This window comes from Nuphar pumila, chromosome 4 (assembly GCF_984573655.1).
Source record: "Nuphar pumila chromosome 4, dmNupPumi1.hap1.1, whole genome shotgun sequence".
NCBI classification, from domain to species: domain Eukaryota; kingdom Viridiplantae; phylum Streptophyta; class Magnoliopsida; order Nymphaeales; family Nymphaeaceae; genus Nuphar; species Nuphar pumila.
The window spans coordinates 14,298,203-14,363,258 of record NC_143252.1 but is presented as its reverse complement, the minus strand read 5'-3'; the positions used below and the strand labels follow the sequence as shown (position 1 = coordinate 14,363,258).

The 65,056-nt window shown below is 39.5% G+C and overlaps 2 protein-coding genes, 1 long non-coding RNA gene and 1 pseudogene across 4 annotated transcripts in view; 2 read left to right on the top strand and 2 right to left on the bottom strand.

The window, feature by feature from the left end:
* Positions 1 to 8,975: 8,975 nt before the first annotated feature.
* LOC149839451 (phosphoserine aminotransferase 2, chloroplastic pseudogene) lies at positions 8,976 to 10,525 on the top strand (annotated as a pseudogene). The gene has a single exon (XR_016431483.1). The product of XR_016431483.1 is annotated as a phosphoserine aminotransferase 2, chloroplastic pseudogene (transcript).
* Positions 10,526 to 27,986: 17,461 nt separating this feature from the next.
* LOC149839450 (pyruvate decarboxylase 2) lies at positions 27,987 to 31,471 on the top strand. The gene is made up of 7 exons (XM_090002554.1): positions 27,987 to 28,649; positions 29,388 to 29,551; positions 29,634 to 30,195; positions 30,286 to 30,374; positions 30,460 to 30,577; positions 30,733 to 30,921; positions 31,023 to 31,471. The coding sequence occupies exons 1-7, from the start codon at positions 28,131 to 28,133 to the stop codon at positions 31,191 to 31,193; spliced, it is 1,812 nt and encodes a 603-aa protein (XP_089858680.1). The 5' UTR covers positions 27,987 to 28,130; the 3' UTR covers positions 31,194 to 31,471.
* Positions 31,472 to 32,179: 708 nt separating this feature from the next.
* LOC149839449 (uncharacterized) lies at positions 32,180 to 44,320 on the bottom strand. The gene is made up of 3 exons (XR_016431324.1): positions 44,118 to 44,320; positions 43,800 to 44,008; positions 32,180 to 32,416 (listed from the first exon to the last, which is right to left on the bottom strand). It is a non-coding gene; the product is annotated as an uncharacterized LOC149839449 (long non-coding RNA).
* A 14,180-nt stretch (positions 44,321 to 58,500) lies between these two features.
* Positions 58,501 to 65,056, bottom strand: part of APTX (APRATAXIN-like protein) — a 21,712-nt gene continuing 15,156 nt past the window's right edge. Inside the window, exons 4-6 of the mRNA XM_090004131.1 lie at positions 59,425 to 60,181; positions 59,164 to 59,334; positions 58,501 to 59,073 (exon numbers count right to left, since the gene is read on the bottom strand). Of these exons, the coding sequence (XP_089860257.1) occupies positions 58,738 to 59,073; positions 59,164 to 59,334; positions 59,425 to 60,181 (1,264 nt within the window). The 3' untranslated portion in view covers positions 58,501 to 58,737. The remainder of the gene's footprint in view (positions 59,074 to 59,163; positions 59,335 to 59,424; positions 60,182 to 65,056) is intronic.

Genomic DNA, 65,056 nt, shown 5'->3' with positions numbered 1-65,056 from the left:
CCAAAATTTCTCACTCCATTCTCTTCTCTCCAATGATTATTACAACCGTGACCACATAGCAAACTAAGTAGTGGAAATCAATTGACCACCAAAAAGAGAACAGAAAAAACAATAGGGAAACCCGAACTTGTTCTCTTTGGAATCAGCCAATATAGAACAGACTTCCCTCCAACAGTAAGTCCATAGGCATAGACCTAACCCTATCATCACCTTCAGAAATACCTAAAACAACAATACAAACAGTAATTAACAACACCCACAACCCAAAATTTGATTAAACACACAAAAACACCAAAAATAAAAACATGAATTACATTCATGGGAGGCACAGAAAATTCCTCCTCAATGATCTTCAGAACAACTCTATCTGAGAAAAAATAAACACACATCACAAACGAATGACTAAGATTCAAGCTCTTGGGTCGGGTCGGGGATGGCCCATGCTTAAAAGCGTCGGGTCCAGGTGATGCCCAGCCTGACCCAACCTTTCACAAGGTCAGGGTGGGCACTGCCCACCTTGAACCATTGGAAAAAAATTTGGGTCAGGGTGGGCACGTTAGTGGGGTATGATGCATTTATAATCCCTGCTAGATCCAATAGGACACAGGTTTGGTAATCGATGAGGAGAACTGATTAAAGTTGGACCCATAGGGTCCGATTAGTATATGGAGCTGGGTACGGTTTATGAAATTTTATACCAAACTTAGGTCCAATATGAGTTCTGATTAAGATCCACAAATTTTCAATGCAAAAAAGATAAACACAGTTATTAGCTCGAGTTCTCATTAAGATCCACAAATTTTCAATGTAAAAAACATAAAAAAATATCATTTACCATGCATGGATGTGGTCTGGTTTATGTAATATTTATAGGACCTGGCCATGGTTTTTCTTATAGTAGGTTTGGTCGGGCCTTGGTCCATACTAGGCCCCCATTGACGAGAGGGTGTTGCGTGTGCACCCCCGAAACATGCACTGTAGCTACAGTGCGTGTTTCTGGGTCTCTACTGAGCGCCGGGGAAGCCATACATCAGCCTGCAGGGTGTACGGCTCCCCCATACACCCTACTGAGCGCCACGCAGCGCTGAGTGGGGACCCAAGAACACGCACTGTAGCTACAGTGGGTGTTTCTGGGGGGAACATATAACCTGCCCGCCCAGTTAACATCCTTATTTCTATTCTATGGTAAATTGACTAAATATCATAAATGGGTAAGAGCTAAGTTCATATGTTGTACCTCAACTTAGTGAGTCAAGATGAGTCAGTAGCTCACCTGATCTAAGTTTCAAACTCAATGAGTCGATTGAGGTAGATGAGCTAAGCAGGAAATACGAATGGAACCAAGTGACCAAGCTCAGGTTAAGGCCAAGTCTTAGTCTTGGACACAAGTCTCATTTAAAAATAAGGGTAGAAAGGGTGTGCAGTAGTCTGCTAAAAGGCAAAAAATCATAACTGTAAAGGGAATTGCAGATGGAATTGAATTTGTTAGAGTGAACAGAGAAAAACAATAAAGAAATGGAAGAGAAATCCAATTTTATGTTTCCATCCTAGTCAGGATGTTTAAACGTAGCCCACCGTTTAAATATATCAAGCAGCAAAAGTACCACCACTACAATACTAGAATCCTTTTATTATCTTCTGGTCTCCTGGGGTGTCAACGGTTCCGGTTTACCCGGACCGGACCAAACCTTATAGGGTCCGGGTATGGTGACAAATAGTAAGAACCAATTAAGATTCGGATCCGGATCTAAAGGTCCAATTAATGCATGGACCTGGGTATAGTTTTTGAAACTTTATACCAGACCTGGACCCGACTCGAGTTCCGATTAAGACCCACAGTTTTTAATATAAAAATGATAAAAAAACATTGTTTTACAAGGTCTGGTTCATGTAATTCTTATGGGGTTTGGGTATGATTTCTCTTATATTAGACCCGATTAAGCCCGAGTTCACACCCGATACCATACCCGAAAATCTAATTCAAGTCTGATTTTACTTGGGTCCGAACCAAAACCGTCCCGTTGACACCCCTGCTTTTCTCACCAAGGGAAATAATAACTTCTAATCATACAATTCTTGGCGGCAGTGTTGTCAGTATCGGTGCTTATTGATACGATACTGACCTGAATTGGTTATTTTTAATAATATAAAAGTAACTTAAAATTAATTTTTAATATTATTTTTAATAATATTTTAATAGATTTAACACCTATCACATTCTTATTGACACGTAATATTTTTTAATTATTTTTTGACATTCTGAACGATTCACTTGAGAATTGGTATTGGCCGATTCATTGCTTGGCGGACATTTGTTACAAATTTGTGATTGTTCAATTTAAAAAAGTAAATTGAAGGAAGATGGTGACCAAGGTTTTTAAAGGCGCGAGACATAACGAAGCATTTTATAAAATTAAAAACCGAATTAAACCTGCGCATATAGTTTGCCTATTTTTGTCTCATTCTTTTATGTCGTTTTTGTCATAAGTCTTTTTGAACTTGAGACATTTCAAATAACGTATTCAATATTTAACTATTTTTGTCGTTTCACGTATTGCTAACTATGCTCTCGAGTATGGGCATGAAAAATACCTACCTGAACCCGACCCAAGTAATATGTGTGTTGGGTTTAGGTTATGCTTTTTGCTAGATATCCAACCCAACCAGCTTGACCCAAGAGTTTTATATGTATTTGTACTAGGTTTAGGCTTGCCCCAAGTTTGTTCATGTACAGTAGATATGTCGTGTCATAGGCTTATTTTTTTCAATAAGTCAATGCGGCACAACGGTCCTTTCTTATCGCCGCAAGACTTTTCATTGCTTTGTCACGGGCATAGAATGCTTTGCAAACCCGCGACCCACCAAACTGCTCAATCTGGCCAACCTAATGACCAAAGGTCGTGTACCAATCATTTTCATTGGCCATGCGCACCACCCCGGGCGCAGCTGCCTAGTGAAAGCCGATTAAGCGTATTTTCAAATACGCATTTCATATAATCCATGCCGCTTAATATATAGTTGTCTCATATCAGCTATTACTTTCGAAAGGGGCACAAACTTGCCTTAGCCTTGTGTGACATGGAGCGTATTGCAACTCCATGTGCACGCTATAACAAAACATAGCCACTAAAGGAACAAGACCTTGCGGCTCCGGTCCGAAGACCAATTGATGATTGAACACCATAACAAAGAACACCACCCAGACTCATTCATCGGCGCCTAGGCATTCACTCGCCTAGCCCCGAGTCCCCATACTCAGTTGAAACCATGTAAGGTGATCCCTGAAGGAATTAGCCCTAACCCACACGCACCCCATGCGTCCAACCGCTATGCGTGAGAAAATCTTGCAAGCCGAGAGGCCCTTAACCAAATCTCCAAAGGCAACATCCTCTGATCCGCTGACACTGCTTAACCAAACAATGCTCCACATCTGTGTCGCCATACAATGATGTACTAATGATGATATTGATGCCTATCGTGTGCCATGTTACCACTGCACTTCACCAATCAAGCCAACACACACCGTGCGTTCTTACACTCGATGCATTTTTTACTCAGTAGAGCTTCGCACTGTAACTGCCCCATTTCGAAAGATCGGTCTGGGACATTCTTCCCCACCCAAAACTATTGTCGTCATCGACAATGTTGGTGCAGGTAAGAACACAATCATCACTGATATGCCAGTTTTCTTTTATACTTATCTTTGGTTTACTTCTTTTCTTTAGCCTACTCAAATTATTCTGGTTTATATCCACCATCGTCGCAACCTTTAACACGTCAAGTTTCATTCCTTAACGAGTCTCTGATCACTTAGACAACGATCTTCTGCTTTATCAACATCGAGCGTTCTCTACTCGTGAGACTGCAGTGCAGTCTCAAACACAAACGGGTCATCCTTGCCTGCATGACAAACTTGTCATCTTCAAGCTCATGGCTAGGGTGCCTTCTAACCTCAACAAGGGCAATTCCAAGCCCTTCGTGGTCCTCGCAGAGAAAGACGACCACCAATGTGTGTCGCGGGAATATCAACTCCCTTAAACACCACTTACAGTTTTTCAATGGTCCAAACTAATCCTCAAGTGGGGGCACGTCATCTTGCATATCACCCCAAAGTGGTCCTTCAAAGTGTCTTCCTTGGCACTCGTCCTCATATGAGCGAGCACCTTTGACCCAAGCTGCAACTCTCCTCCTAGAGCCAGCACACTTTTTTCGCACACACAATCCATAGAAGATCTGCCAACTCAAGTGACCAAAACAGTGAGCATTCTGCTCAACATGGCACTCCGCTAACCCATAATCTCGAGAGATAATTTAAAAGTTTAGTTGAGTCTTCTGTACCCAAATGTGCAAATCCATCCAACCGAATCCAACGTGCATTCTTTGCATGCATAAGGTAAACATCACGCTCCACCTGCGAGCCTAACACACAACTAGTATGATTATTTAGCGTATCTATGTTCCCTTAACTAACTAAACAACAACTTACCATGGTCAAGATGTTCCATACCATCTTGCCAACATCTTGCTTCTGTGCTCGGTCAATAATACTTTATCTATGAAAATTTGCGTAACCAAAATAAACTATCACTGTCCTCTTCAGTGTCGCACACAATGAACAACAAGGTCACCGTGAATCTTTCTGCTCTGTTGTCCATTTATCACAGACTTATTTTTTTCAATAAGCCAATGCGGCATGACAGTCTTTCCTTACCACCACAAGCTTTTCCATCGCTCTGTCATGGGCATAAAATGCTTTGCAAACCTGCGACGCGCCAAGCTGCCCAATTTGGTCAGCCTAAGGGCCAAAGGCCGCGTACCAAAACCTTTCCATATGCTAAATCATTTTTATTGGCCGTGCACACCACCCCATGCGTAGCTGCCTAGCGAAAGCTGATCAAGCACAATTCCAAATGCGCATTCCATGTAGTCCATGTCGCTTATTGCATAGTTGTCTCATACCAGCTATCACTTTCGAAAGGGGCACAAACTTACCTTAGCCTTGTATGACATGGAGCGTATTGCAACTCCATGCACACGCTACAGCAAAACCTCGCCACTAAAGGAACAAGACCTTGTGGCCTCCAGTCCGAAGACCAGTTGATTGAACACCATAGTGAAGAGCACCACCCAGACTCATTCGTCGGCACCTGGGCATTCACTCGCCTAGCTCCGAGTCACCATACTCGGTTGGAACCACCTAAGGTGATCTTTGGGAGAATTAGCCCTAACCCACACGCACCCCCATGCGTCCAACCGCTACACGTGAAAAAATCTTGCAAGCCAAGATATCCTTAACCAAATCTCCAAAGGCAACATCCTCTGATCCGCTGGCACTGCTTAACCAAACAATGCTCTACGTCTGTGCCGCCATACAACGATGCACTAACAATGATACTGATGCCTATCGTGTGCCATGCTACCATCACACGTCACCGATCAAGCCAACACACAGCACACGTTCTTACACTCGATGCATTTTTCACTCAGTAGAGTTTCACACTGCAACTGCCCCATTTCGAAAGATTGGTCTGAAACACGTGGAATATGTCATAAAAAGTAGCTTTGGTTAAGTCATTAGAATGTGTGGCATGCAATAGAGAGGTCTATTGTTTGAATATCTCGTCATTGATATTTTGTATTTAACGTATGCTCATTTCACCTAGACCCAAGCTCAAGCCCGAGTTTGAGCTGAGTCAACTGGTAAACAAGCTAATCCTGAACAAGCTGTGCTTGGTTCACCTTGTTTATCAGACCTAACCATGTCTCATTAGTAGAAAAATAAAAAACAATTCTACTACCCAATAAATGCTTGTATAGCTTATATAACATACATCATTTGCATCGACCATTAATTATCCCTTGTCACTAGTGTTTTGGTGCTCTTCTATCATTTCAATGTCATCCTCATTCAACATGGTATAATCATCATCATTATCGAATTTTCTATTGTCTACATGATCATTGCTACCACTAATTTGTTGTTTGAATGCATAAACTAAATAAAAAACCATTGTATTTATCATTTCATTTGCTTTTATGTATGCATCATTCCTGCATGTCCAAATTTCACGATTAATCATAAAAATGACACCATCAATATCACACCTATGTTTCAAGCATAAATTATAAAGTTCAATAACTTGTACCGAGTTATGTCAATTGTCCTAAAATGTTGAATGTTATCTGCAATATTGTAGTGAACATCAATAGCACTAGTTTGTTGACACAATTTCATATCTTTTGCAAATATCCTCTAGTCATGTACAATATTAATTATTGATGCACGTTGTTTATTGTCTTCACATATGCCATCTATATTCTTAATTGGTTCAAGCAACTGCATGCCCATCGTGTGCATGTTAAGAACATCAATATTGCCAATTGTTTGGGACTTTTGGATGTTAGGCTTAGGATTGAGCTTAATAAATAGTGTTTGAGATAGCTACACATTCTCCACATGATTCTCTTTATCGCTTTTTAGTTGGATATTTTGTTAATCAACTACTTCTTGTATATTACTTCTAATTGCTTCTTCTTTAACTTTGAAAGCAATTAAGTAAATATCACTACTACATAACATCTTATCTATATCATCATCATCCAAAACTTCTATCCTTGTTTGTTAGCTTTTTACATTTGGAGAATAACTATATCAAAAGCTTAATAACGCTTTTGCATAGTTGGTTTTATGAGATATCAAAGCTATAAATTTCTTCAAGCTATTATTTTTTGACACCATTATAGATTTTTAATTAAGCTAATCAATGAGATAGTAATGTACTTTAACCCTTTTTGAGGTCATCATTAACTGCCTATACCAACCATACAACATATTATTTATCAAAAGAAAATATCATGTAAGAAAAGATCATCCATATAGCCTTCATACATTTAATCAACCACTTTGAAAACCTATCACTTCATTATCCATATTGAATGCTTGTGCACAATAAACCCCAACCTTACTTCACTAATTAAATGTTTGTGCACAGTAAATCCTAACCCATTACCTCAAGACAAAATCATAAAATATTAAATAAAATATAAACAAATAAACATAAATCATCTACAACTAAATATAAATACTACGACACCAATAAATAAATATATATATATATAGTAATGGGTCTGTGCTAAACTCATTTGGTGCTAAACCACATGCTAAATAAGGTTTTCAGCTTTTCAGATGCTTTTTATGCGGTTTCAGCCGTATAAATGTGTTGGGCATGGTTAATTCACTAAGAATTTGCACCTGGATCATGTGTTTTCAATAAAAAAATGATCTTTGGAGCCTAAAAAATTTACAAAGATTTTGGAGTGTTGATTTTTCAAACTTTATAAAAACTCACCTATGTGTTGAAATCAAATGCTTCAAGAGCTGATCCTTATAAAATCAAGTACGTAGATCACATATGTACGGTCAAAATTTAAAAATAAAATAAAAAAAGTCCAAAAACCTATTTAGCACGCAGTTTAGCACCAAATGAGTTTAGCACCGACCCATTACTCTCTCTCTGTATATATATATATATATATATATATATATATATATATATATATATATATAATAACAACCCTAAACATGTCAACCCTAAACATATAATGTGATGTCAAATATTAAATAAAACACATAAAAATACACATAAATCATCCACAACAATAATCAAACACAAACACAAACACTACAAGGTTATTAAATATATACATTTACACAAAAACAAACTTTAAGAATGCAAGAAAACAATACATTATATATATATATATATATGGAACTCACTTTTTGACTTAAGTTACTAGAGTGGAAAGATGAGACAGTTGACCAAAAAGATGCTACAATTTTACTGGAATGCTGCAAGATGAATTTCACAGTATCTCCATAAAGGGGAGAGAAAAAAGAGTTAGGGTTCTAGAGGGAAAAGAATTGGGTTCTAATAAGAATTTTTTTTTGTTTGCAATAACTTATATATGAATCAACAAGCATGTGAAGGTAAGAATATTCACAAAATGACATTGTGAATATCATCTTGGCTTGATCCGAAGGTAAAAACATTCGAGTCATACATTTCAAACTTGGCTTTATGTGATTTTAACTAAAGGATGTTCACAGGGTATATAAGCGAAGGTCATGAAGATCACAGATGTATGAAACAAAGTTGCTGAGGTTCACGAAATGTTCATGCAAATCTTCTATTTATTGAGAAGTTGCGAGCTTCGTACCGCATACCTATATATTGCTTGGACCTCAACCGGTTCTTTTGTGCAAAGGGTAAAAATATCCTAAAAGTAGACATTTGAAATTTTAGATATAAGAGGAATTTGGGCAAATTGCTAGGCATTTTTAAGAATGTGTCATTTTTAAAAGAACAATACGATCATTTTATGAAACCTTAATCCTAGCTACGCCACACCACACACACACACCACACACACCACACACACACACAAAATCCTAGCTACGCCCCTGACCGTAGGTATGGCAGGCTGAGCCAACGTGACCAGGTCGTCGTGCATGCCAGGTGTGGTTTCTTCGAGTTATAAATCATAAAAAAGAGAGTAAAAAATCACATTTTTCAACAGGCTTAAGCCAAAGCTTGAGCATCTTCAACAACCAACGAGGTTTAAACATTTTGACTGAGACAAGTAGATCTATGATAAGCCTCCAAAGCTTTAAAACATAACCTCTTAAAACCAAGATGGTGATAGAAAACAGCATGCCATCGACACCAAGTTGGCTGAGTCATGTTGGTGACCAATGACAGATCTGCGGCCAGCAGGGTGGTTGTAAGGTTGCTGAGATGAAGATCAAATCCTGTAAGCAGTGTGTCCATAGCTTTCAGGTGGGTTACGTAAGGGTAGGTGGTCAGGGTTTCCTTGATTTAATATAAAAAGACAAAACTGCCCATGCATGCTCCTCCAAACTATTAAAAAAACCAACCCTCTGCCCTTTTTAACCTAAAACCTTTCCCCCACTAGAGAGAGAAAGTGAGACATTTTCCTTTGCCTCCACTCTGCAGTGTTCCAGCACTTCCCTTCTTCCCCAATGGCAACCTCTTCAATTCCCCACTCCTTCCTCCTCCAAAACCTCAACAACAGTCCCTTCTTAAAGACCACCACCACCACAAAGCTCCCCGCCGACGACCACCTCTCAGCTCCACGGAGGAAGCCTCTTTCAATCTCATGCAAGGCCGCAGCGACCCTCCCACTCAACCCTTCCGGCGTCTCCGGCACGGCCCAGGAACGAATCTTCAACTTCGCAGCCGGACCGGCCACCCTTCCCCTCAACGTCATCAAGAAGGCTCAGGCCGAGCTCGACAACTGGGGAGGCTCCGGTATGAGCGTCATGGAGATGAGCCACCGGGGGAAGGAGTTCCTCTCTGTGATCCAGAAGGCAGAGGCCGATCTCCGGGAGCTCCTCGCGATTCCGGCCGACTACGACGTCCTCTTCCTCCAGGGCGGTGCCACCACCCAGTTCGCCGCGATCCCGCTGAACCTCTGTAAGCCCGACGATCCCGTCGATTACTTGGTTACTGGTTCGTGGGGGGATAAGGCCTTCAAGGAGGCCCAGAAATTCTGCAAGCCTAGCGTCGTCTGGACCGGGAAATCGGAGAAGTACACGAGAATTCCCGATTTCGGTGGGATCAAGCAGGACCCAAGTGCGAGATACTTGCATATCTGCACTAACGAGACCATCCATGGTGTCGAGTTCAAGGATTACCCGGATCCCGCCGGGAAAGATTGCGTCTTGATCGCCGATATGTCGTCAAATTTCTGCTCGAAGCCGGTCGATGTGTCCAAGTTCGGGTTGATCTACGCCGGGGCGCAGAAGAACGTCGGCCCCTCCGGCGTGACCATTGTTATAGTTCGGAAGGATCTCATCGGCAACGCCCAGCCGGTGACTCCCGTGATGCTTGATTACAAGATCCACTCGGAGAACAAATCCCTGTATAACACCCCTCCCTGTTTCGCGATCTACATTTGCGGGTTGGTTTTCGAAGATCTGCTGAACCAGGGAGGCTTGAAGGCGATCGAGAGGAAGAACTCGAAGAAGGGCGGGATCCTCTATGATGCGATCGACGGGAGCGGCGGGTTCTACCGGTGCCCGGTCGAGAAATCCGTGCGATCTCTGATGAACGTCCCCTTCACGCTAGAGAAATCGGAGCTCGAGGCCGAATTCATCAAGGAGGCAGCTGCGCAAGGCATGGTGCAGCTCAAGGGACACAGATCTGTCGGTGGTGTTCGCGCTTCGATCTATAACGCAATGCCGTTGGAAGGCGTTGAGAAATTGGTCGCGTTCATGAAGGATTTTCAGGCCAAGCATGCGTGAATGTGATGAAGGGACCGATCATATAGTTTTGTTTCTGCAAATACTTCGGCTTTGCTCAGAGGAGGAGTCCATAGGTATCGTCCCCAAATCGATTAAATATCTATGTTTTATTATATCTTGATGTGGTAACTCTGTTTTCTCTTTCCAGTAATATGTAACGGGAACGAGTGTGATGGAATAAACTTTTCTTTGTTGTTTGGTTTAACCGAATATACCAATGAATGGGAGATGGAATTGCAGATTTTTAATTAAAAGGAAGAGAATTTTTCTTCGTATGCATTTCAGTTGTTCTGTTCACTTTTTCTCTTTGTTTCCCCTGTTTTTTCAGTTGTATTTCTCTAGCTGTATAAGGTGAGAGAGGTAGATCAGTTTGGTTGGTGAGAAACTTCATTTTGTTTTATTGGAAATAGATATTGGATTGGATTGTTGAATTGGAATTGGAATTTTAATTCAGATTTAATAAGTATATTTTGAATATTATAATTAGATTTGGGTTTGATTCGAGTTTAAATTAAGATTTAATTGAATGTCGATTCAAGTTTGAATTATATAATAATTTGAAACTTTGTTGAAATTGAATTTGAAATTTAAATTGAATGAAATAGGTGCGATTCTTAATATATTTTTAATGAATAAAATAATATTAATGATGAATTTTATGAGAAATGAGCGTAAACATGAAAATTAGCTATAAGATGGATTATAAGAAATATCTTACAAAAAATTAAAGTTGATTAAAGGTGATTTTAATGAAATTTGCATTCAGAATTGAATTTATGAAAAAGATGAAATTTAATAAAATAATTAGTAAATTTTATTAAAATAAAGTCGAATATGATTTCAGACGAATTTAAAATAATTTGACATAAATAAAATATAATTTCAATAAATTTGATAAAAAAATAAAGACGATTAAGTTGTCTGATCGACCCTAATAAAAATTGCATTTGAAACTAATTTTACAAAACAATAGCATTTTTTAAAGAAAATTTAGATAATTATGAAAAAATAGCATTTGAAAGAATTTCATATGAATTTGAAATAATTTGGATTGTACTGTCATTCCATGTAAAATTGAAATGTAGTCTCAAAAATTTTGAAATCTAAAATAATAAATAAAGTCAAGATTGGGGTTGGATCCACCCTGAGATCTAGCAATTGTTGGCTTAGGAGAAGTTGAATTGGTTTTCAAATCCACCTGAACGAGAAGTTTGACCATTGATCAACCAATAATTTAGTCTTGAAAAAGCCTTTACCCCGGGTTGGTTTTGATAAATTGAAGGTCTCCTTCGGCTTGATGTACTTATTGAACCCAACCAGTTGGGCGTGAACCCATCACAGGCTTGACATAGTTCAAGCCAAGTCTTCTAGGTCCCAGCCATAGTGTTGACCCAACAACTAGGTCCACCTCAATGTCCTCCTTACTCATTTAACTATAACCAATGGCATGAACTAGACTTGCAAACCTAACTTGTAATATATAAAGAGAAAAGAGTAAGGAGAGAGAAAAAAGAACACAAGATGTACGTGGTTCGGATATGAGAATCCTACATCCACGACAAGAGAGAACTTTCTGGCTATTTTGATAGGGGACAAACATAAGCTTAAATACAAGAAGATAGAAAACATCAAAGCTAAAAGTGAGGGCTTTATCTGATTTTTGTAACCTGGAACCGACCCCTTCATTTGAGTGACTGATTCCTTCATTTGAGGCCTCTTGATATTGATAACCGATTTTTTGCTCATTTGAAGTCTTGATAATAACCAAACCCTTCATTTGAGGGACCAACTCCTTTATTTGAGGTTTATCAATATCAATAACCAATTCTCTGTTCATTTGATGTCTCTTGATAATAACCAACCCCTTCATTTGAGGGACTGACTCCTTTATTCGAGGTTTATCAATATCGATAATCAACTCTTTCATTTTAGCGATAATTCCTTGAGGTTTGATGATAATCGACTCCTTCATTTTATCTATATCTTTGATCCATCACTTTTTATTCACTAAAGTAGCCACAAATGTAGCGTTTTCTATCCAACGATTTGTTAGATTTAGTATTATCGAAAATGCTTTTAGTCTCCCTCAAACTAAGCTGACTGCATGTGCCGAGTTTGTCCCTCAAAACTTTAAATGGAGATTTTCTCAATGCCTTGGTAAAAATGTCTCCAAACTGTCTATCTGATTTCACAAACTTTGTAATGAGATTTTCATCGGCAATCATCTTTCTTACATAGTGAAAATCTATCTTAATGTACTTTGATCTGTTATGAAAGACATGATTAATAGACATGTGAAGAGCGCTAATGTTGTCACAATAAAGAGTAGACGGCTTCATAACATGAATGCTAATGTCGTGCAATAATGAGAGCAACTAAGTGAGTTCAGCAACAGTAGACGTCATAGCACAATATTCTACGTCAAAACTTGACCTCACGACAATATTATGTTTCTTTGCGCTCCATGATCTGCAATTACTTTTGAGAAATGTACGAAATCTGGTAGTAGATCGCCTTGTGATAGGACAACCAGCCCAATCGGCATCACAAAAAGCATATAACTTCAGTGTGCTCTCAGACAAAATTTTCATCCCAAAGTCTATGGTTCCTTTAACATGCCGAAAGATTCGCTTGACTTTTTGAAAGTGTCTAATTTTTGGTGCGTGCATGAATTGACTGACATAATTAACTCTAAATGAGAGTTCCGGTCTTGTGATGGTGAGGTATTACAAAGAACCGACAACGCTTCTATATAGCGTAGGATCTTCAAAATCTTAATCACTTTCCCTATTCACTTGTCCCTTGGAAATCATGGGCGTGTTTCATCGGCTTGCAGTCAAGTATTTTTGCCTATTCTAAAATCTCTTTTGCATATTTGGTTTGATAAAGAAACGTACCATTTTTAGTATAGACAACTTTGATGCCGAGAAAGTAATGAAGCTTGCCAAGGTCTTTGACATAAAATTCTTTTTGTAATTCACCAAAAAAATCATCAATAAGAGTGTTGTTGTTGCCCATCAAAATCATACCATCAACATAAACCAACAAAATCATGATATCCTGCTTGAAATGAAAAGTGAACAGGAAAGGGTTCGACACACAACTTGAAAAACTATAAGAGAACAACAAATTTCTCAATCGTTCAAACTAGGCACGAGAAGCTTGGCGCAACCCATACAAAGCCTTCTTAAGTTCACAAACATACTTAGGATATTTTTCATCTTCAAAACCGGGAGGTTGTTTTATGTAAACGACTTCATTCAGGGCTCCATGGAGGAAAGCATTCTTGACGTCTAACTGTTGATAACCCAGTGCTTGACAGTAGCCACCGTGAGAGCAACTCTAATATTGTCTAGGTGAATGATAGAAGAAAAAGTCTCCTGAAAATCAATTCATTTGATTTGATTAAAACCATGGGCAACTAATCGTGCTTTGGGTCTATCAAAACTTCCATCAGCTTTCAGTTTGGTTTTAAAAATCCATTTTGAACCCATTGTGTTCATGGACGATTTTTATGAAACCAAATCTAAAGTGTCATTAGCAGCCAAAGTTGCAATTTCTTTATCCATGGCAAGTTTTCATCTCGGATGAACCAAAGCCTCATTGATGGACTTCGGCTCACATGTAATAGAATCATACAAAACATGAAGATTTAGATATTTGGGATTTGGTTTGATGATACCTGTCATACTTATGGTTACCATATGATGTGGGGTTCGAGGTTGTTCTAGAGTAGGCTATGTAAGAGTCGTACTATCATCTAGATCCTCCTCACGAGTATGGGTCGACTGATACATTTCAATCGGTATTGGCAGTTCATCAGTAGTAGGGATGGTAGTTCCGTGATCGGAACTCTCATTGCTACTAAAGAGGGGTTGATCGATGCTCGTCTCCTCACTATCGACGTTAGGAGTGGGACTATCAAAACCCTGCATAATCTCAAAAGATTAATCATAACAAGTAACATTTCAGTTGACTGTGACCGGTAAAGCTTCAGTACTCTCAAGAGATTTAGAATTATTGTCGGTCTCTCAGTTTTCAAAAAAACCTTCATAATTTCATTCTTCACTAACATAAAAATCAACAAAAATATTCTCATCTTTATATAATGAGGTCGGGTCCTAATAAGGCATGTTATACTCATCAAAGACAACATGTATATACGCCCAGTAGCAGGGTGGAGACACTTGTATCCCTTATGTTGCATGCTATATCCGAGAAAAACACGAGATTTGTGATCAAATTTACTTTTCTCATAGTCTCTCAAATAGGAAAAGTATCGTGACCCAAAAACCCGAAGACTCGAATAATCTGGTTGCGCTCCAAACAGACAAAAATAAGGTGAATCCATGTTTAAACTAAAAGAAGGAAGATGATTAATAAAAAAGACGGCCATAGAGAAGGCTTCTACCTAATATCGTTTTGGCACAAAACTATGAAAAGTCATGGTAAGTCCCAACTCAGTGATTTTGCGATGTTTTCTTTTCGCAAAACCATTTTGCTGAGGAGTCATGGGATATGATATTTGGCATCTTACGCTAATATCATCAAGATACTTGACAAATTTGTAACTTATAAACTCACCACCACCATTCAATTGAAAGACTTTAATTTTTTTAGCAAATTGGCGTTCAACATATTTATGAAAATAAACAAAACTCTCAAAAAGGTTAGACTTTCACTTCAAGGGATATATCCACATTAACCTTATGTAATCATCGATAAAAATCACATAATAGCGATAATTATCGTGAGACAAGATGGGAGCGGGTCCCCGTATATCAGAATGCACCTTTTCAAAGGGTTCAAGAGTTTATTATCAGAGTCCAAAAATGGTAGGCGACAAGCCTTACCAAGCTGACAAATAGCACATATGGTGCTTTTATTACTGAAAATAATATCAATAAGCTTATTTTTATTCAAATATCTTACGATACTCATTTGAGGATGTCTAAGCCGCTCATGCTATTTTTCTTCTGAAACCTTTCTGAATCGTGTGGAGAAAAATGTCTCTGGACTTCCTCCAAGGGTATAGAGATCACCTTTTCTACTCTCTTTGGCCACTATTCTTTTCATTTTCTTGTTTTTTATAACACATTCAAATGAAGAAAATTAAAAAATATTCGGCAAGTCCCTTATTAGCTGACTGACGGATATACAGTCTTTTTTTAGAGAAAGAATATGTAAGACATCTTGTAAAGGAATAAAAACAGAATTTACCTTAATTCTGGCACTTCCGGTGTGAGTAATGAGCATTTTTTCACCATTCCTCACCATCACAAGATCATTGTTAGTATAAGGTTTCATGTTATGTAATTTACCTAAGTTTTCAGACATGTCTGTCGTGGCTCCAGTGTCGGCAAACCATTCAGCATCTTGACTTTTGGTCATCGTCATAACAACCAGAGCTTGAGGCACATCCTCAGCTTGAAAAATATGATTGAATCGATTGAAGCACCTCAAAGCAGAGTGATTTTTCTTGTTATAAATTTGACAAATAATACCTGCTTCATTTACTTTTTTTATCATTTTGCATTTGAGATTCACCATTTTTCTTAGTCATTGGAATTTTTGTTTTGAAAAAAATGTCCCTTGGAGTTAAACTTGTAATTATTATTTTCATGTCATTTCCCCTTATTCGATGCATGTTGCCCATAGAAATCCATTTGTAGTTGGTTAGACTCATGCATCTTATTTCTCTCTTTGCGACTTTGCAAGAGAGGAATAATTTTTTTATATGAAGGAACAGTTAGCTTCAACATGGTTGTTACAAATGACTCATATACAGGACCAAGTCCCTGTAATAGCCAAAAGACCTTTTTATCGTCCGCAATAGGTTTGCCAATGGCAGCGAGATAATCTTAAATAGACTTGAATTTTTAAATATAAGAATCGATCATGTCTATACCTTTCTTGATAATAGCCATAATATGAGATGAAACTCCCTTTCTTGAGATTCTTGAGCAAAGGTGTCGACCAGGGTTACCCATATTTTCTTCGATGTTTTCAATCCGACAAGTCCGAGAATACTTTTAGACAAGGTTCCTGTAATCCGGCATTTCAAAAGACGATCTGATTTTCTTCACGCTGATTACTGAGGATTCATAACTTCCTTCAATTCAAAATTAACATCAATGCTAATATGAATCATGATAGGTGGCATAGATGTTTCATCAGTAAGAAACCCTGCATGTCTTGGCTTTCGATTAATGTCATGATTTGGGTTCTCCACAAAAGAAAATTTGAGCGTGACAACTTCAAGGAAACAAAAATTGACACATTCAGTGTCGCAGGATATGGGTATGTCAACGATTGAGAAGCAAATGAAGCCATGAAATACGAGATGCGTGAAATCACTTTGATGGCTTTGATACCATAAAGAGAAAAGAGAAATGAGAGAAAGAAAAAAGAATACAAGATGTACGTGGTTCGGATATGAGAATCTTACATCCACGGCAAGAGAGAACTTTCTGCTTATTTTAATAAGGGGCAAACATAAGCTTAAATACAAGAAGGTAGAAAAACATCAAAGCTAAAAGTGAGGGCTTTATCCAATTTTTGTAACTAGTAACTGACCCTTTTATTTGAGTTACTAATTCCTTTGTTTGAGGCCTCTTGATATCGATAACCGATTCTTTTCTCATTTGAGGTCTCTTGATAATAACTGAACCCTTCATTTGAGGGACCGACTTCTTTATTTGAGGTTTATCGATATCAATAACCAATTCTTTGCTCATTTGATGTCTCTTGATAATAACCGACCCTTTCATTTGAGGGACCAACTCTTTCCTTTGAGGTTTATCAATATCGATAACCAACTCTTTCATTTTATCGATAATCCCTTGAGGTTTGATGATAACCGATTCCTTCATTTTATCTCCATCTTTAATCCATCATTTTTTTATCCACTAAAGTAGTCACAAATGTATTGTCATCCCTTCTATCCAACGATTTGTTGGATTTAGTATTATCTAAAATACTTGTAATATACACATGCAAAGAAAGTGTTTTTTTAAGATAATTTTAACACCACTTTGTCTTAGGGTAAAATGTCAAAACCCAACATCAGTGGAACCCACTGGTAAAAGAGGGCTCTTGTCTCATTTAATATAGGAAAATCTTTGTTCGAAGAATGTCGGCTGCCTCTGGCTAACTGGTAGAGAGAGAGAAGCTGAGAGAAGAAACTAATGAGGTTTTTCAAAATACCTCTTTTCAATTTTTTATCTCAAATTTCTACTCCATTCTCCTCTCAATCTCTGAAAAACTGTTACTGTAAAGCAGAAATTATCGATCAAAGAATCAGAAAAGGACGAACGTTGATTGACTGTTCTTGAGCTGTTCGCAAAAACGATAAACTTCTTTGACACGATTTGGTGTCAACCAATGTGGTGATAGAAATAGGTTCAAGTCGGGTGAGCATCCGCTAACCTTGGATAGGGTTTGCTATGGACTGTGACTGTGTACCCGTGGTTACACAACAAACTGTTTGTTTTTTTACTATTTTTTTTTTTACCTTAGAAGAGCAGTTTGTTTCGTGCACCTTCTCATGAAAGAGATGATCGTTGATAGGAAAGAGGGCTTCTTTCTCAATAGAAGTGAAACGAAGTAAACAAAGCGCCCCTATAGGGAGGAAAACATGTTTCCTAAGCACCATGCTTTCCTCTTTTTGGGGAAACTCACTTTGCATTTATAGGAAGCATGCTTCCCATTCGTGGAAAAATACTTCGAACTCGCTTTTCAAATCACTTTCTTTTTGTTTCTCACTCGCCTCTCCCTTGTGTTTTCTTGTTTTTCATGCTAATATTTATTTTTTCAGTTCTCCCACGCTTTCCCCTCGTTTCCTTCACATTTTCTTTTTCGCTTTTGATGAAGGGGCGGAGCGACCATATCTAGATTCACACAGTCTATTGGTTCGTTTGAGATCCATGTTAGTTAAGTTTGAATATTTTATTTTGAATCATTTGTAATGGATCTTGGACCCAAGATTCAGGTTTTATTAGATTAGGATAAGAATTATTTTCTAAAGGGTTAATAGTTTAGAAAGTTTATTAGGATTAGAATTATTTCCCTATAAATATAAGAAAAAACTAAAATTAGAGGCAGTTAAATTCAGAATTGGATTCTCGAAATTATTATTTTCTAGTTATTTAGTTGATTTCCTACATAACTTTGAGAAACGTGTTTAGTTGAAGACAAGACACCCTACTTAAGCATGTGTTTATGGCCTCAAAGCACTAGAGAAGGAAAAAAAAAGTAGAAAGCAACTTGTTTTTTCTTTTTGTAGACAATCTGGGGTTAGGCAAAAGTAGAAAGCAAACTGAGAAAAAAAGGTTGACGACAAACATGACATGGTTGGGTTTTACACAGATGTGTTTAGCATGGTTTAGTTATTAAGAATCACAATTTGGGATAAGTAATGTTGACGTAGAAACATGATTTTCATCAATCGTGAAATTTTTGTGCATTGTTGGTTGTTATTTGGTTCAAAATTATACCTTCTTCAGTTCTTCTACAGGTTACCTTCTTCTGCGGGAGGCCACTGTCACTTTGAAGTGAGTGTTTCACAGTGTGCCTCTAAGCTTTCAATATGCATCCATTCTTCTACAGGTTGCCTTCTCGGAATCATTTTCCAACATTGTCGGCCATTGATTTTTGCAATTCCTAAAATATCTGCATATATAATGCCATCGAACAATCTAATTAAAACATATTTTAACTGAACAAACCACATAAATCATGTCCGTATTACACAGAAAAATAAAAAAGGAAACCAACATTTGGTTTCCATGGACAGTAAGGTTGAAGGTAGGCAAATATTCAATTCATGCTCATATTGTTTGCTTAAACTTTGGTTTTGCTCACGTGTCGAACTAAAATTCCACATTGGAGTTTGAATTGTTCGCCAAGAAAAACAAATTGAAACGGGTGTGCAATAGTGACACCACGTATGCACCGATGTTAACGCAATGATGACCCTGCAAAAAGCACCACAATTTGCTCTTCCGATCTCTCAGCAAACTTTAAATCGTGATGGCGGATACCAACCATAAACTTTTTTCTCTAACAACTTAATTGTTGATGAGACCTACTTGGATCATGGTGCATGTCATTACCATCCTTGAATAAGATAGCCGACTCTGGATCTTGGTACCAAATCCAGATATAGCCATAGGGTCTCACAAGAGAAACCCCAAGAGCCATTGTATGGTGGGCTCATTATGAATTATAATTAGGTCTATTAAGTAAGATAATAGTTGAATGCATAATCTACGTGATGATTATGAAAGGGGGTTATTGGGTTTAATGGAGCACTATCTATAAGTTAGTGGTGGAATAAATTCAATTCTTCATGATTGCCTATATAAGATACCATGGCCATGGGAACATAATACTGAGCAATCTTTGAGCTCTAATAGAGAATTGTGATGATTCTCACACTTGATGATGGGCTATAATAGCTCAATCAGGTAGAGTGTTTGAATTGACAAAGATATTGATCACAGGGACCTAAAAGAATCCTACATTGGTATCAAAACCAAGTGATGGCGAGATGGTCGTCAGGTGCCACCTATTTCCACCATGTCATCCCCATAACCAGTTCCATTTTAATGTCGTTCAAGGCATGCATGGTGGAGAGGCAAGCACATTACACGAGCACTCTGGAGGACATTATTTTCGCAATGCTGATAGCGGACCAGACATAGGAAGCGTTTGAGTTGTGCACCCTCGGGTAAGCTCTTGGCTATAAGGGGCTCGAGACAGAGCCAACGACATCATCGATGTCATTCACGCGTGTTTGAACATGCATGGAGGCGGTAGAGGGCTCATATTTGATTAGAGGACAGATCCAGTCAGTAAAGGCTCAGATCTATTGATCAGAGGGCAGATCTGACTAGCATATCAGATCTGCTGGTCTGAGGCTAAATCAGGCTGGTGTGCATTCGGGTGTGCCAAGGAATCAAATATGCTTGCTATGAAAATCTCTTTCTTTGAAAAAGATGAGGGCCAACAAAGGAACATCTCAGATTCGCCAAACAGGTCTGAGCGACAGGCGATGGCACGATTGCAAGATGACATCAAGATCCTACTGTTTCTTATGGCATTCCGCATCCTGAATACATCTTTTGGTTTAAAATTTTGTATAAGGATTTCTTCAGGAAATCTCATTTTGAATAAACTTAAAGTTATCTTTTAATGTATATAGTTTTAAATATTGTTTCGAAAATGCAAATCTATTGTGAAATGAAAGCTTTATGATAATATGCCCAAGGTTTGTCGACTTGTAATTTCGAAAATCATTTTTGTTGTTTTGCTAAAATAAAAACTCTGAAAAATAAAGAATTTTCTAGTTCTTTCAAATTCTTCTAAAAGTTTACAAGTTTGAAATTTTGGGGTGTTACAATTCAAATTCACAATAAAAAAAACCAAATCAAAACCTTAAATCCTAACAAATATCATTTGTAGATATGCTAATTGAAAATAAAAACAAACCCCTAAAATTCTAACCAAAATAAAACATGCATTCATGGAATCCTGTGTAATGTTGATTAAAAAACACAAAAATACCTAATTAAATATTTATGTCATGTCTAATGCTATTTGAAAAAAAAAACACAAAAAATTTAAAACCATAATTAAACATTTATTCCATTAAAAAAACAAATAAAAACCTTAACTCCTAAAAAACACAAAAAAAAACCTAAACCCTAATTAAACATCCATACTATTAAAAAAACAACTAAATGGAAAACATAAACACCAACAAGCATCACACATTATGTTAGTTAAAAAAAATAAAAGCCCTAAAATCCAAACCTTATCAAGTGATTGATTGTTTGAAATAAAAAACCAAATTCATTCATGATTCATGCTATATGGTAGATGCTTATATGTATATCACTCTTATATGCCATAGGTAAATTTTCTATATGGTAAATGCTTATATGTATAATATGCTTTTTATTTTTAGGTTTTTAAACATCTTTTGCATTTTCTCAAAAAAAATCTCATGCAAATTTAAAATGATTATCATTTCTAAGTTCTAAATTTCATCCCCTTAGAAAAAAACCAAACTCACACAAAGCAATCATTGTGATCTTGGCATTGACATCCCCATCGCAAGCATTTCAATGTTTTGATTAGCTTATGTCAAGCTCCCATATTTTTCTACATGAAGCCCTAAAATAAGATTTGTTCATACAAAAACTACACTGACAAATTAATGATCAAGCCTTTTTGCCATGTTTGAAAGTAGTAAACTTTTTCTTAGACTCATTTGTTTATTTTGATGCAATCATGGATCCGAAATCAGATCCAAGTCAAACAAACAAGAAAAAGTAAAAGAACAAGGGATGAAAGGATTGGGATCCAAGATTCAAATGGATCTATAGTTGGTATTTAGAATTTGGATTTTATTTTTTTGAGTTTTCATTCATATTCGAATTTTATCCAAGATTCACCATACAATTAGGGTTTTCTTTCATGCTATAAATACTTGTTATAAGATTTTTGAGATTGGTTGATTGGATTGAGAATTGTTATTTTCTTTAATTTTTATGCATTAGTTTTGTCAAGCTCGACAAGTTTTCCTGCAACCACAAGTACCTCAACTAGCATTGCAATGTCATGCCAAATAAGCTTTGTGTTTGCCCATCCTTGCAAACCATTACCGAAATAGAACAATCGATCATGATCATCCATTCTCTAGACTTTTCGCATCATCGAAGAGAATGACTTGACATAGTCTTGCATTGATCCTGTCTATTTAAGTGTCAACAACTTTTTATGAGACATTTTCTCTTGATTTTTAGGCAAAAAGTAGTCTCGTAATTCCTTTTAAAGGTCCTCCCATGAGACTATCTCTACCAACCCACATCGAACATCACCCAAGCGACGTCTCTACTAAAGAGTTGCTTCATTCGCAAAGTACATTGTTGCAGTCCACAGCCTATCTACGTTGTCCTCTATTCTCACAGCTTCCAAAAACTGGTTCATCTTGTAGATAAAGTTCTCGATATCCTTTGAGTCCCGCATGCCTTTATACTTTGCGGGCTCATGTAGCCTATAATGTGGTCTATCCACGTTTGTCGTCAGCTGGGGCAGTCCTCAACTACCGCTCCAACTGTTCATTCTTCTATCGGAGAACATTTAATTCAATAGTCATGATGTTGAACCGACCCAACAAATCATCAAATATGGTGGAAAAGTCATCTACCATGTAGTTAAGTTTTGTGGCAAGACTTTCTACCGAGTCTTCCACTCCCTCTATTGTTGTTTTGATCTCTACATTGAGATTCGTAAAAGCAATACAAGCCCCATTAATCAACTTCTCTATGTTGGTCACTATCTTAGTCAGCTCGGCAACATCATGTGAGATGGCTGACACCCGATCATCGACCATGAAATCTTCTTCAGCGGGAATCATACTACTTAAAGTAGTCATAACATTCTTTTTTGGTGCCATTGTCACTCCCAATGTCGACAAGGCTCTGGTACCAACTTGTCACGGGCTTAGAAGCGAAGGCACTCGTGATGTAGCTTCAAGTAATCGCAAACAACAAAGGTAGACCTTTTAAGCGCACAAGCAACACATAACTCGCGCGTACGAGAGAAAGCAAGAGTACGCACATGCACAATCACAAAGAGAGCAAAGAGGCAAGGATCACTATAAAAAAAAAATGTGGATTAGAGATGGACGCTATTCGTCGTTAATCCATCACTAAACAGCTTAGCAATGGATTAACGACGGATAGCTTTCGTCGCATATTTCTCGTCGCTAATTAGCGATAGAAATGATTTATCGCTACTTCCGTCGCTAATTTGCGATGAACATGATCCGTCACGAGTCTGTCGTTATTTTAAATTACCGACGAATAATATCCATCGTGAGTCCATCGCTAATTCGTCGCTAAATTTAAAAAATAAAATAAAAAAATTTGCTCCCTGTCGGGCGGTATTCCGGCAGCAATAGGCCAGACTTGTACCGCACCACACATGCGTTGCACCCAAGCGGCCCGGCTTGCCACTGCGGGGTCTTTTGCACAGAACCGGCGTGCTCTCTAGTGCCCTCCTGACCTAGTTCCCTGCTTTTTCGGCTCGGCCCCCCAATGTGGGGTCTTTTGCACAACGCAGGAGAGTGCACCTCTGAACCGGTGCACTCTCATGCGCGCTCTCTGGTGCCCTCTCAACCTGGTTCCCCGCTTGTCCGGTCCGGCCCGCCACTGAGGGGTGTTCTGCACAACACAGTGGCTGCACTTCCGAACCGACGCACTCTCCGGTGCCCTCCTAACCTAGTTCCCTCGCTTGTTCGTCGACCTGAAACCAGAACCCCCAACAAAATTGTTAGGTCAGGAACGGAAAGCCACGCTCGGAAAAGAAAATCACTTACCGGACCGGCGAGGTCGGACCGGCCTGGCCCTCTAACATCGGTGGGTGACTTTGACTCCTCTTCTTCCTCGCGTTCCTCTGCCACGAGGTCGTCCTCGTTCGAGAAGTCAAGGAGGCCTTCCACGAAGTAGTCAGTTTAAATTTTGCACAGGGAGAGAGAAAATTTCACGCCTTAGATGGGTCGGTTTAAATTGAAAAGTATCGATGGATTAACGATGAAATTTTTTTGTCGACAAACACTACAAGAAAAATGCTAATTAGTGACGAAATTAGAGACGAAAAAATTTTCTCGCTAATTCCGTCACTAATTAGCGATAGATTCGTGACGAAAATATTTTTTCGCTAATTTTGTCACTAATTAGCATTTTTCTTATAATGTTTGGCGACGAAAAAAATTTGTCGCTAATCCATCGCTCATTAGCGGCGGAATTAGCGAGAGAAAACTTTTCGTCATTAATTTCGCAAACATTTTGAATGTTAGCGACATATAGTTTTCTCTCGCTAATCCATCGCAAATTTGTGATGAAAAAATTTCATCGCAAATGTTTGTTGCTAATTAGCATTTTTCTTGTAGTGGATGCAAAAAGCTTCTTTATAGATACTTGAAAGCAAAGTACATTAAGAGGGGGAGAGAGGGTCCAAATACACAGAGTTCTTAAGCAGTAAGGCCTTGTGGGGCACTCGAGAGTGCCAAAGAGGTATATACATTATAACAAAAAAGTGAAAAACATGGTGGTCCGGAAGGTAGCCTGCTTTTAATCATTTTTTGTTAAAAACAAGATCAGTTACCTTTTGGGTTTTTGAATCCTGTGCCTTGGGGCTTACACCTTACCCTGATCTAGTCTTCCCTCGCCTTGTGTCTCTTGAAAGCTAAAACCATGCAGCCATGGAATTTGGAGTGTTTGGTGTTTGTGATTGGATCCGTAAGGTCCCCGTAGACTCTTTTCATATATTTCACCTATTTGCTAACGGTATGCTTTTATTGTATCCACAAATATAGTATATTAGATTTCTATTACAACTTTGGGCATTAACAAGATTCGAATTTTCCTACGAAGTCCTTTGATTGTGAAGAGAATTTTCATTGGATCAAGATTCCCTTTAGACATATTTATATGGTACCTTTTGAGGATTGATATCATAACTTTGTGGAAAGTGTTTAGTTGAAGACAAGACACCATACTTGATCATGTGTTTATGGCCTCTGAGCACTCAAGGAATCAAGAGACAAACAAGAAAGTAGAAGGCAACTTGTTTTTTTTCTGTTTTTTTTTTCTTTTTGTAGACAAGCTGGGTTAAGCGGAAATAGAAAGCCAACTGTGCGAAAAAAAGGTTGACGACAAACATGACATGGTTGGGTTTTACTTGCTCAATCTAACCTCACAGATGAGTAGTTTAGCATGGTTTAGTTATTAAGAATCACAATTTAGGACAAGTAATGTTGACGTAGAAACATGATTTTCATCAATCATAAAATTTTGGTGCATTGTTTGTTGTTATTTGGTTCAAAATTATAGTTTTTTTTATATATATTTACATGGAGAAACAGCCTTGAGACCTAGTCATACTGATTTTGCCTGCCAAACTTACCATCATTTGTCATTGGCATCATAAAACTCTTTGTGCTTACCCCTTGCCGCCAGTGAGTAAAATTATAGCTTTTTGAATTTTATTTTGTTCTTATTTACCTAAGCTTTTGATAAATAGCTTTTGAAGGAAAGCTCTACTGTATTAGCAAAGGTTGTCTTATATTGATCATTTTTTAAAAGCTCATAGGGTCTTTATTGTATAGGGCACGTTTTGAAGTGGGAAAGACGTAGAAAAAGTGATACAAAATATATAAAAAAATTCTTACTGTTTTTTTCGGTCTTTTCAAACAAGAGAAAAATTCTCTTTGAGAAAGTTTTTCTAAAAAGTACACTTGATAAAAACATTTTATCCACCTCATGGAAGAATGTATCCAGAAAATAGTGAGGTCCACTCCCCACCACTCATATCACCACCATTATTCACCATCTCACCATCACCACCACCACTACCACCATCGATTTCACCACCATTATTCACCATCTCACCATCACCACCACCACTACCACCATCGATTTCACCACCATTATTCACCATCACCACCACCACTACCACCATCGATTTCACCACCATCCACCTCTCAAAAAACTACCCTCTCACCCTGATTTTTCACTATCCATCACCACCATCCATCACACCATGACCCACCTCTCAAAAAACTACCCTCCCAACCATGATTTTTCACTATCCATCACACCATGACCCACCTCCTGAAAAATGACCCCGAAGAAGCTTCACCACCACCCATCACACCTGAAAAATGACGCCGAAGAAGCTTCACCACCACTACCAACCACAATGTTTTTTCACTACCACTCATATCCCATAAAACCAGTCCCCACCTTCCATCACACAACTACCACTACCATACACCATCACCCACCTCCCAGAAAATGGTGCCAAAGAAGCTCCACCACCAACAACAACCACGATCTTTTTTTACCACCATCATCACCCACCTCCTGAAAAATCAAGCTGAACAAGCTATCACCCCCTACTCCTCTCTTTCATTTTTTAAGATTTTTTATTTTATTTTTCTCATGCTACCCAAACAAGTAAAAAAAAAACTATTTTTAGAAAAAATATCATATCAAAATTTTCTTTTCTTATAAGAGTTTTTCTTGCTTCCAAATGTGCCCTTAGAGTTGATCTTAAGGGCAACACCCTCTGGAAGATGTCAATTGAACTTTGAATTTGCATTTGCATGTGACTTACTGTTTTGAATTTGTTTTTTTTATTCCTTTTCCTTCTTTCTCTTGGAGTTGCTGAGTGATTGTGTTGGGGTGGCCTTCTAGACTAGTATAAAAAAGAAGTCTTCGTAATGGGAGTTAGGTGCAGGCTTGTATCCCAAAAGTGAAGTTGTGTTGTACTCTGCTACACTCGGTTTTATACTGATGGAAATACCATTATCGTTTTTAAAAGAGCCCTTTACAGTGTGCCTCCAAGCTTTCAATTTGCATCCATTCTTCATTTTTCCAACATTGTCAGCCGTTGATTTTTGCAATTCCTAAAAATATCTGACTATATAATGCCATCGAACAATCTAAAACGTATTTTTAACTGAACAAACCACATAAATCATATCAGTATAACTTGATTTGCATTAAACAGAACAAAAAAGACTAAAACAAATATTTGGCTTCTATGGAGAGCACTGTTGAAGGTAGGCAAATATCCAATTCACGCTCATATCGTTTGCTTAGACTTTGGTTTCGCTTCCGTATCGAACTAAAATTCCACGTTTGAGTTTGAATTGTTAGCCAAGTAAAACAAATTGAAACAGGAGTACAATAGTGACACCAGGTACGCACCGATGATAATGCAATGGTGCCCTTGCAAAAGGGGCCACAATTTGCTCCTCAGACCTCTCATCAAACTTTAAATCGTGATGAAGGATACTGACCATAAACTTTTTTTTCTACCAACTTTCCTGTTGATGAGACCTACTTGGTTCATGTTGCATGCCATTGTCATCCTTGAATAAGATGGCCAACATCTCATGTATTCTCATTCTTCCATGTCAAATGTCACAAGCTTAGAAGCTAAGGCCCCCAGGATGGCGCCTCGGTCAATCATGGTGGTCGGGAACACCAAGAGTGAGCCTGTTTTGGGATCCTGCTCATGTCCTAAATACATGAACCTGAGCATAGTTGAACCCCTAGCAGTGACGTCGCTGCCCACCTCACCTGCTAGGCTGGTCCATTCAAAATATGCCCTTCTAGATTTCAAGATTCAAAATAAGACAGCCAAAGCCCGTTTTGTATTGCCTAGTTTCCAACACCCCAAGAATGGTTTAGGGTTTAGGGTTTAGGGTTTAGGGTTTAGTACAATGAGAAAACTTGGGACGCATGTTGGTTTTGATTTCAATCCCTAGGGGGGACCAACCTCTCAAACACCACGTGACACAAAGCAATAAAGAAAAACGTTTCGGAGAGACCAAACCAAATAAATAAATGAACCAAAAGTTGAAGGAAAGAAAGCAAAGTATCACCCAACAAATCACTCTGTCATTAACTCTTCTATGCTCTCTGATGCAATCATCCCCCACTGCCTTCGTAACCAATACAAACCAATGAACCCCCAAGTTTTTAGAGCCACCGTCATAGCCAGCCCCTGATTTCCAAAACCAGACACGCCTTCCCCTTTCCTCTCTCTTCCCACCCCCCTTTAAATAGAAACCTTCTCTTCTCCCTCTCGTACCCACAAAACCTAGATAAAGAGCTTCGTATTTCACTCCCTCACAGCCTCATCTCTCTCTCTCTAAAACCAGGCATCGGTTTACATTTTTTCCTCTGTGGGGTTTCCTCGCGTCTTCTCTAGCACGAAGGAGGAAATGGACACCAAGATCGGGCAGGTGGACGCGGCGAGGCCCATGAGCAGCGACGTGGGGGCGCCCCCGTGTCCCAACTCCGTGTCTGTGGTGCAGAACTCCGTCTGCCCCGTCTCCTCGGAGTCGACGCTCGGCCGGCACATCGCCCGGCGCCTGGTTCAGGTGGGGATCTCCGACGTCTTCTCTGTTCCCGGAGACTTCAACCTCACCCTTCTCGATCACCTCATCGCCGAGCCCGGGCTCAACCTCATCGGCTGCTGCAACGAGCTCAACGCTGGGTACGCTGCCGACGGCTACGCGAGGGCGAAGGGCGTCGGCGCCTGCGTGGTCACCTTCACCGTCGGCGGCCTCAGCGTTCTCAACGCCATCGCCGGCGCCTACAGCGAGAACTTACCGGTAATCTGCATCGTCGGCGGGCCGAACTCGAACGACTACGGCACCAACCGCATCCTCCACCACACCATCGGCCTGCCGGACTTCACCCAGGAGCTCCGCTGCTTCCAGACGGTCACGTGCTATCAGGTATCCTTTTTTTCTCCACTTCCCTTCGTCTTGATTCGGTCAGAAACTAAAGTTTTTTCATGGTTCAGAATGTTCTTTTGTGAAAATTCTGTGAAAATTGTACTTTTTGCATGATGGCTGTGGATTAGTTTATATCCGTGGATCTTTTGAAATCTAGCTCGTCCAAATTGAGAAGAAGAACAAGGATGCTGTTTGGTGAGATGGTTGTATATGTATCATTTCTGATCACTCTCCACCACGTTGATTCTGTGGCAAATGGGTCTTGGGTTGATCCAGTCATGCACAATCTAATTTAATACATGCTGGTATGAACGAATTCATAGCCATTGGATCTGCTGTAATCCAACTACAGATTTGCAGAATAAGGGAGAGAGAAGATGGTAATAAACGAATTCATAGCCATTGGATCTTTTGTAATCCAACTACAGAATTGCAGAATAAGGGAGGGAGACGATGGTGTGTGTTATAATGGTCATTTATATATGTATTTTTTTGCTCATTATGTGGTGTATCCAGTTTTTGGGCATATTTGTTGATGGGTGTGAAAAAACTCATCGCCATGCGATATGCCTAAATTTAAATCGTGAAAAGAATTTGATGCGTGTTTGTTATGGTTGTCAGATTGCCTCTTTCTTCTGTTTTTTTTTTCCTGGAGTTTTATTGGTTTTGATTGTATAAGGGTTCTTTTGGCTTACTTCTTTTGATTTATACGATTTTTCTGCTTTGGTAATTTTGTAGGCGGTCGTGAATAATTTGGAGGATGCTCATGAATTGATTGACACTGCGATCTCTACTGCGTTGAAAGAGAGTAAACCGGTTTATATTAGCGTAGGCTGCAATCTGTCACACATTCCACACCCGACATTTAGTCGAGAGCCTGTCCCTTTCTTCCTGGCCCCAAAGTATGATTCGGTGTTCTCTCGAGAGATTGATGTCATCTGTGATTTTGCTTGTTTCTGTTCTCTAATGGTTTTTGTTTCTCAGATTGAGCAACCAGGTGGGATTGGAAGCCGCGGTCGAAGCCACCGTGGAGTTCTTGAACAAAGCCGTGAAGCCGGTGATGGTGGGCGGCCCAAAATTGAGAGTTGCCAAGGCAGGGAAAGCCTTCGTGGAGTTGGCGGATGCTTGTGGGTATGCTGTTTCCGTGATGCCTTCAGCTAAAGGATTGGTTCCAGAGCATATTCCTCACTTCATTGGAACTTACTGGGGTGCTGTTAGTACTGGGTTCTGTGCTGAGATTGTGGAGTCTGCAGATGCTTACCTCTTTGCAGGGCCGATCTTCAATGACTATAGCTCGGTTGGGTACTCGTTGTTGCTAAAGAAGGAGAAGGCAATCATCGTTCAGCCAGACAGGGTAGTGGTTGCCAATGGACCAGCGTTTGGATGCATCCTCATGAAAGATTTCTTGAGGGCTCTGGCAAAGAGGTTGAAGCGGAACACAACCGCTTACGAGAATTATCATCGGATCTTCGTTCCTGATGGGTTGCCTCTCAAGTCTGCACCTGGCGAGCCTTTGAGGGTTAATGTTCTCTTCAAACACATACAGGTGAAGACAGAGAAGTTGTTTTGTTGAATCAGGGATCTTCTTCTCTTCTGTTTTATGAGGCTTATTCAAATTGAAATCTGGGTGTTGCAGGAAATGTTGTCTGGCGAGACTGCAGTGATTTCCGAAACAGGGGACTCCTGGTTCAACTGCCAGAAGCTCAAACTGCCACAAGGATGCGGGTCAGTGCTTGCTCGCTTTCCCTCTTCCAGTTTTATTATCTTCTTTCTCTTTTCTAATCGACATTGTCTCCATGGCTCCAAACAGGTATGAATTCCAGATGCAGTATGGATCAATCGGTTGGTCTGTGGGTGCAACACTGGGATATGCACAAGCTGCTAAAGATAAACGTGTGATTGCTTGTATTGGTGATGGAAGTTTCCAGGTAAACATAATAAAATATGTTCATTGGTTTAGGTACAGTATGGTGCCAATTTCTGAAAATTTGCATGGAGTTATGGAAAATGATAAATCAGGTTGATTGAATCTCCATACCGAACATGCCGAACATTTGAGACTCATGATCTATGTAAAATGCAGGTGACAGCACAGGATGTGTCAACCATGCTGCGTTGCCAGCAGAAGAGCATCATTTTCCTCATCAATAATGGAGGGTACACCATCGAAGTTGAGATCCACGATGGACCCTACAATGTCATCAAGAATTGGAACTACACAGGGCTTGTGGACGCCATTCACAATGATGAAGGCAAATGCTGGACCACCAAGGTGCTTTTCTTTTTCTTCTTTTTTCCTTTCCTTCCATTGGGGGTTCCTCTTAGTTTTGCACTGTGTTTTCTAATGTTTTCTCATTGTGGGGATCTGTGTAGGTGCACACTGAGGAGGAACTGGTGGAGGCAATAGCAACGGCTACTGGGGTGAAGAAAGACTGCTTCTGCTTCATTGAGGTGATCGTTCACAAGGATGACACCAGCAAGGAGCTTTTGGAGTGGGGATCTCGAGTCTCTGCTGCAAACAGCAGGCCACCCAACCCTCAGTAAATAAATATGGCCGTCCCTCCATTCTTGTCCCCATTTTTGTCTTTGACTCAGTTCTAGAGTGTAGCTGCATGGTATGCTTTGATCTTCAATTAGTCTTGAGCATTATATTTTGAGAGAACTCGCATGTGTACTTGATTTTACAATTGTGTTGGGAAGAGGGGACATGCTCATGTGCCTTTTATTGTTTTATATTTGTGCTGGGAAGAGGGGGGACATGCTAAAAATTTCAAATGTTCTTAATAGTTTGTTGTTTAATGGTGGTTTCCCTTTTTTTACCACTTATTATAATAAGCTTATTGTGTTGCTCGCCTGTTTTTGGTTTTTATGATATATGAATTTGAAACCCACGGGTGCACCTCTTGCTGTGAGGCCGGAGCTCAGCTCAGCTTATTGTGTTGCTCGCCTGTTTGCTTTGGTGGTCTATTGAGATCTAGGATTTTTGGACCAATGGGCTTGCGGATGAGCGAGGTGGTTTCTTCTGGTTATCCAAATAAAGAAAAAGAAAACTTGCGTGATCCTCTTAATGGGCTTGAGATCTTCGTCTATGTACACTGTGGTAGTGAGTGTGGTTTTGAAAGTGCCATTTTGCATTAGATTTGAACAATCTTCATTCTATCTTTTTTTCTGAAAAAGAAAAAGAATCTTAAATTGTTGGAACTTGAAATCATAAGCTCCACAGATTCCCTGTGCGGCCTGGAGTAGTTTCGTATCCTTGAGTTTGTAAAGGGCATTTGAGAATAAGCATTACCTAAGGGGTGGAGAATCAGGATAGGAAAAGTGCCAGACCCAACTTTTGTGTTAGTGCTATAGTTGAAAGAAGTTTACCCTGTGGTGTAAGTTTTGTGAAATAAATTTTTAAAAGATATTTTTTGATAAAAAAGATTTATGCAAGCTAGACACAAAATCATAAAAATTGACTCGCAATAGTGGTGAATCTGAATCAAACTCAAGGAATAAGAGAAAACTTTGTATTATACGGAAATCTCTTTGCTTTAAAAATAAAATTACTTAATTAATTAATCAACTAAGAGTAAGGCCTTTTGTCGTGGGTTTAAACAAATAATAAATAGTAACATGTTTTTTACAAGCTTCTAATCCCTTTATCTTTTCCTGCTTCTTGCTTGCTATTGAGGGCTCTATGAAGAGTTCAAAGGGCCTTTTGGGGATTTCGGAAGACTCTTCTGAAGTACTTTTGAGGGTCTACCGTACGTCCAATCATTTTTCTGCAAAACATAATTACAAAATACAGAAGAATTAAACAGAAATTCAATTTTAATTAAAAAAAATCACAAAAACAAGAATTTCATTATTAATAACAAACTAACTATACGTAACAAATATGAACTAATATGTAACAAACTAAAGCACTAAACGATAAAATAGCAAAACTAACTATTCATCAAGAAATTAACTAATGTAGCAAACTATTACTAACTAAGAAAATAAGAAACTAGACTAACAGAAAATTAAAAAACTAAAACTAAAATACTACTAAAACTAAAATACTAACATGCTAAACAACTAGGGCTGCAGTATGAAATGGCTAACAAGTCTGAAGATAAAAATAAAATTAATCTTCTTAAAACAATCAATAACCAATCAACCTAATTCAAGAAAGACTAATAATAGATCAAAACGAGCAATAGCTGTTAGGTATTTAATAAACAATGTAAAATTAACTATAACTACAGATCAACCAAATTATCTTATCTACTTAATGAATGCAACTATGAATTAGATCAAAAGAATTGGCTACTATTCAAATCTATCTAAAAACGTCTAAGTCTAACTAATCTAACCCCACGAATTTGAACTAAACTATTAACTAAGCTAAGTTCTAACTAATCTAACACAATTCGAATTATATTAAATTGAAACACATGTCATTTAATTAAGGTAACGACAGGAATTAATATACAGCAATACAATAAATCAACCAAATACTCATGATACCCTAATTCGACAATAATTAGTGAAAAATGATAGTTAATGAGTACCAATCAAATATCTACTAAACATTGCAATTAAAAAAAAACTGAAATTAACTTCACATTACTACTGATAAAAAAAATAAACTAAACTACTCTGCTAAAAAAATCAAGTTAGCTACTATTGATTTCACCAATGAATCTATTTTATTCTAATCCTTGAACAAAACCAATTTAAACAACTAACAAACATCAAGAACACTAACCAAACGTTAAAGAAACTACTATAATATTGAAAACAACATGATTAATGAAGAGACTCAAACTACTCGCGCCGACTTGATTAAAACACAAAAAGTGATTAGGCATTAAAACCAAGAAAATCAGTTATTTTAGAAATATTACTAAATTAAGTCTAATTAATATCAGAAATTTAATCTAAACTAACCTAACCTAACCTAACCTAGGTGTAACATGAACTGAATTTAAAATCACTAAAATATCAAAAAACTATATGTTGAATCTTTCAATTTGAATAAAATAATATTATTTGACAAAAATCAAGAAAATCGGTTAAACTAAATTAAGCTATTTTATTTTTTTCTTTTTATATTTTCAAATGATAAACATAAAACTCAACTAAACTATATGCAATGAATATGTGATGAATAAATAAACTATATGCAATAATATGATGTATGTATGCTGCAGGAACTAAAACTAAGATAACTATGAAACTACGGAGAGACGAGAAAAGAAATGTACCTCACGATCTATTTTTGATGGACGGGTTTAAAAAAAGAACGTGGTCCTACCTTTGAGCTGCATGTGCCTTCGTCGAGATGAGGTAAGAAGAACCGACACAAAAAAAAAGGTTAGAAACAAGACAAAAACAGGGAAGAAAGGAAGAGAACAAGGGAGAACCGATTGGGAACGAGGATGAGGAAGAGAAGAGAAGAGGCCTGGAGAAAACACGTGATCCATGGCTGAAAACATGCTATTTATACTAAAAAAATTAGGTTACATGTTTTTTCCAGAAAACTTCAATTAATTTTCAAAAATTTCAAAATAGTACTTCTGAAAAAAACGTGTTTCACAAAAAGGACTCTTTTAAACCGAATGAAATATTAATTAAACACTTCTAAACTAATTAGACTAAGAATTAAAAAGTTTTAAACAAAACCAAACACTAAAAAATGCAGGAAAGAACTTGTAATATGTGCTTTTTTTAAAAATTCAAAGCAGTTTCTCAAAAACACTGATAAGAATGAATTTTTAATGCATTTTTTCACTGGATCATACATAAAATAGTATGAATAAAATGCAAAATTTATGCATGATCGCCCTTTTTTTGTGGTGTTGCAAATGAAACAGTTGAAATATTGCATTAGACTTCACATTGTTAAGCAGTGTCGTCGTTGTCACGATCTTTTAGCTAAGAACCGTGTGGTGCCTAGGATGCGGACTAGGCAAGCTTGTGGAGTAGAAGCGGCACGCAGACGTGACCCGGAGCAACGTAAGGTGGTGTGTCAAGAGATGGCACCGATGAGCGAAAGCAACGGGTGTGAGGCAACTCTTTAAAGCCACTACATGAAAGCGAATGCCCAATCAGTGCTCATAGTACTTGGAGGGCTCAACGAAGCTAGAGGCTCGTGGGCAAGCAACCTTGAGAGGGATGGTCACACGCGAAGCCACAAAGTCAAGCGATGTGACAGACAATCACCAATAAGCACATGCAACCTACAGGCAAACAAGGTGATGTGGCAAGACACCAAGCAAGCAACCGAAGGGGCGAAGACATAATGTCCAAGAAATGCAACTTTTATTCATAAGTTAGCCAAGCGGCACTTACAGGTGTAGCATGCGAGGTGGCACAATAGACTCATTGTGTGGCAATGTAAGGTGGGTCGGTCTTGGAAGAATGGGCCTTCGAGGGGAGCTCTACCTACCAATGAGTCCCCCTCTAAAGGTGTTATGGGTGCTGACTCCCTAAAGATAGGAGGAACCCCAAAAACACTTGGGAAACCATAAAAATTCTAAGAGGTTCTTCCTAGCCATGGGGAGGCAACATGAGCACTCATTGGCATGAAGCTCTTGGCACCGTCTCTCCTAAGCTATTTACAAAGTCATCATGGCTTGTGTGAGCAACGGAGTGCTTTAAGTAAGGTTGTACAGGGCTTAAACAAGCAAAAAAGAGTGCATGGTTGTGCCATGGCCATGCACGCAGGGCATGACATTCTCCCCCCGTCAAAAATGTCATCGTGCTCGATGACTATTGCAGCCAATTGAGATACTCTTTGATCTTTTCTTGAAATTGAAAGAGCTTTTTGGTGTCCTCCCATGTTGCTTCAGCTTTGAGATGGTCCTTCCACTTGACAAGAAATTCTTTGTAGCCACCGTGTGAGTTCTTACAATGGTTGAAAATATAGTCAAATGTCCAATTGTCATTGGTCCGGAGTGGTGCCAGAGGATGCGTTGACTAGCCTCTACTGGGGTCTTCACCATCAAGATGATAGGACTTGAGTTGACTGACATGAAAAATCGAATGCAGTTGAAAGTGTGTGGGCGGTTCCACCTTGTAAGCTAGGTTGCCAACCTTCTTCGAAATAGTGAACAAGCCTTCGTACTTGCAGACAAGGCCCCATGTTGAACTTGACCATCACTTGGTCGCTAATGTTGAAAGCCAGAGGTCGACGTTTAGGATCTCTCCACTTCTTCATGCACGCATTTGCCTTCTACAGGAATTCCTTCGCAAGTTCTGTTCTTTTCTGCAAGTCATGAACAAACTGATGGGCAAGGGGGGTCTTGTCTATATAGCAAATAGCTACAATGTGAGGTGTCAAGGGTTGCTGGCCTATAACGAGTTCAAAGGGGTTGTGGCCTGTAGATTTGCTTTTCTGCAAGTTGAAACTAAATTAGGCAACATCTAGCAGTTTCACCCAATCTCTTTGATTGCCACTGACAAAGTGCCTTAGTCTTTGAGCAACGCGCTCATCCTCTCATTCTGCTCGTCTGTCTGCAGATGGAGGGCAGTAGAAAAATGGTGTTCCGACTCTAAGAGTTTAAATACCTCAGTCTAAAACCTGTCAGTGAAGCGATGATCGCGATCATTGACTATATCCTTTGGTAGTCCACAATATTTGACCACATTCTTAACAAAGAGCTGAGCAATGTGGTTTGCAGTGCACATAGGCAGAGCAGGGATGAAGATAACATATTTTGAGAACCTGTCCACCACTACGAAAATAGAATTGAATCTGTCAATGACTAGAAGCACTAAGATGAAGTCCATGGAGATGTTCTGCCACAGACGGTTGGGGATTAAGAGGCTGAAGAAGACTCGCAGGTTTCTAATTGCTAAACTTGCCCTGCTGACAGATGAGGCAAGTCCTCACATATTCCTTAACATTGTTGTGCATGTGGGGCCAGTAGTAAGCTCTTTCGATGAGAGCAAGAGTGTGATGTTTGTCGTTGTGTCTAGCCCACTTGGTATCATGGCACTCTTTGATAAGCATCTTCCACGTCGAGTTTTAATTGGGAACGAAGATTCGCCCCTTCGTCAATATCAAGCCATCTTCAAAGGTATACTTTGTTGTCTTATCTGTCTTGATCAAGTCCCGCAGTTGAGGGACCATGGGGTCGTAGTGCATTCCTTCACGAATTCGATCAAGGAGGCCGCTGATTAGCTTAACAAGAGAGGGCTCTCCTTTACCCAGGGATGCCAGCTCAGCCCTCTTGCTTGGTGCATCAGCGACATGATTGGTACTCCCCAGCTTATAGAGTAGCGTCATGTCGAATTCGGCAAGGAGCTCTTGTCATCGCACATGTTTGAGACTCAGCTTCTTCTAAGTCTGAAAATAGCTTATAGCTACATTGTTAGTGTAGACCACGAAAGGAGATCCCAACAGGTAGTGACGACATATCCTGAGGCAATGGACTATGGCCGTCATTTCACGTTCATGCAAGGAGTAGCGTCGCTCTATGTCGTTTAACTTTCTACTCTCAAAGGCAATAGGGTGGCCTTTCTGCCCAATGGTGAAGTCTGAGGTGTCAGTGCGTACCTCAAATGGTTTGGAGTGGTCCGACAATTGCAAAACCAACTCAATTGTGACAATCGCCTTAAGCTTGTAAAAGGCGGTCTACCATTCTATTGTCCAGACATACTTTCGATTATTTCTAGTAAGGTCGGTGAGTGATGCGGCCACGAGCGAGTACCCTAAGATGATGCATCGATGGCTAAGCCAAAGAAAGACCGCAGTTCATGAATCTTGGCAGGAGGTTCTCAATCCTGGATGACTCGTATCTTTCGAAGGTCCATGTACAATTGATTCTTGTCAACAAAATGCCCCAAGAACACAATCTTTTCTTTGCCGAACATGCACTTCTCTTTTTTCACGTACAAGTTATTGTCTCGTAAAAGTTTAAAGACAAGGCGCAAATGTTCAGCATGCTCTTCCCGACTATTGTTGTAGATAACTATGTCTTCGAGGTAGATGACCACAAACTTATCTAAGTATGGATAGAAGAGCTTGTTCATCAACGTCGAGAAAGTGGTTGGCGCGTTAGTTAAGCCAAAAGGCATCAATAGAAATTCATAGGCACCATATCGAGTCACGCAAGTCGTCTTTGACTCATTACCTTTGGCAATACAGACTTGCCAGTACCCATACTGGAGGTCAAGCTTCGAGAATATACAAGCACTTTCCAGCTGGTTAAACAAGTCTGCGATAAGGGGAAACAGATACTTGTTCTTTATAGTAATCTAATTTAGTACCTTATAGTCTACACATAGTCGTTTTAATCCATCATGCTTAAGATGAAAGAGCATGGGAGCACCAAAAAGAGCTTTGGAGGGACGGATGATGCTGGCTCTGAGCATCTCATCTAACTGACGATGCAACTCCTTAAGTTCCAGAGGAGCCATATGGTAGGGTACCGCAGCAGGAGGCTTAGAGCCTGAAACCAACTCAATTTGGTGGTCGACCTCGCGACGGGGAAGTAGATGCTTCAAAAGTTTGGCGAGCATGATATCGCTGAATTGCTTCAAGATGGGTACCAGTTCTGGAGGGACGTCCGCCTCTGGCACAGGCGAATCTTCTTCCTTAATGGCCACTAAGAAGGTCTCATCCCCTTTCTTGAGGCCTTTCTTGAGCTGTAGAACTGACACCATAAGCATCTTGCCACTGCCTGAGGAGTAAGCTGGGACCATGCATAGGTATGACTCAACTATTATGTTTATTGCGTTCAAGTGTGGCATGGGAACAACCTTATGGGCACGCAGAAACTCCATCCTGAGGATGACTCTAAAGTCATCGAGGGGCGTCACCGAGAAGTTGGTGAAGCCTTTCTATATGCTAATCTGAATAGCCAACTCCTTTGCCTGACTAAGGATGGGCTTAGCCTCTGAGTTCACCGCTTTCATGTGGCTTTCCTTTCTTTCGGCCTTGAGGCCGAGTCGGGTAGCTTCGTTGGGAGAAACAAAATTATGAGTAGCGTCAGTGTCCACCATCGCCTTGGTGGTTTTGCCATTGATGTACACCTTTAATATATTAGTTCCTTGCTAACAAGAGGCTGAGGAGGAGCACGGCTCCTCGAAATGCATTCAACATCTAAAGGGCCCCCATCTTCAATTCTTCCTTACGATCTCCTTCTTCGATCTGAACCACATTGGCGTTGACTCGACGATCGAAGCGCTTAGGACACTCAGCCATCCAATGCATAGCACTGCAAATAAGGCAAGGAGAATTGGGGCATTGTGGACGTCCTGAGTGATTGGACTTTCCCTTAGAGTGATGACCATCATCACGCTTATGAGGACAACGATTGGACTTCAACGTATCATCATGTTTAAGTCCCTCATGCCTCACTCCATCTCTCTTTTTATGCTTCTGGAAACGTTTACCATTATGCTGATAGCGGGGCATATTTGACTTGCTGCGGTTGTCATTCTAACGTTCATTCTTGCGCTAGTCAATAAGCTTCTCTGCGACAATGATGGCGTCTGCCACATTTTGCGAGCGTTGCTTCGGTGTTGCCTTTGGATATCTTGCTTTGCCCATGGCTAGAAGTCGTGTATGAAATGGAACAATCGATCTTTTTCTGGCATATCAACGATGTTTAGCATAAGGCTAGTGAAATCCTTAACATAGTCGTGAACGGGGCTAGTATGTTGAAGGGCCATCAGCTTGGCACATGACTCAAACTCTGCATTAGTGGGCAATAAGTGACTTCTCAGCTTCGCTTTGAAGTCTTCCCAAGTGTCAATTTCGATAAGCTCACGGTCGATGTCTTCAATGCGTCAACGCCACCAGAGAGTGGCATCACCTGAGAAGAACGACATGGCAGTGTCTATTTTAACTTCATCATTTCAGATTTGAGCCAATTTCATATAATGTTTCACTTCCCAAATGAAGTTCTCTAACTCTTTCGCATTTTGAGCATTGATATACTTCTACGGGTCGAGGAACTTTCTTCGGTGACCTTACTGACAGACACTAACTCCACCTTGGGCAAGGCCACCTTGTAAGAGGCGTTCAAAGGCACATGTGGTAGCAAAGAGTTGGATGTTCTTCTCTTCTAACTCAGTGACACATTTATGCAGTTGGGACACTTCTTCAAGCAAGGGCATGAGATCACTCACTTGTTCTCGAACAGTGAGCAGCGAGAGCAACTCCCTTACTTGGTCACAGATAGGCACAAGTTCAATCACCTTGGCTTGCACCTCCTAAAATGCATTGAGGTTGGGTCATACATCATGTTCTAAGATTTGATGTTCCTCAATGTTAGCAATTGTTCTTCCAACCACGTTCAGAGTATCATTGATTCGAGCAATGACCGCTTCTACGCAAGTCAAGCAACCTTCGAGGAGGCCTCTATCGTGAACTCAACATAGGGATTCGAGGGACTAGTCGTAAGAGGAGGTATCAGAGGAAGCTGGGAGCTTTTAGCCACTCCCGAGGAGCTAGAGGATGCTCAATTCTTCCTGCTTTGCCTGACAGGGATGAAGCCTTTATCTTCTAAGGACATGACAGGCAATGAACGATGGCTCTGATACTAATTGTCATGATCTTTTTGCTAAGAACCGTGTGATGCCTAGGATGCGAACTAGGTAAGCCTGTGGAGCGAAAGCGGCACATGGACATGACCCGAAGCAACGCAAGGTAGTGCATCAGAAGACGGCATCGATGAGCGAAAGCGATGAGTGGGAGGCAACTCTTTAAGGCCATCGCGTGGGAGCGGATGCCCAATTAGTGTTCACAGCACTTGGGAGGTAGCTATTAAGGGCTATTGTGTAGGAGTGGATGCCCAATCAGTGTTCATATCCCTTGGGGTCCCAACGAGGCTAGAGGCTCATGGGCAAGCAACCTTGGGAGGGACGGCCACATGCGAAGCCACAAAGGCATGTGGTATGACAGACAATCACCAATAAGCATGTGCAACCTGCAAGCAAACAAGCAAGTAAACAAGATGGTGCAACAAGGCACCAAGTAAGCAACCAAAGAGGCAAAGACACAATGTCCAAGAAATGCAACTTCTATTCATAAGTTGGCCAAGCGGCACTTATAGGCGTGGCACACGAGACAATACGGTAAACTCACTATGGGGCAATGTGAGGTGGGTTGGTCTTGGAAGAATGGGCCTTCGAGAGGATCTCTACCTACCAACGAGTCACCTCTAAAGGTGTTATGGGTGTTGATTCCGCAAGGATAAAAAGAACCTCAAAAATACTTGAGAAACCATAAAAAATTCAAAAGGTTTTTTCTCGCTATGGAAAGGCAACATGGGTTGGCACGAAGCTCTTGGCACTACGTCTCCCCTTAAGCTATTTAAAGGCCATCATGGCCCTTGTAAGCCACACAAGGCTTTAGGTAAGGCTTTAATGGGCTTAAAAAGCAAAAAAGAATGCATGGTTGTGCATCTTGGCATCTCTCGAGATGGGTGTGGTGTGATTCTCGAGAAATGTTGAGATGGATGCATAAAAAATGACCTCGTTGCATTATAAGACATAATACAAATAGCTGGGCTTATCCCATTTTTATGGAGAAGTGGGTTGCACAGGGGAAGACTCATCATATGGTCTTCCTTAGCTTCCATGCGTGCCTCTAGAGCCTTGAACTAGATGTTCAACTCTGCATGCTGTTCAATTTGCACATCTCTTGCAAATTGCTCATGTTTGCTTTATTTTCGTGATTTTTCTCGTAGGTAGGGATGGCAGTAGACCGGGGAACAATGGGGTCCCACCTCGCCTTGCCCCATTTGGACAGAGGATGAAGGGCATGAAACGAGGATGGAGGCAGGGATGAAGGTTAAAATCTATCCACGTGCGGAAATGAAGGCGGGGATGGACTTACGCTTTTCCCCGTCCCGTCCCCATCCCAATCCCCGCCTAGCCCTGTCCCCAATCCTTCAAGGGATGACTATAGACTAAGGTGAAATGGGGCCCCACCTCGCCCCCATTTGGACCGGGAATGGAGGTGGGGATGGAGGTTAAAATCCATCCCCATGCGGGGATGGAGGTTCGAATTTTGAAACGGGGTGGGGGGTGGAGACCTTGTCCCCCGCCCCGGTCCATTGTCATCCCTACTCGTAGGGTAACTTGTATATTTGCAAGGACTAGCAAATTGCTTTGTTTACTATTGTTTCTTGGAACTTGATTGGGACTTGAGCCAACCTTACCTTATACCTTGAATAATAAATACCATGTTATTCTCTGGTGCTTGTGGTCATTTTCTACAGCCATACATGGAACCTTTGTAATTGGAATCGTATGAAAGGAGGTCATTACTCCATTTTTATATACTTTTATATGGAAAGGATCCGGAATCTCGAACGGCAAACACTCAAAAGAGTATATTCATATAATTCTCAACCGGTAGGAATTAAGTAATGCATCTGGCAAAATGGGTCCATCACCAAGTGGGATGTTGGCATGCCATATTCGTCCATTCCTTGCATGTCGTAGTAGAGGGAACATAAGAAAGCCAATCATTCTTGCAAAGGGTGAAAATTCCTATAATGGGAGAAGAATTTGTATCACAATAGGGCATGTTTGTTTCAGCCCCTTTCTTATTCGTGCGAAAGGGAGTCTGTCTACCAACGGGGGCTCCGGTTGTCTGGTAGGAGCAGCTAATGCACGTCACCTTGTGTTGGGATGTTGCAAGTTCAAATCCCAATGGCATCGTTGTATAACTGGCAGGGGTCCGCCTAACCCCAGCTTGCCTTTCAATAAAATAAAAAAAAGAAAAGAAAGGGAGCCTGCTCCGCACAGTGGAAAAGTGGCTGCAGGCCCCGCACAGTAGCTTTCCCGTTCCCCCATTTTCATATGAAAACTGTGACCCCCCGTTCGGTCGTTCCCTCTAACGGGGAACGACTTTACTGTTCATATTGCACGAAAAGTGGCCTCTATCCTCAGGCATGTGTAACAATTTAAGTAACCTCTTGCTTCACCTTTATGGAGGTTTACCAGTATCATAGAATTTCCCACTGTCCCACAAGGTGGCCTTCCTTTACTTGTTTAGTGAAAACTACCAATGGACTTGAATGCCTTAGATCAGTTGTTCAAGGTGAGCCATTCTCAGGGGGGGAGGTGGGGTGGAGGGACAGGATAGAAAGAACGTCATTCCCATGATTGTCTTGATATGGTAAGAGAAAAGAATTTGCCCTCTTTCGTTATTACGGAGGAGCCCAATTATGCAGATGAATGGGACAGAATCCATAAGTTGGTTTCTGTTTTCTAGCATACAAACTTGCCCTTCATGCCTTGAAACCAACTGCTCAACGAGGAAACTTGCATCCTAATGGTTGAAATATTGGCCATATAAAATATGAACATTCGATATCGCAATGGAAGAGGGTGAACCAGAAGGCGATGGGTAGGGATGGCAATGGACCGCCCCGTTTCAAAATCGAAACCTTCATCCCGGCACATGGATGGATTTTAACCTCCACCCCTGCCTCCATCCCCGTTTCATGTCCTCCATCCCCGGTCCAAACGGGGGTGAGGTGGGGCGGGGGCCAGTTTCCGTTGGTCTATAGTCATTCCTTAAAGGATTGGGGACCGGGCGGGGAAAGGCGGGGATTGAGACGGGGACGGGCCTGGGAAAAGCGTAAGTCCATCCCCGCACGGGGATAGATTTTAACCTTCATCCCCGCCTCCATCCCTGTTTCATGCCCTTCATCCCCGGTCCAAACGGGGCGAGGTGGGGCGGGGGCCGTTGTCCCCGGGTCCACTGCCATCCCTAGCGATGGGGGTTCACTGTGATTGGCCTCCCTTAGGAGGCACAAATGCACTCAACGACTCGAAGCTGATGACATTGGAGAGCATCAAGGGAGACGCTAATACGCCCCCACCAACCATCAACAACTCGTATTCAAAGACTTGGGCGAACATAGTGGAAGGGGAAAGGAGGGCAACCTCCAACCCAGTTTTGGCCTATAGAAGCAGTGCCAACAATGAGAAACCCGGATTGCAATCCCGAAGAGACGTTACGAAGAACTTCTTGAACAACGCAGGTGGACCGCCATTGCCGGATTTCCTGGAGGTCTGGTAGACAGAGGAAGTATCTACCGATATATGTTTGATGCCCTGCAAGTGCAATGGCCCTTAATGCTACGGCTGACCCTATCGACTCTCAAAGACGGATTATTTCTCATTTCTGTAAGATCTGAAGAGCATTACCGGATTGTATCTCGGAAAGAAGCTTGGCGGGTAGCCGGCAAAACATTAGTGACGAATAAGTGGAGCCCTGGCACACCGATTTGGCTAGAAGTTAACACCACGTTGCCTTTGTGGATCCAACTCCCCGACCTGTCCCCGGAGTTATGGTCGGAGGACATCTTTGAGAGCATTGCGGCATCGATTGGGGGCGCATATGTGGACACAAACGTCTACACAATGAAGGAGAGGCGACACTATGTCAGGGTTAAAATAGAGGTCCCACTCGACTTTACACAACAACCGGCGGTGGAAATTGAAGTGGAAGGAGGAAGCACTTACTGGCATGAGGTTGTTTACGAACAGAGCATCAAGTTCTGCCCAAGATGCGGCTCCATCACACATTTGGTCGTTCATTGTGGCCTACAACCAACATCATCACCCATCTCAAACAAAGAGGATGACGCATCACAAGGGTGGTCACAGGTGATAATTTCTCGCCGGAACCGGCGAAGGATCAAACAGGTGAACCCCGAACCCTGGGGCAATCAGTTCGAAGTCTTGCAGGAGAAAGGGGAGACAACGCTTGGATGTGAGGAAATGCCTAAAGCGACGGTCGGTGAGCCAAACAGAAGCCGCCTACTGAGACACAAGATGCTTTTATGGCGGAAGCAAAGGATGGGGACACCAAGCACTGCGAGGAGGATGGATTGCTGGCCCCAACCTCTCATCCTCAAACCAGGAGGACGTCAAAACAACTCCTAGGCCCAAGGGATAAGGCATCCCAGGAGGAGCAGACAACCGCTCAAGCAACGTCGACGGGTAGCGTCAAAAACCGGCATGGTGGTTGACACGATGCCCATGGACTCGTCGAATCTCCACCAAGCAGAGAGTCGGACATGGCTTCTGGAGGGCGGGAGTCCAGGAGTGAATCCCAAGTTGCGTCCCAACCATCTACTGAGCAGCTGATGACACCTGGCGTCAGGTACGCCCCTTAGAACATCCTGGTTTCCTTGCTTTAACCTACAACCTCTCACCGAATTGGAAGATAAGGGGATTGGGCCATCGGTGGGCCCACCAGCAGATAGTGAAAGTTAGATCGGGCCATCGGTGGGCCCACCAGCAGATAGTGAAAGTTAGATCTGGATTTTCTTCTATATACCAAGGTTACAGAGAAGTTACAACAGATGGTGAGAAAGTTCCCAGAATTTGAAATGATGGGAAACGTTAAAGCTATAGATAGCAGTAGGACAGGAGAGTCTGCATCTGGAACCCAACGTCTATCAAATTAGAGGTGATGTTGTGCACGGACCAGTTGTTAACGGTCCTGGTGGAACATAGGAGTGACCAGAGTCTAGGACAGAACGAAGCCTCCAAGCGATGCTAACTCTAGCAGTATTTAGAACACCCGAAAGATAGTCTAATTATATCTGGTGATTGAAACACCACAAGATAAGCATTGGAAACAGTTGGGTCAAAATTTGGTCACATGGACAGTGAGCGTTTCAACGCCGTGATCGAAACTTGTGGTCTTTCAGAACTGAATGCTCCAAGCTCATCTCTTGCATGGTACAACCACCAGAAGGGTCAATTTTACAAAGCAGGGTGACTTGACCAGTGCTTTGTCATTAATCAATGGATCCGATGCTTTTGAACAGAGAAGGAAAGATAATACCAAGACTTGTGTAGGATCACAACAAGAGAACCAGAATGTAAAGGGGCTCCCATCTAGTCCTTGGGGGCTCCCAACGCCGTCGGGGCCTCAACGACTAGATGAGTGGGGCTCCTTGTACAATATGTAAAAGAAAAAAGAAAAAGTAAAGGTAAAAAAAGAGAGAAAAGGAAAAATACAAAAAGAAAAAGGATTATATGAAGATTTACCAAAATACCTCTATCAGGTTTTTTGGGTAAAAAAAAACAAAAGATAAAATATTTATAAATATATATTTATATATACATAATTTAATAGTTTATGTGGGCAAGGATGAGTGTGTCTTTGTGATCTGGTATGTGTACATCCATGTCAGTGTAGGTGTAGGTGTAGGTGTAGGTGTAGGTGTAGGTGCAGGTGCGGGTTGGAGTGTGTGTGTGTGTCCAAGCGGGTGTGTGGGTGTGGGGGGGTGTTGTGGAGTTGGGGCAATGCTGTGAATGGGCTTTGGGTTCGGTGTTGATCCTTCACTATGGCTTGCTTCATTTCCCTGCTCGTTGTAGTTGTTGCATCAATCTCCGCCTCTATAGACTACAGACAACAGCTTGCAGCTACATCCCGAGGAAGTGGAATAGCTTATTTCTCCTTTCAGAGGACCATGGTCTTTTCTGCAGGATCTAGGCATCCAACTAATGATTGTCATCATAGCTGGAATGCCAGCGGCTTCTACTCTTTCCTCTGAGAAAAGTGTTTCTGTTTTTAGACCGTTTGCAATTTGCAGTTGTTTTCCTTCTGCGAAATTTGGATTCACAGTTGCGATGAGAGGTTCTAGATCGTGTTCGTGGTAAGTGGTCAAACTTTTCTCTCTCTGGCTTTGGGGTTCACGCGACTGCCACTTGAGTTGCTTGCCCATTTTCAAGTCTGCTCACTCTGGACGCATTCGGCAGGGCATTTAGACGGGGTTGTTATAGTGTTCAGTCAGCTATGGATTTGGGACAGACTAAATTTAACCTCTTGTTGGCTTTTTCTCTTGAATATATTTTGTTTCTTTTTCTGTTTCTATTTACCTCAACATTATTGTGTATTTGTATTAGCTTTTACTTATAATATTATATCCTTTCGTGGACGCCATGGCATGGCTGAAACTTTTACTTGAGACCGTTCATCAGCCTGTTGAATGGTGGACTTTACTAGAATGGGTTGAGATGGGCATAACATTTTTTTTTAATTTATAAGCTGAAGAAATTGCACTGACACGAAGACCTGGTTGTGTTGGCTCAGCCTGCCACACCTATGATCATCGTGCCGGTAGCGTAAAACTTCGAGGCTAGGACCCCTACCCCTGGGGCCTATACTACAGGTTGCCTTGCGCAAAGGGGCGACACCCATGAGAATCGAACCTTGACTGCCTGTCTAGCAGGCAAGGCCCCACCCCACTAAGCCAACCCCCCTTGGGGTTGAGATGGGCATAACATAGAACCACAAATTTGATAGTACTTGGTTGTGTCTTCATATTCAAGTAATGGTTGTGAGAAGCTATGTTCATTCTAAATTTTGAACTCCTTGGTTGAGGTTTGAATGAAGTTGGGAAGGACTTTGATACGTATCCTCACATAAACCAGACGTTATAAGGAATGTGTCTTTGAATCTACTTCAAGAAGTGAACCATGAAGATAGGATGCAACTCCACTAAAAAGGTTTGTCCCCCATAATTTTGCACAAAGATTTGGTAAACGGATCCAAATCGGAACAAGGTTGGTCTCTTGAAGCCTTAGCTCCATATATGGGAACAATGTTTAGCAATCAAAGTTCATTCTTCAACACATGTTGTAAGTTCATATCTTCTTGAGAATTCAACTAGATAAAAAACATGGAAAATATTGGGTCCTTGATGGAAGGCCATTGAGAATGAATCTTGGTAAATATAGAGGAAAATTCAAGATGCCTAGGGCATGTTTGGTTGGGTCTCATGAGATTTGGACTCTCATATAAATGAAAAAATGAATCTCATGAGAAATGAATATTTTCCTTTACAAATGAGAGTTATTTTTTCATTTAAATGAGAATCGAAATCACGTGGAACCTCATGTGATTCTGATTTATATGATTCACATGTGGCTCAACAAACCAAACTTATCCTTACTTGATAAGTCGCTTGAAAGACCAGATATAACCATCCACTTGACAAGCGATAGCATATCCTTGTAAGTAGTAATAGAAATAAACAAGGATATGCTGTCGACATGAATTGGCTTTGAGGAAGAACTAGCACCCTCGACTACATCAGCCCATGAGGGTCGAGAAGGAGAGGTATAGTGAGCATGAAGATTTTGCTCAGCTTCATGCAATATGGTAACGTTCAGAAAATGTGGAGGGGTGGCTCTTGATCTTGGGAATTGTGATGCTCGTAAAAATTGACACAAACATTTTTTTGCAAGAATTTGTAACTTGCTTATCATATTTGTGTTGTTTTCTAGATAGGCAAGGAACAAACGGCCAATTTTTTGCATGTCAAAAGGACAATAGATTGACCTGACCTAAAACCACAAGAATGCACATCAGGTTAGAGTGGATTACTACCAAAGCTCACACTCATTTTTGCAAGCTCTAGATATCATTTATCTAAGGCATCAATTGTTGATAAAAATGTGGTCATAAGGTAGCCGTTGGGAAGGGCTACGTCTAACTGTTACATGTCTCCCAAAATTATGTTGAGGCTAAGTAACAAGTTTAATATAAAACATAAAATTAAATTAAATATAAGATAATAACACATGGAAAGAGTGATTGGTTCCCTCCCTGGTTTCTTCTTCCCCCACTGTCTATTCTCTCATTGGACGACCCATATCTCCAGCGATCACCCTTGCCAAAAAAAACAAGGAGAGAGGGTTTGATTCAAACACTCTCTGGTTTTTCTATCGTGTTAAAGAAGGAAGATCGCTTCCCTTATTTTTATTTGAAAATTACCTTTGGTAAAATTAATTTTTGACAATTTCAGAAAAGGACCCTAACAATTTCTATTTAGCGGTTTTGCTTTCTAACAATTTTATAAACAAACTAGAACTGTTGAAAATTACAAAGAAGGCGCTTATGTTCTTCAGAATAATAGAAATGGGGTTCTGACTTTCTAATATCAAGGAATAGTGATATAAATTTTCAAAATATTACAGAAAAGTGGTTATACTTTTTTGAAAACCTTGAAAAGCTTTAAAATAACATAAACAGGGTTTGAACTTTTCAATATTACAGAATAATAATGCCAACTTTTTGAAACTTTCATAAAAATGATTGTACTTTTCAAAAAGCCTCATAAAGTGTTATTTTTGTTCATCTTGAATTGATACATGCTTAAATTTTAGCAATTTATTTTTAGGTATAATTAAATATTTTATTAGAATCATAAAGTTTGTGAATAGTTTATTCTTTTGTATAAAGATCCATTTTAAAGAGACTTACTAGTAGATAAAAATAATTTATTAATCCTAGTATTTCTCTCTATTTAGGAAAAATGGCAAATAGAATTGCCTTGGTGGAATTATGAAAAATTGAATGGAACCAACTTTGGCATGTGGAGAAGGAAAATAAAATATTTGCTTACACATGACAAGACTTTGCATGTTCTCAATGACCAAAAAACATGCGAGGACAACCCTCTTAACATTCATGCAAGAGGATTTAATAAGAGTGTTTGAGGATTATGGCATTGCTAAGAAAATGATGGAGGCAATCAAGGAGAAATATGACATGACTTCATACACTCACATTCAACTTCTCCTGAAATGAAAGAATCTGACAATGACGTGGATCATGTCAATCGCATATTGGTGATGAAAAAAGATATTACATTAGCTGAAAATGAAATTTAGAATGAATGCAGATATCTAATATATTGACTAGTCTACTTTCATCATGGAAAATAGTGTCAGTGACCATGAGATTTAATTAGAAAAGCTTGACCCTGACTGAGCTCCCTTTGCAGATGGTTCTTGAACAATAGCATGTGAATAAAGATAAGATGAGAGAGATTATGAGCATACAAGTATCCTTTCCTAGACATTTAAGAAATTCAATAAGTCAAATAATTTCAAGAGGTGACAGATGCATATCAAAACTCTGTGGGTCACATCAAATGGATCATGATTTGCTTGAGAAAAATCAAGGCAATTTAAGAAAGATTGCCTAAATAAGTCAAAAAGAGATTTAGCAAAGTAGGCAACTGAAAGGTATGAAATAATCTGCACAAATTTTAAGTCACTTATTAGTTATGGCAACCTCCCTGAATGGTGGATGAACTCAGGTGTGACCCATCACATTGCTAAGACAAAGGAAATATTTATGGAATTGAAAAAGCTGAAACCAGGCAATCACTGAGTGTACAAGAGAAATAACACTTATAGTTATGTTGTTGGAATTGGGACTTATAGACTATATCTGGGTAAAAATAGTTTGTTTTTTATTAATATACTATTTTTTCCTTCCTTGAGGGGGAATCTTAATATAATTTAAACTCATCATAGTTATATTTACTACATCTATCATATCTAATTATTTAGATCTTTTTTTAAACAATCCTTCAACCTCCTATTTATATGCCTTAATTTTTTCTAAAGATTCTGACTTTCTAGAAATTAGGTAAATATATTCACACCTAAAATCGTCATATATGAATATAATAAAATAAAATTTTATTTCATGTGTTTCAATTAATAAGTGCCCACAAATATGAGTATGCACAATCGCTAATAATTCAGATGCCCTACTAAAAAGGGTTTTGAAGACTGATTTTGTTCTGATAAAGTGACTTTTGAAAAATGTGAAAAAGTAAAGCTCATGGGTCATTATGATCTACGTCATGGTTAGGGATGGCAGTGGGGCGGGGCGGGGGACAAGGTCTCCACCTCCGCCCTGCCTCAAGATTAGAACCTCCATCTCTGCCTCCATTCCCGCATGGGGATGGATTTTAACCTCCACCCCCGCCTTCATCCCTGTTTCATGTCCTCCATCCCCAGTTCAAACGGGGATGAGGCGAGGCGGGGCGGGGCTATTGCGGGGAAAAGTGGCGGTGATGGGGTGGGGTGGGGAAAAGTGTATGTTCATCCCCGCCTCTATCCCCAAAGGGGGATGGATTTTAACCTTCGTCCCCCGCCTCCATCCCCGTTTCATACCCTTCATCCCTGGTCCAAACGGGGCGGGCCCCACTTTCCCCTGGTCCACTGCCATCCCTAGTCATGGTCTATTTTGTTTAAATGTTATACCTCCTTCAATGAATAAAGTTATTATTGTTTCTAATTATATGAATTATTCATTAAATTTAGATGCATATTTATGGCATTTACGGTTAGGGCATATTAATGTTAACAAAATGAAATGAATTATGAGTATAGGTGTGTTGCCTCTATTGAAAAACATAGATTTTAAAATATGTGAACCATGCATTTGTGGTAAAATAACTAGGAAACCTAATGAAAGATGAGAATTAACTGTATTATCTGAGGTTGTAAGGCAATTGATAGTAATTGGGTTTTCAAAAAGAAACTTAGGGTTGATGGAACTATTGATAAGTTCAAGACAAAATTGGTTGCAAAAGGTTACTCTCAACATGAGAGAATAGACTGAAGAAACATATTCTTTTGTAACAAAATTTGTTTCAATTCATATAATATTGGCATTAGTGGCTTATTTTAATCTTGATCTATAACAAATGGATATAAAAACAATATTTTTAAATGGAAAACTTAAATAGACAATATATATATATATATATACAACAACCAAAAGGTTTTAAAATTGAAGGTCAAGAAAATAAAGTATACAAGTTGAATAAATTCTTGTAGGGCTTAAACAGTCACCAAGGTAGTGGTATTTGACTTTTCATAAGGTTATAACCAATTTAGGTTATGAAGTAAATAAATGAGACCAATGTGTTTGACAAAAATAGTGAGAGTAAATTTATAAATTTGTCTCTCTATGTTGATGATATATTAATTGCAAGAAATGACAGAAATGATAAATGATACTAAGTCTTGGTTGAATTTTTTATTTGAGATGAAGAATATGAGTGAAGCATCATCATATATGATATGTTAAGCATTAGACTAGATTTAAACTTTGCAGTGAGTTTAGTAAGTAGATATGTGAACAATTCTGGTGTTCCTAATTAGGAAGTTGTGAAAAGAATATTTTAATATCTAAAAGGAACAAAAGAACTCAAGTTGTACTATCAAGCAGACAGGCTAAAGTTTACAAGTGATTCATATGTAAATTTTGTTAGTGATAAAGATAAAGCAAAATCCATCTCTAGCTATGCATTTATTTTAGAAGGTGGGGTGGTTGCATAGTTATACAAAAAGCAATGGTGTGTAGTACAATATACTCAAAATGCTTAATATATAGCTTGTAACATAGTTGTTACATTTGGTGTTTGGATGAATCGTTTATTGAATGATTTGAAATTGAATATTTTAATAAATTTAATTAAAATTTATTATGATAACAAAGTTGTCATACATCTAATTCATACAAAAGCATATAGCTTTAAGAGTAAGCATATTGAGGTCAAAGATTAATATGATTATGAAAAATAACATAGCAATAGATTATGTTCCATCAAGTGACAAGATAGTAAATCCTTTGACAAAGGTAGTCACTGAGAATGTTTTTTCTAGACATGTAAGTCAAATGAGACTCCAATATATTTGATTTATATATTTTAATATAATTGTAGAATGATAATTGTATAAAGTTCAAAAAATTTGTGTAAATAGAATACAACTCAAGAAAGTATACCAATGCAAAACCCAAAAGTGAGTAAGTTTGGTAGCACAAGTTGCCTTTTAAGAAAAAATGGGAGATGTTGGAAAATTTATGGCCATAAGGTAACAGTTAGAGAGGGCAAGTTTAACATAAAATACAAAATTAAATTAAATATAAGATAATCACATGTTAATACATAGTTACATACCCTTTTTAAATCCAAAAGATGCAATCCTTTAGTTGAAGGGACACTTCTCTATTGGACATACCTTAATCTAACCCATTTTCAAGTGTTACAAAAAGGGCCCCTCCCCATGGACATGATTACAATGCATGAGATTAAAGAATCTCAACATATCCATTAGACATGTCCTAATCTAGCCCATTTTCAAGCCTTACAAAAAGGGATCCTGAGGCCATGATTACAATGCATGAAAAATTACAAAAAAAAAACTCAGATTAAAGAATCCGAGTATATCAAGTTGAAAAGTAAGAGGTTTGAATCAAAAAATCTGTTTGTAGCCATTTTTTTAGGTAACTGCATATGCCCTTCAACTCGGGCTCGCCTGTTTCCGCGCTTATAGTACAAGTCTTATATCAATGTCTTTGAAACAAAATGTGAGACCCATCTAAGAGATACTTAATCTATCTATGGCATTTTGGATGGCGTTCATGGCATATATGAACGGCATCAGGGTGAGCTCTCATCGTATTCTATTGGAGCCCACTCTGACCTGATAAACACTCAGGTCTGCTTTACCCGCCAAAAAACACGCTCATCATTTTTGCCTTGTCATGGTATTGATTTTGCACCATGTTCAATTCTTTCTTTTTTAAGAACTAGTAAGCAAGATATTTTCTTTGTTTAGTATTGTGTCTGGTGTGAGGTTGAGCCAACCTTGATCCTATCATAGTGACAAACGTTTTTATCCGCAATTTATCGTTTTTCAAAAACTCATGAGAAATTGAAACAATTTCATAAATCTCATGTTTTTTTGGCAAAATCTCGGCAATAAAAAAAATAAATTAAAAAATATAAAATTTGTTTTTTATAAGAAAATATTAATAAAATTTATTTAAAAATAAAAATACACAATTTTTTTTAGATAAATAGCCATTTAAAACGTAAATATCGCGTTTAAATGGAAGTATTTATGTTTTTTTCATAAATCTCACGATATTTTGAAAATCTCGTGAGAAATTGCCGTTTTAAACTTTCAGACAATTTCTCGCGATATTATTGCGAGAAATTCATAAATCTCGCGATATTTGTCACTATGGATCCTATACCTTAATAATAAATATCTGGCTATTTTGTGGTCTAGTGGTCATTTTCCATATGTTTTCTTGGACCCACCGTAATTTCATAAATGGGTCCTTAAAAAAATAAAAAATTGGAGTCATCAATTAGGAAATAAAGCATCGTTTTTACATATTTTTATAGAAAAGGGATCCGGAATCTCGAATATAAAAAGATACCGACATACTTTTCCATGGCATTCCCCATTGGAATTTAATATATTCATATCATTTCAACCACCATGAATTGGACTAATGAATCTGCCAAAATGGGTCTACCACGAATGGGGATGATGGCCCTGCCAAACTCGCCTATCCCGGCATGTTTTAGGACCTTGAGAAAGGGAAGCATTGAGAACCCAGCCCATTCATGATACGACTAAGGGCACGTTTGGAAGCGAGAAAGATGTATGAAAAGTGATGTAAAATAGAAAATTCATACGAATTTTCAAACCCTGAGAGAAACTTTTTTGCTAACATAGTTTTTGTAAAAAGTACATTTTTTGATAGGAAGGATTCCCCCATGGGGGAGGTAGAAAAATGTTTCCTACCAATTGAAAATTTATTTTTACTCCCCACCACCATCACCATCACCATCACCATCACCACCACCACCCACCATCTCACCATCACCACCACCCTCCTCCTCCTCCTCCTCCTCCTCCTCCTCCTCCTCTCTCTCATTTTTTCATATTTTTTCACTCTGTTTTTTCCCGTGCTACACAAACATGCAAAAAACTTTCCTTTGGAAAACTCATATCAAAAACTCTCAGGCAAAACTTTTTTTTTTCCTATGAGAGTTTTTCTCTCTTCCAAACGTGCCCTCTCTCTGGGAGCCGGTGTTGGGAAGTAGATGAAAGAGGTGATGGGAATGGAGAAAAAAAATGAGAGACAGGCAAGAGTTGTCAACAACATCCCATGGGCCATCTTCACTCCCAACACCATTCTCTTTCTTAGAAAACAGGGTTCCCAAACACCTGTGGGGGTTCGATGGTATTTATTAGGTGGATGATATTTATTAAATACCATCTTCCCTTTCATCTCCGGCTCCCAAATAGAGCCTAAAGTCGTTCTGAAAATTTTAGTTGTGGTGCATCAAAGGAATTTTGTGTGCCTATGTGTGTGCACATGCAAACAAACGCGTGAGTGTGAGACTTATTTTTGCCACTACCAAGAGCATCATACTTAGGGATGGCAGTGGACCTGGGGAGAACCCAGTTCTGCCCCGCCTCACCCCGTTTGGACCGCGGATGGAGGACATGAGGCAGGGATGTAGGTTAAAATCAAAACTCATGCAAGGATGGAGGTGGGGATGGACTTACGCTTTCCCCCCGCCCTGCCTTGCCCTACCCCACCCTACCCCGTCCCCGATCCTCATTAGTAAACCTTCCTCTCCTTCTTTAGAGATGACAGTGGACCGAGGAGAAACGGGGTTCTGCCCCCACTTGGAGCAGGGATGGAGAACAAGAAACAAGGATGGAGGCAGGGATGGAGGTTAAAATAAAAAATCTGTGCAGGGATGGAGGGCAGAATTTTGAGACAGGACGACGATGAAGACGTTGTCCCCCATACCCACCCAGGTCCACTACCATCCCTAATCGTACTATCTAATTGATTAGTTGGATTTATAATTCTTGCATTAAATGTTTTCCTACCATGTTTAGTGGAATACATGTATTTAAACCAAGGGATTTTTTTGTTTGAAGAACCTTACTGCTGAACAAGTGGATCCACCTTGCGCGGAGTTGGTTGGCTAAGTAGCGTGGTTGCTTATGTAATTCGCTACTTATTAGTGCTTAACTTTAGCTGCCGCTTTCTTTCATTAAATGGATCATTTGCTTGCGCCGGCAGCTTTTCCCGTATGTCTAAATTTTTTTTCATTTGTTCTTGTTGGACGAAATGATAAAAGAGTAACCTAAGACACATATACAAAAGCTTTGTATAGGAATCCACAAAGAAGCCATACAGTTGGTAAGAATGCACAATCAAGATCATATATATATATATATTATTCTGTATTTCTCCACAAATATAACCTGTTTCACTATTTTAAGTGTGTTTAGCTATTATAAGTGCTTGTTGTACTTTGGGTATTGAAGAACGTATCACTCTTAATTCTTGGGTTAAAGAATTCCTCTATAACTTAAGCAATACAATAAAGGCTTTTTTATTTCCTTATTAACCGATTTATGTATTGGATTCTATTAGCCCATGCTTGGGAACTAATAGATTTTCAAAAGAATCTAAAAATCAATTACCTGCAGTGCACCATGATTTGATGGTAAAAATACTTATCTAGTTACCAACGGGGCTCCGGTTGTCTGGTAGGAGCAGTGAGAAAACGTCAGCTTGTGTTGGGACGTGGTAAATTAAAATCCCAACGGTATTGTTGTGTAACTGGTGGGGTGGGGGTCTGCTTTACCCTAGCTTGCCTTAAAAAAAAATACTTATCATGTTAAGTAGCTAGATCCAAAATATGTTTCTTATTAAATAAAGCATGGGATTTTTTCTTTTTTTCAATATGCAAGTTGGGTAACCATCAAGCTGCCTGCAAGGGTTCTGTGCACCTGGCTAGGTTGGTCGGCTCAAGGCTTTCAAGTTGGAGGTTGAGAGTTTGATATCTAGGGTACAAGTTCTTTGCCGCAAGGCGCAAGCCAAATAAGAAACTATCTCCAGTGGGCGGGAGTAATCATCGAGTTTTACATGTCACACCGGCTTTAGTCGACAGTCAATGTGACACCTCTCAGCCCATTACGCCAAGTCCAAACTACAGTGGTGGTTTCTCAATGCTAACCATGGTGTTTGGGTTGTTGTTTATCTCTCTGACGATAATATCAGCAGAGGTGCCTCTGACTGAATACGGTCTCTATTTATAAGAACTGATTTAGTCAATAATGTTTGCACCTTTGACTTTATATAGGAGAATATGGTACTATTGATCAATTTTGAAAGAGATGGGTTCAGGTCAGAGTGAGCTCTCCTTTGAATGTCATTGATCTTAAGATAACCGCATCCAAACCTGTAAGAACGAAGTGCCCATCACTCGGATGCCCCCCACTCTTTTTCCCCGTGTCGTTAGTCCATCTGAATGGTACTGCACACAATGAGCCTTATTCAGTGTTTGATGGGTGTCCATTTTTAAGATGAACGGCATCAGAGGCATCTCTGACCGGGTGTTACCGTTAGAGGTGCCTCTGACCTGATCCTCCCTCATTTTGAAATTATGAACGTTCGATGGATAGAATGTACGGTGTGGAATACGGTAATGTCATTAATTTTGCAATGATGAACGTTCTATGAATCCGACTGTTCGGATGTCATCGTCCTTAATTATCAAAACAGCTGTTGAGATAAGCCATGTTAATGCTCAAAAACACTTGGATCTAAAGTACATTTTTGAGAAAATTACTAAAACACTTAGCTTTTGATCTATTTACAAAATCAGGCCGGGCTTTTCACAATCTACAAATACCCGCCTAGTTAAGAAACTAATTCTCAAAGGCACCCCTTCTCTAACTCGGCTGGATCTACCATGGTTTGGTATGGTAAAGTTTGCCCTTCCTGTATCTCCCTGAGCCATAGTGTTTGAAGGTTGAACCTTTGTATTTTCATGGCTACCACCATATTGAAATACAAATATCACATCGTTAGTTGGATATTCTCTCTCTCTCTCTCTCTCTCTCTCTCTCTCTCTCTCTCTCAACAACCCTAACTTTTGGCCGACTTTCCAGTTTCCAAATAGTCGTGCATACAAGACCCCACGTTTTTTTAGAGAGACATCATCATCCATCACCCATCCTCATACAACAAACTTCATCATCATCACCTTCTTTTTATTCCCGACCTCCTCCTGTTGCTCCACTCAAACTCCATGGGTTCAGTTTCGAAACCCTAGAGCCATCGCCACCACTATCATCCTTGATTTGCATCTTAGACTCACTTGGGCATGATTCCTTTAATCCTCAGGCAATAGGCATCGATTGGGGGCACAATGCAATGAGAAGGGGATGTGACGAGGTTGTGAGAGAGTGAGAGGGTGAGAGAGATTGTCCTCAGGATTAACGGGAGATAGTTAAAAGAGATAATAATATGAGCAATAAAGTAATTTCATGATGCCAAACTATGGTTTAACCATAGTAAACCTAGCTGAGTTAGAGGCATGTGTCTGAGAATTAGTTTCTTAACTAAAAGTGTTAGTAAATTCTTAAAGGTTAGGCACGTTTTTGTAAATAGGTCAAAACTTAAGCATATTTTTATATTTTTTAGCAAACACATAATATAAGGTCCACGAGTACTTGCAACTTTGACTATATATATATATATATATATATATATATATATATATATATATATATATATATATATAGGTTAATCTAATATTAAACAATTGTGTTTAACATTAGATGGATTCAAACTTATTAAAATGACTAAAATACTTTTTAAAATAATAGTATTTTTTTAAATACAAGGTTGCTTTTTTAGGTCAAAAAAAAATAACTTTGATAACTTAGTTACTTTTTTTTTTTAAAAGTGTTCAACTTTGGAATTGCCTCCAAATTCAAAAGATACTTTAAAAAGTAACTATGCATTTTAAAAAAATATCATTCTTTTAAAATTATTTTAGTCATATTTTTAATATGGTTGAATCCATCTAATGTTAAACACAACTAGTTTAATGTTATATATATATATAGTACTTGCAACTTTGCTGTTCTACTACATGGTCAAATATAGGCAGCAGAAACACACCGACATCTTTTTGAAATTTTTGTGTAACAAGCCATGTGGATATGATCTACATACTAAGAACCATGTTTGATAGCTCAATTGTGTTGTGTAAGCAGTTCTTTAAGAGCTTCAAAAAATGAAGGTCTTCAATGCACCAAACTTCATCCCCCCTCCCGTTTTCAGATCAGAGGATCTGCCCTTTATGCCATCAGGGGTCTCAGATCCATGATTTAAGATCCCCTGTTTTAATTGCTTTGGATCTTGGCATGGGGCCCGCAACACCAGTTTACCCCACGATTTTTCTTCAGTCTGTTTTTATTTATAAATGACAAAATGGAACATCATGAACAATTAATTCACAGAAAACGCATCTAAAACACAACCAAGTTGAGGAAGAGCTATGTTTACAACAGTTGATCCAAGCCAAAACCTTACTCAGGAGCATATGCGGCCTATATATATAATCATATAATTGCAAAAGTAAACGATTCAGCAAAACAAAATTTTCATATACATAGAAGCGACCATATGTACCTATGATAATGCCTTACTTCCTGATTTTGTAGAAGCCAACAGTCGCCCATTTGTTAGGAGGCTTGCAGGGAAAGGAGCACGGCAGTTTTGGACATGGGACTTGAGGCGAGGAATATTAGGATGCACACTTCGGCACCGATGACAACGCAACTCCATAGACAACAATGTCTCTTCATTTAGTGTAACCTTTCCATACTTGTCTAACTCTTCAATTACATCAACCGAATCACGGAAGAAGGAAGTATTGAATGAGTTCCAATGCTTCTTGTGTTTCAAATGTGTAGAGTCAAAGTCCTGGCTAATCACATGAAGATGTAGCTGACGCATTGAAGGAGCCTGAATTCAAACCACAAAGATGGACAGGTATGAGCTTTTAGCATTCATGTGGAAGTAGAATCCATGTTCAGGTCTAAGAAATAGTAATACCGAATGGTAGCCAAGACGAAACATGATTGATAGATCCTCAGAGGTAAATTTCTCTACCCATCTCTGCCCCACAGAGTGCATTTCCTTCAACAACTTGATGTGCTCTTTGCATACATCTGCGAGGCTATCAAGTCCGGGCAGTCTTGCAATTATCAGCAAGTGCTTTTTTGCCTGCACAAGCAAGCAGAGTTTGTAAGGAAACAATCATGGGCTACACAATGAAATAAGCAGTCCTTTCAATTGAAGAGTAAGAACTCCCACCTTCGGATAAAGGTCATAAAGCACGACAGTGGACTCAGATAGTTCAAGAACATCCTTTTTATGCTGATCTGGATGCATGGCCATGTGGTGTAAGGCCTGTGCCCATGAAGCCCGAGTCTTTCCTGCCCCATTAGTACCACCTCTTTTCTTCTGCTCAATATTTACCTCACTGTCACCAAGCACAGCACTGACAGTTTCAAGTGGTTCAGCTATGGAAGAACCAGTACCATAATGTCTGTAACCAGAATGCCCATGTGGTACCTCATGTTTAGAAATAATGGAAGGAACTCCCTTGCACTTTTTGTTACTTTCAGTTTTAGGTTCACATAGTCCCTCCCTTTTGACCTTCTGTTCTGCATCCCTGACAAAAGGATCGTCAGGATTGCCCTGAATATGATTTTCACCTGATGATCCTGTCATGGAGATCTGATTGCGCTCCATCGGTGACTTAGTAGTTCGTGCTATAGATGCAAAACATTCAAAAAGAGATGAGTAAGCTCTTCGAAGAACATCACATCCTTTCACATAGTCCTTCCCCAGATAATTTGGTCTCTGTGGGTTCATATTTGGCCCGAGAACATGAATGACATGAGTAATGCCTTCTCTTCTAGAAAGAGGGGATTCTGGAGGGAGAGGAACAGCAACAGCATTTCCAGGATCAAGAGTTTGAGCCCAACTCTTGGTTGCTCGCTCAAAATCTTCACCAGCAGCACTAAATATGGCTTTATTAACTCCACCACCACCAGGTTTCAAGCGCCTGCAACCAAGAAAACAAAAATATTTACTGGATCGATCCCACCAGGATGATAAACTTCTAAAAATCAAAAAGGATCCAAACAATAATCAACATGCTTATAAACTTTGGTTCAAGTTTTACATTGTTAAACAAAGGACAGACAATATTACAACTTTGCTCAGAGAATTATTAATCTAATTAACCTAAAACAATAAATAGTTTACTGACAAAACTTGATTAACCAAAAAGAGTACCCTGCCATATCTGAAAGGAAATGCAGGAATACTGCATCTTAATCTCCAATTCTTGTGTTAGTTCAACAACAGAACTCCAGATTGAAGCATACACATCTGTTTTATGACATGATGTGACCAAGAAACCATCTATACTAGCAACTTTAGGGAGTGTTTGATGATGAGAAAAAGTCAGATCTGCAGGAGTCTGACAATTTTTCACTCGTTTTTTAGCAAAAACGAAAATTCTCCAAAGGCTGTTAAGACTACAGTCGGCAGGTCACCAACGGTGTATAGAGGGAATAAGTAGTCAGTCGGGTCATGGGTCATGGGTCATTCTGGACAAAAAGAGTAGGTCCAAGATCCAGTACCCAGTAGGGTACGTGTAATATAGGGGGGTACTCATTATTTTCTTACACCATAGAATTGGTAACGGCGGAGGCACCCTACCCCAAATAGGGCTTCCTCTCTCTCTCTCATTGCATACCCCCAACCAGAGCTCACGTAGTGTGGCCACTTCCCTCAATTGCAGTAGAAAGCGGGTGGGTTCAAACATAGGCATGAAATGACGGAGATTATTTTACGTGCTTGATGGCAATGGTGGGACCCACACCAACACGGGAGGAAACGTCCCTGTGGAGTTTTTATCCATGTCATCAAATGCATCATCAATATATGAGAATTATCATATTCTGACTGCTGCTAAGAATGTGTCTCCCAACAGACACTCATTTCCATTGATGATACAATATCCTCTCTTGTTCCCCAGCATAGAACATCTGTCATCCCTAAAGTTAATTCCTTTTCAGCATATTACCAACTATTGATTTGATACTTTGATAAAATATACACCACATCAAACAGAAGACTCGCATTTCAGAATCTGAACATTATTTATCCACACTATCACATGATTTTGAATTTCCAGTCCTTTATTTCTAACATCAGTCTTTAGTTCCCTATTATTATTATTATGCTCTAGTTTTGCTGTAAACCTAATTTTTGTTAGGACTAGAAGCTTAAATTGCAGAATTAGCATTAACAACAAGAAAAGGATGGATGGGGGGACCATCTTGAAGTGCATGTAAAAAGTTATGTAACATCTTCAAAACATGTGAGCTTCCAAGCAATGTGGTGAAACACCTTATACCAGTCCTTCATCCCTTACCACAATGAATCATGCCTTAACCAGAAAGATGCAGCATAGGCTTTGGTATCATTTTTATACAGGACTGCAGTACAGTAGTCCTGCCTCATCCATGAAGATTCCATTTTTCATTATAACTATATATGAGCATCCCTTGATAGCCAACCATCATCTCCAATTTTTGCTCCACTTTTTACCTTGAATGCAAAAATTCTCAGCCTGGAAAACCTTCTTTATTACGATTAAGGGTGCCCATCTCTTTAGGAAAAGCAGGAAAAAAAGTGCATTAAACAGTGGATGAGTAAATTTGAGGTGTCATTTCCAAGATGTCTCACAACGCACATCTCTTTGGCAGAACCATCCTCACATGAAAATTATCCTTGGGGACATGCTTACTTATCTGCCAAATTTTACTTGTCCAGGTCTTGGTGACATGCTTATTGCCAAAACATTTATTGGGGAAAACGTTTCACAGTTGACTCCAAAAATGACAAGTAACCAGATTGACTGGTGATTATCCATATTTGACACTTGCTGCATCCTTATACATCAAACATGGCTCCTTAGTACTCATTAGGTCAATCCATATCCTGATGGGTTGGCAAAACTGACTGAACATCGGAATTTGAGATGGACGTTTGTTGAGTTTATTATACTCTTTGAATTTGGCTGCAGTTAACGATATAGCAAACCTCTCATGATAAAAGCTTCTCTAAAGAACATGCATCCTACAAGAATCTGATGCTGATCTTATTGAATGTTCTAAAGTTATTTCTAACATCCTGCATTTGCAATTTTTCCTCAACTATCATGTTTCTGTTTAGCTGTTAGTTGAATTCAATGTAACACAGGTGCTTCTACACTCCCAAAGCACCCTGTGGGTGACGGTGCAGGTGTCAGTGCGGCACCCGACACTGTTGGGTGCAGGTCAACAAGTGTTGGGTGCAGTCAACCCACACCTTACCATTTTGGATTTGGTCAACTATGACAAACTCCATTTTGGATTTGGTCAACTTTGACAAACTCCAAAACTGTTCAAGTTTTAAAAAAACTTAAAAAAGTTATAATTGTATAATTGTAAATGCATTTTATGGAATACATACATACATATACATGTGTGTGAATAACCCCCCCCCCCACCTGTGAAATTGTCTACGAAGAGACAATACATAAACAAGCATAAAAACTTTATAAAAGAAGTGCACGAAAGCACTCTCACAACACTTGAACAAAATACACAAAAAGTGTATAAATAATAAACATGCAATAATGCATGTATTTCAATATATAAAAGCAAATGCTTGAGACTCTCAAGCTTAGGAAATACAAGGGGGGAACACCCCTATTTATACAAATGTTAGAAGGTGCAACCCCAACGGTCACATTTGTGACCGTTGGGGGCCCCCAACGACTCTATTGGGGGACCCCCAATGCACATAAAATAAATCAAAAAAGAAAAAAGAAAAAAAGAAATTACAAAAGTAAAAATAAAAAGAAAAATACAGCATATTCTAAAAGTGAATATGCGCAAAACAGGAAATGACAGAAATGCTCTTTCGGGTAAAAATATATAAATATATATATATATTTATATATATAGAGATATATGTACATATAATATATTATATGTAAATATATCTCTATGTATATAAATATATATATTTATATTTACAATGATTTTAGGAGCTACATTTTAACACCCCCCCTCAAACTTACGGTGTGATAACCGCAAGTTTGTCAAGAAGGAAATGAAATCTGGGCGAACATAAAGCTTTTGTGAAGAAGTCGGCAAGTTGATACTCAGATGTCACATATGGCAGATCAATGACCTTCTTCAAGTATTCCTCTCGGACATAATGACAATCCATCTCTATATGCTTTGTTCGTTCGTGAAATGTGTGGTTCTTGGCAATGTAGATGGCACTTTTATTGTCACAGCATAGCTTTGTTGGTTCTTTGACAACTACTCCCATATCTTCCAAAAGACGTCGAATCCATACTATTTCCATGGTGGTAGATGCCATGGCTCTGTATTCGGCTTCAGTGGATGATAAGAAGACCTTCTGTTGCTTTTTACATCGCCACGAGATCAAGGATTCTCCTAAAAAAATACAAAAACCAGTGGTGGAGTGACGGTTACTAGGGTCACCTCTCCAATCTGAGTCAGTATAAGCAAGCAATTTTAATTCAGAAGAAGAGGATAGGAATACTCCCTTATTCACTGTTCCCTTCAAGTATCTGATGATGCGAAGTACAGCACCCATATGGACGGTTGTAGGAGCATGTTGAAACTGACTGGCGATGTGTATAGCATGTGACAAATCGGGTCGAGTAATGCTAAGATACATTAAAGAACCTACCAACTGTCTGTAAGGAGTAGGATCAGTTAGAGGAACACCGTCGTCAATCTTCATTTTGGCTCCCACAACTTCAGGAGTTTCACATACTTTGTCATCAGAAATCCCTGATCTGTCAATAATCTCACAAGCAAGTTTAGACTGAGATAGAAAATAACCACGTTGCGAATAGGCAACCTCAATTCCAAGAATATATGTCAGAAAACCTAAGTCTGACATCTCAAATTTTGAAGTCAAGACGGACTTAATACCCTTGACTCCTTGTATATCATCACCTGTGATTAACATGTCATCAACATATAATAACAATATTACAATCCCTGCTTTAGATTTTCTAGTAAATAGAGCAGTATCAGTATAACATGAGGAGAAACCATTTTCCAGCATTACACTGGTAAATCTGTCATACCAGGCTTTGGGGGCCTGTTTCAAACCATAAAGGGCCTTTCGAAGACGAAGGACTTTATTTTTAGGGATCTCCATGCCAGGTGGAGCATCCATATACACTTCTTCATTAAGATCACCATTTAAAAAGGCATTTTTCACATCCATTTTAAAGATATTCCAATTTTTGATAGATGCAATAGTGATAAGACACCTAACTGTAACCATTCGGGCTACAGGAGCAAAAGTTTCTTCATAATCAATCCCATACTCTTGCCCATACCCTTTTGCAACTAAGCGAGCCTTATACCTTTCAAGTGATCCGTCACTCTTAGTTTTAACTTTAAATACCCATCGACAACCTATAGTTTTCTTTCCTATAGGTAGAGATTGAAAATCCCACGTTTCAGCCCTTTTAAGAGCACTAAGTTCATTTTGCATAGCTTCTTGCCATTCTATACATTTCTTTGCTTCTTCAAAGTTTCTTTGTTCAAAATAAGAATGAATGGCACTAAGACAAGCCCTATATCAGGGCGAAAAGGAATCAAAGGAGACAAAACGAGTGGGAGGTCTCCTATTCCTCTCAGACCTTCGGTGATCGAGAACAGGAATGAGTTCACTATATTGGTCAATAGCACTTCTAAAGGTGTCTTGGTTTCTACGAGAGTATGTTATAGGATCATTAGAAATCCTGTCTTCTTGTTGGTTATGCTCTTCGATATTACTTTCAATGTTCTCATCATGGTTTGATGACATATCATCATCACTGGATGTA

What these genes read in the sequence shown, in the direction of transcription:
- LOC149839450 (XM_090002554.1), top strand. Translation starts at nt 28,131, where the DNA reads ATGGACACCAAGATCGGGCAGGTGGACGCGGCGAGGCCCATGAGCAGC. An exon ending in AGACGGTCACGTGCTATCAG is followed by an intron (nt 28,650 to 29,387) that starts GTATCCTTTTTT and finishes GTAATTTTGTAG; the next exon opens with GCGGTCGTGAATAATTTGGA. An exon ending in AAACTGCCACAAGGATGCGG is followed by an intron (nt 30,375 to 30,459) that starts GTCAGTGCTTGC and finishes GGCTCCAAACAG; the next exon opens with GTATGAATTCCAGATGCAGT.